The sequence below is a fragment of the Chanodichthys erythropterus genome, chromosome 24 (genome assembly GCF_024489055.1).
Source record: "Chanodichthys erythropterus isolate Z2021 chromosome 24, ASM2448905v1, whole genome shotgun sequence".
Classification (NCBI taxonomy): domain Eukaryota; kingdom Metazoa; phylum Chordata; class Actinopteri; order Cypriniformes; family Xenocyprididae; genus Chanodichthys; species Chanodichthys erythropterus.
In genome coordinates this window covers 1,567,386-1,628,333 of record NC_090244.1, presented here as the reverse complement: position 1 = coordinate 1,628,333, position 60,948 = coordinate 1,567,386, and the positions used below count along the sequence as shown (strand labels likewise).

The 60,948-nt window shown below is 37.3% G+C and overlaps 2 protein-coding genes across 3 annotated transcripts; one reads left to right on the top strand and one right to left on the bottom strand.

Annotated features, from left to right (window-relative positions):
* The first annotated feature begins 908 nt into the window (after positions 1-908).
* Positions 909-35,674, top strand: LOC137014948 (neuronal acetylcholine receptor subunit alpha-7). Of its 2 annotated transcripts, none has more exons than XM_067379520.1 (10): positions 909-1,395; positions 12,584-12,723; positions 15,122-15,166; positions 21,215-21,324; positions 22,777-22,856; positions 26,247-26,414; positions 28,482-28,676; positions 32,009-32,095; positions 32,840-32,949; positions 34,411-35,674. In XM_067379520.1, the coding sequence occupies exons 1-10, from the start codon at positions 1,341-1,343 to the stop codon at positions 34,993-34,995; spliced, it is 1,575 nt and encodes a 524-aa protein (XP_067235621.1). In that variant the 5' UTR covers positions 909-1,340; the 3' UTR covers positions 34,996-35,674. The 2 variants fall into 2 exon arrangements, with proteins under 2 accessions (XP_067235621.1, XP_067235622.1); XM_067379521.1 differs by lacking the exon at positions 909-1,395 and adding an exon at positions 2,518-3,007.
* A 6,033-nt stretch (positions 35,675-41,707) lies between these two features.
* On the bottom strand, positions 41,708-48,649 carry si:ch211-284k5.2 (sperm axonemal maintenance protein CFAP97D1). The gene is made up of 5 exons (XM_067380624.1): positions 48,557-48,649; positions 48,140-48,220; positions 46,912-47,030; positions 45,782-45,965; positions 41,708-41,824 (listed from the first exon to the last, which is right to left on the bottom strand). Exons 1-5 carry the CDS (start codon positions 48,647-48,649, stop codon positions 41,708-41,710), a joined length of 594 nt encoding a protein of 197 aa, XP_067236725.1.
* Positions 48,650-60,948: the final 12,299 nt, after the last annotated feature.

Sequence of the window (60,948 nt, the reverse complement as noted above, 5' to 3'; positions counted from 1 at the left end):
TATACAACTACTGTATATAAAACTTACTAATATTTGACTTTATATTACATTGCCATGCATTTTAAATAGGATGCTGAGCAGGATTTTACACTGCATATTGCAAAATTGTGCATCTGAAACTATATTATTTAAAATATAGATGTTAAACATTTTAAAGAAAAGTTAAATATTGGAAAAATATTTCAGATGATTTAAAAGCAGATTAAGAGCATGTTTAATAGTGATATTTGAAAAGATATACAATATATTTCTATGATTTACAAGCTTTAAAACAGTTTCTCCTCATTCCAGAGAAATTAATCGTCTCTAAAAGCTTGAATTTTTTAATTATTTTTTTTTTACAAGTAGCTGATGCTGTTTATTAAAGCTTGTGTCTGCCAGTAATATGATTTAGGAGACATTACGTTATGAAAAAGGAAGACTTGAACTGCATCTGGAGGCTCTGATGAGATTATAGGAGAGTTGAATCTTTTGACACAGACTGATGTTCTCCATGAGCCGCAAATAAACTCCAATGAACTGCCTCTAATGCTCTGTAATCATGTTTATTGATTTTTTTATTCTAGTAACAATCTTTATTCTGCTATACATTATACTCAGCTAACAAAAATATGTTCTAAGAACGTTCCAGTACCTTATTTCTGAGTGTTCAAAACATCTAGTTTTTTAAATGTTTTAAATATATATCTTCTTGGTTATGCGAATGTTATGTAATCATGAACATTGTATCATTCTTCAGTTCAAACATTAAAGGACTTTTGAATGTTCTCTGAACGTTCTGAAAGTAGTTACATTTAACGTTTAAAAAAAAAAACAAAAAAAACATTCCATTAATGACGTAGCCTATAAATGTTTTTGTGCTGACGTTTTGAACGAACTTGGAACGCGCGTTCCGTTAACGTCACTGAAAGAACGTCGGCCAAAGTTCTGAGCGTCCGTCAGAACAGTGTTTGATCCCCCGGTGTCGTTCGCTGTAAACGCGTCCGCTCTCGGTATTTTTGTGTCGCTAATTTCACAGTTAACCAGTTTCATTGAGTTCTCCAGATTGGCTCATGTACACGTGCTCTTCATGACTCTTCGTGTGCTGTGAAGCGTCGCGTCAGCCGCAGTCAGAGGCGCGTCTCGGGAGGCGGAGATCACACGCTGCTTTCAGCCTCATCACGGTCGGACCCGCGGCTTTATCTCTCCGCTTCGTGCGCGCGGGGTTTTTAACGCGCTCGTCTCTCCATGCGGTCCGCGTCACTGAGGTAATAGCGCGTTGTAGCTGCGCGTCGCGCTGAGTTTCCTTCATTCCTTTCAGGTTCGGGATCGCTCGACTCTTCTGCACCGGTGTGACCATCATGGGCTCCCGCGAGCGGACTCTGTCTCTGCTGACCGCTGCTCTGCTCGTCCACGGTGAGATTCATTCATGAGCTCAAGAACTGTTGTGTGTTTGTTGGGTTGTGTTCATTACATTGTTAGTTTTTATCATTTTATTTTGTTTGTTATAATGTGTCCTGGGGCAGTACTGTGGTACATTAGTAGTATCATTCATCATTACTGTGGTAAAATGACCATTCATTCATTCATGGTATGTAGGCTACAGTACACACTGCTATAGGAGTATAAATCATTACCATGTTACTAGTTCCAGAAAGATGTGGAATTACCATGGTACTCTCCGTTATCCAATCAACCCAAATGTTTTGCAAAATATCTATCTATCTATCTATCTATCTATCTATCTATCTATCTATCGTTCCATCGTTCCATCTATCTATCTATCGTTCCATCTATCTATCTATCGTTCCATCTATCTATCGTTCCATCTATCTATCTATCGTTCTATCTATCTATCTATCTATCTATCTATCTATCTATCTATCGTTCTATCTATCTATCGTTCTATCTATCTATCGTTCTATCTATCTATCTATCGTTCCATCTATCTATCTATCGTTCCATCTATCTATCTATCTATCGTTCCATCGATCTATCTATCTATCTATCTATCTATCTATCTATCTATCTATCTATCTATCTATCTATCTATCTATCTATCTATCTATCTATCTATCGTTCCATCTATCTATCTATCGTTGTACATAGAAACTAAAGTAAGCAGATGTTTTATCACTGCAAAATTTGTGCATCTTTACACTAGTATGTATATATATAGTGTGTGTGTGTGTGTGTGTGTTTGTGAGTGTGCGCTTGTTTGCGAGTGTGTGCATGAGTGTATCTGTGTGTGTGCGAGTGTGTTTGTGCATGCTTGTGTGTATTTGTGAGTGTGCGCTTGTTTGCGAGTGTGTGCATGAGTGTGTCTGTGTGTGTGTGTGTGTGTGTTTGTTAGTGTGTGTGCATGAGCGTGTAAGTGAGTGTGTGTGTGTGTGTGTGTGTGTAAGTGAATGTGTGTGCAAGCGTGCATGTGTGACTGTGTGTGTGTGTGTGTGTGTGTGTGTGTGTGTGTGTGTGAGAGTGGGTGTATGTGAGTGAGTGTGTGAGAGTGAGTATGTGAGTGTGTGAGCGTGTTTGCTACTGAGTGTGTGTGTGTGTGAAAGTTTGTGTGTGTGTTTTGAAGAGTGTGTATCTGAAGTAAGCAGGTTTGTTTCCACCCACAGATTCACTACTAAATGACTGTGATCATCATGTTTTTAATAACCAGATTCTAGAAGATCTCAATTGATTTCCATTCATTGTGACAGAAATCCTGCAGTAAGTCCAGAGGAACAGGTTGAGTTAGATGTGATTCTACTGAAGCTCTTCAGAAAGACGCAGGAAACAACGTCTGTTGCTTTCTTTTGCTCTCAAACCGTCTGTTCTGACTGTGTTTAACCGCTGTGATCACAGTCATTGTTATTTTCTCTTGTTTGAGGTCTCTGGAATCTTCTGGTGTTTCTCATTGTGGTGACCTCAACTCCTAGACTGAACACTGCTGCATGTTCACCCTGAGATTGATTGATTTTGCAGTATGAATGCTGATGCGTGTCGTGTGTCATGTGCGGGTCAGACGGTCTCTCGGGGAACGGTCAGTGTAATTGAACCTTCTCGGTCAATTAAAGCTTCTTCATCTAAAAGCAGCCCAATCTAGAGAGAGCTTCACCAATCAGTCCTGAGTACGCTTAAAAAAAGAGTCCAAAGCTGAACAGATGTTGAGATATTGAGCGGTGGAGTTTGATTATTTTTAGGTAATCATTTTCAAACATATGCTTAAGATTCAAATACAACTGAAAGGACAATCAGACTCCTCCAGATGAGAGGCAGTCTGAGGATCTGGATTTGGCTGTTTAAAACTGAAAATAGTTCAAGAATAGTTTTTTGGCATAATGACACTACGAGTTTTAGTAATAATATTTATTAAATTGTCAAGTTGTTATGTGATTGCTAGGTGTGCCCTTACAGAAAAAACACATGAACTTCACATGTGACCACATGTGTTTTTGCACATGTGAAGTTCATGTGTTTTTTCTGTAAGGGTGGTTTCAAGAGTCACCTCCAAGTCTCTACTAAGAGTCTTATGGGATTGTTTTCAACTGTTTTTTTAATTTGTCAGGTCATAATTCATAATTCTAAAAAAAAAAAAAGAGTGAGAGTGTGTGAGTATGAGTATGAGTATGAAAGTGTGAGAGTGTGTGAGAGTGTGTGAGTATGAGTATGACAGAGTGTGAGTATAAGTATGAGTTTGTGAGTGTGAGAGTGTGTGAGTATGAGTATAATTGTGAGTGTGATTGAGTATGAGAGAGTGTTAGTATAAGTGTGTGAGTATAATTCGGAATATGAGCGTATGAGTTTGAGAGTGTGTGAGTGTGAATATGAGTAAGAGAGTGAGAGTGTGAGTGAGTATGAGAGTGTGTGTGAGAGTATGAGAAGGAATATGAGAGTGTGTGAGTGTTAATCTGAGTTTGAGAGTGTGAATGTGAGTATGAGAGCGTATGAGAGCGTGTGAGTATGAGTGAGAGAGTGTGTGTGTGTGTGTGTGTGTGTGTGTGTGTGTGTGTGTGTGTGTGTGTGTGTGTGTGTGTGAGTATGAGTGAGTGAGAGTGTGAGTGTTAGAGTGAGTGAGTGAGTGTGAGTATGAGAGTGTGAGTGAGTGAGTGTGAGTATGAGAGTGTGAGTGAGTATAAGAGAGTGAGTGTGAGTATAAGTAGGAATATGAGAGTATGTGAGTGAATATGAGAACGCACCACTAATTCTACTGAATCTAAACTTTCTACCATCAGCACTGACAATTAACCACACTTGCGAAATGTAGTCAGATTTTTGGTTTTGTGCAGTTTGACTGTATGAGTATGAGTATGAGAGTGAGTGTGTGTGTGTGTGTGTGTGTGTGTGTGTGTGTGTGTGTGTGTGTGTGTGTGTGTGTGTGTGTGTGTGTGTGTGTGAGTGTGTCAGTATGAGTATGAGAGTGAGTGTGTGTGTGTGTGTGTGTGTGTGTGTGTGTGTGTGTGTGTGTGTGTGTGTGTGTGTGTGTGTGTGTGTGTGTGTGTGTGTGTGTGTGTGTGTGTGTGTGTGTGTGAGTGTGTGAGTGTGTCAGTATGAGTATGAGAGTGAGTGTGTGATTATGAGTATGAGTATGACAGAGTGTGTGTAAGTATGAGAGTGTGAGTGTGGATATGAGAGTGTGTGAGTGTGTGAGTATGAGTATGAATATGAATGTGTGAGTGTGTGTATGAGAGTGTGAGTATGAAAGTGTGAGAGTGTGTGAGTATGAGTATGACAGAGTGTGAGTATAAGTATGAGTTTGAGAGTGTGAGTGTGAGTATGAATGTGAGCGTGAGGGAGTATGAGAGAGTGTGAGTATGAAAGTGTGTGAGTGTGTGAGTATGAGTATAATTGTGAGTGTGATTGAGTATGAGAGAGTGTTAGTATAAGTGTGTGAGTATAATTTGGAATATGAGCGTATGAGTTTGAGAGTGTGTGAGTGTGAATATGAGTAAGAGAGTATGAGTTTGAGAGTGTGAATGTGAGTATGAGAGTGTGTGAGTATGAGAGTGTGTGTGTGAGTATGAGTGAGAGAGTGAGTGTGAGTATGTATGTATGAGTGAGAGTGAGTGAGTGAGTGAGTATGAGAGTGTGTGTGAGAGTATGAGAAGGAATATGTGAGTGTGAATCTGAGTTTGAGAGTGTGAATGTGAGTATGAGAGCGTGTGAGTATGAGAGTGTGTGTGTGAGTATGAGTGAGAGAGTGAGTGTGAGTATGTATGTATGAGTGAGAGTGAGTGAGTGAGTGAGTGAGTATGAGAGTGTGTGTGAGAGTATGAGAAGGAATATGTGAGTGTGAATCTGAGTTTGAGAGTGTGAATGTGAGTATGAGAGTGTGTGTGTGAGTATGAGTGAGAGAGTGAGTGTGAGTATGTATGTATGAGTGAGAGTGAGTGAGTGAGTGAGTATGAGAGTGTGAGAGTGTGAGAGTATGAGAGTATGAGAGTGTGAGAGTGAGTGAGTGTGAGTATGAGTATGAGAGTGTGAGTGAGTGAGTGTGAGTATGAGAGTGTGAGTGTGAGAGTGTGAGTATGTGAGTGTGAGAGTGTGAGTATGAGAGTGTGAGTATGAGAGTGTGAGTATGAGAGTGTGAGTATGAGAGTGTGAGCATGAGAGTGTGAGCATGAGAGTGTGAGTATGAGAGTGTGAGTATGAGAGTGTGAGCATGAGAGTGTGAGTATGAGAGTGTGAGTGTGAGAGAGTGAGTGTGAGTGAGTGAGTGAGTGAGTGTGAGTGAATGAGTGAGTGAGTGAGTGTGAGTGAGTGAGTGTGAGTGAGTGTGAGTGAGTGAGTGTGAGTGAGTGAGTGAGTGAGTGAGTGTGAGTGAGTGAGAGTGAGTGAGTGAGAATGAGTGAGTGTGAGTATGAGAGTGTGAGTGAGTATAAGAGAGTGAGTGTGAGTATAAGTAGGAATATGAGAGTGTGAGTGTGAGTATGAGTTTGAGAGTATGTGAGTGTGAATATGAGAATGGGAGAGTGTGAGTGAGTGTGTGTGTGTGTGTGGGTATGAGTAGGAATATGAGTGTATGAGTATGAGAGTGTGAGTATGAGTGAGAGTGAGTGATTATGAATATAATAGAGTTTGAGTATGAATGTGAGTGTTAGTGAGTATGAGAGAGGGTGAATGTGATAATGTGAGTATAATTAGGAATATGAGCATGTGAGTATGAGCTTGAGAGTGTGTGAGTGTGAATATGAGTATGGGAGAGAGTGTGAGTATGAGTGAGAGAGAGAGAGAGAGTGAGTGTGAGTATGAGAGTGTAAGTATGAGAGTGAGAGTATGAGTATGAGTGTGTGAGTGTGAGTATGAGAGTTTGTGAGTATGAGTATGAGAGTGTATGAGTGAAAGTGTGTGAGTATGAGAGCATGTGGGTATGAGAGTGTGTGAGTGAGTATGAAAGTGTGTGAGTGTGAGTATGAAAGTGTGTGAGTGAGTGAGAGTGAGTATGGGAGAGTGTGAGTATGGGAGAGTGTGAGTATGAGAGTGTGAGTATGGGAGGGGAGAGTGTGAGTATGGGAGGGGAGAGTGTGAGTGAGTATGGGAGAGTGTGAGTGTGAGTATGGTAGGGGAGAGTGTGAGTATGGGAGAGTGTGAGTGAGTATGGGAGAGTGCGAGTGAGTATGGGAGAGTGCGAGTGAGTATGGGAGAGTGCGAGTGAGTATGGGAGAGTGCGAGTGAGTATGGGAGAGTGCGAGTGAGTATGGGAGAGTGCGAGTGAGTATGGGAGAGTGCGAGTGAGTATGGGAGAGTGCGAGTGAGTATGGGAGAGTGCGAGTGAGTATGGGAGAGTGCGAGTGAGCATGGGAGAGTGCGAGTGAGCATGGGAGAGTGCGAGTGAGCATGGGAGAGTGTGAGTGAGCATGGGAGAGTGTGAGTGAGCATGGGAGAGTGTGAGTGAGCATGGGAGAGTGTGAGTGAGCATGGGAGAGTGTGAGTGAGCATGGGAGAGTGTGAGTGAGCATGGGAGAGTGTGAGTGAGTATGGGAGAGTGTGAGTGAGCATGGGAGAGTGTGAGTGAGCATGGGAGAGTGTGAGTGAGCATGGGAGAGTGTGAGTGAGCATGGGAGAGTGTGAGTGAGCATGGGAGAGTGTGAGTGAGCATGGGAGAGTGTGAGTGAGCATGGGAGAGTGTGAGTGAGCATGGGAGAGTGTGAGTGAGCATGGGAGAGTGTGAGTGAGCATGGGAGAGTGTGAGTGAGCATGGGAGAGTGTGAGTGAGCATGGGAGAGTGTGAGTATGGGAGAGTGCGAGTGAGCATGGGAGAGTGCGAGTGAGCATGGGAGAGTGTGAGTGTGAGTATGGGAGGGGAGAGTGAGAGTGAGCATGGGAGAGTGTGAGTGTGAGTATGGGAGGGGAGAGTGTGAGTGAGTATGGGAGAGTGTGAGTGAGCATGGGAGAGTGTGAGTGTGAGTATGGGAGGGGAGAGTGTGAGTGAGTATGGGAGAGTGTGAGTGCGAGTATGGGAGAGTGCGAGTATGGGAGAGTGCGAGTATGGGAGAGTGCGAGTATGGGAGAGTGCGAGTATGGGAGAGTGCGAGTATGGGAGAGTGTGAGTGAGTATGGGAGAGTGTGAGTGAGTGTGAGTGAGTGTGAGTGAGTATGGGAGAGTGTGAGTGAGTATGGGAGAGTGTGAGTGAGCATGGGAGAGTGTGAGTATGGGAGAGTGTGAGTGAGTATGGGAGAGTGTGAGTGAGTATGGGAGAGTGTGAGTGTGAGTATGGGAGGGGAGAGTGTGAGTATGGGAGGGGAGAGTGTGAGTATGGGAGAGTGTGAGTGAGTATGGGAGAGTGTGAGTGAGTATGGGAGAGTGTGAGTGAGCATGGGAGAGTGTGAGTGAGCATGGGAGAGTGTGAGTGAGCATGGGAGAGTGTGAGTGAGTATGGGAGAGTGTGAGTGAGCATGGGAGAGTGTGAGTGAGCATGGGAGAGTGTGAGTGAGTATGGGAGAGTGTGAGTGAGTATGGGAGAGTGTGAGTGAGTATGGGAGAGTGTGAGTATGGGAGTGTGAGTGAGCATGGGAGAGTGTGAGTGAGCATGGGAGAGTGTGAGTGAGTATGGGAGAGTGTGAGTATGGGAGAGTGTGAGCATGGGAGAGTGTGAGTGAGCATGGGAGAGTGTGAGTGAGCATGGGAGAGTGTGAGTGAGCATGGGAGAGTGTGAGTGAGTATGGGAGAGTGTGAGCATGGGAGAGTGCGAGTATGGGAGAGTGTGAGTGTGAGTATGGGAGGGGAGAGTGTGAGTGAGTATGGGAGAGTGTGAGTGTGAGTATGGGAGGGGAGAGTGCGAGTGAGCATGGGAGAGTGTGAGTGAGCATGGGAGAGTGTGAGTGTGAGTATGGGAGGGGAGAGTGTGAGTGAGTGTGAGTATAAGTAGGAATATGAGAGTGTGAGTGTGAGTATGAGTTTGAGAGTATGTGAGTGTGAATATGAGAATGGGAGAGTGTGAGTGAGTGTGTGTGTGTGTGTGTGGGTATGAGTAGGAATATGAGTGTATGAGTATGAGAGTGTGAGTGAGTGAGAGAGTGATTATGAATATAATAGAGTTTGAGTATGAATGTGAGTGTGAGTGAGTATGAGAGAGGGTGAATGTGATAATGTGAGTATAATTAGGAATATGAGCATGTGAGTATGAGCTTGAGAGTGTGTGAGTGTGAATATGAGTATGGGAGAGAGTGTGAGTGTGAGTGAGAGAGAGAGAGTGAGTGTGAGTATGAGAGTTTGTGAGTATGAGTATGAGAGTGTATGAGTGAAAGTGTGTGAGTATGAGAGCATGTGGGTATGAGAGTGTGTGAGTGTGAATATGAGTATGGGAGAGAGTGTGAGTATGAGTGAGAGAGAGAGAGTGAGTGTGAGTATGAGAGTTTGTGAGTATGAGTATGAGAGTGTATGAGTGAAAGTGTGTGAGTATGAGAGCATGTGGGTATGAGAGTGTGTGAGTGAGTATGAAAGTGTGTGAGTGTGAGTATGAAAGTGTGTGAGTGAGTGAGAGTGAGTATGGGAGAGTGTGAGTGAGTATGGGAGAGTGCAAGTGAGTATGGGAGAGTGCAAGTGAGTATGGGAGAGTGTGAGTGAGTATGGGAGAGTGTGAGTGTGAGTATGGGAGGGGAGAGTGTGAGTGAGTATGGGAGAGTGTGAGTGTGAGTATGGGAGAGTGCGAGTATGGGAGAGTGCGAGTGAGTATGGGAGAGTGTGAGTGAGTATGGGAGAGTGTGAGTATGGGAGAGTGTGAGTATGGGAGAGTGTGAGTATGGGAGAGTGTGAGTATGGGAGAGTGTGAGTATGGGAGAGTGTGAGTATGGGAGAGTGTGAGTATGGGAGAGTGTGAGTATGGGAGAGTGTGAGTATGGGAGAGTGTGAGTATGGGAGAGTGTGAGTATGGGAGAGTGTGAGTATGGGAGAGTGTGAGTATGGGAGAGTGTGAGTATGGGAGAGTGTGAGTATGGGAGAGTGTGAGTATGGGAGAGTGTGAGTATGGGAGAGTGTGAGTATGGGAGAGTGTGAGTATGGGAGAGTGTGAGTATGGGAGAGTGTGAGTGAGTATGGGAGAGTGTGAGTGAGCATGGGAGAGTGTGAGTGAGCATGGGAGAGTGTGAGTATGGGAGAGTGCGAGTGAGCATGGGAGAGTGCGAGTGAGCATGGGAGAGTGCGAGTGAGCATGGGAGAGTGCGAGTGAGCATGGGAGAGTGCGAGTGAGCATGGGAGAGTGCGAGTGAGCATGGGAGAGTGTGAGTGTGAGTATGGGAGAGTGTGAGTGAGCATGGGAGAGTGTGAGTGTGAGTATGGGAGAGTGCGAGTGAGCATGGGAGAGTGTGAGTGTGAGTATGGGAGAGTGCGAGTGAGCATGGGAGAGTGCGAGTGAGCATGGGAGAGTGTGAGTGTGAGTATGGGAGAGTGTGAGTGAGCATGGGAGAGTGCGAGTGAGCATGGGAGAGTGTGAGTGTGAGTATGGGAGAGTGTGAGTGAGCATGGGAGAGTGTGAGTGTGAGTATGGGAGAGTGTGAGTGAGTATGGGAGAGTGTGAGTGAGCATGGGAGAGTGCGAGTGAGCATGGGAGAGTGCGAGTGAGCATGGGAGAGTGCGAGTGAGCATGGGAGAGTGCGAGTGAGCATGGGAGAGTGCGATTGAGCATGGGAGAGTGCGAGTGAGCATGGGAGAGTGCGAGTGAGCATGGGAGAGTGCGAGTGAGCATGGGAGAGTGCGAGTGAGCATGGGAGAGTGTGAGTGTGAGTATGGGAGGGGAGAGTGCGAGTGAGCATGGGAGAGTGCGAGTGAGCATGGGAGAGTGCGAGTGAGCATGGGAGAGTGCGAGTGAGCATGGGAGAGTGCGAGTGAGCATGGGAGAGTGCGAGTGAGCATGGGAGAGTGCGAGTGAGCATGGGAGAGTGTGAGTGTGAGTATGGGAGGGGAGAGTGTGAGTGAGTATGGGAGAGTGTGAGTGAGCATGGGAGAGTGTGAGTGTGAGTATGGGAGGGGAGAGTGTGAGTGAGTAGGGGAGAGTGTGAGTGTGAGTATGGGAGAGTGTGAGTGAGTATGGGAGAGTGTGAGTGTGAGTATGGGAGGGGAGAGTGTGAGTGAGCATGGGAGAGTGTGAGTGTGAGTATGGGAGGGGAGAGTGTGAGTGAGTATGGGAGAGTGTGAGTATGGGAGAGTGCGAGTGAGCATGGGAGAGTGCGAGTGAGCATGGGAGAGTGCGAGTGAGTATGGGAGAGTGTGAGTGAGAGTATGGGAGGGGAGAGTGTGAGTGAGTATGGGAGAGTGTGAGTGTGAGTATGGGAGGGGAGAGTGCGAGTGAGTATGGGAGAGTGTGAGTGAGTATGGGAGAGTGTGAGTGAGTATGGGAGAGTGTGAGTGAGTATGGGAGAGTGCGAGTGAGCATGGGAGAGTGCGAGTGAGCATGGGAGAGTGGGAGTGAGCATGGGAGAGTGTGAGTGTGAGTATGGGAGGGGAGAGTGTGAGTGAGTATGGGAGAGTGCGAGTGAGCATGGGAGAGTGCGAGTGAGCATGGGAGAGTGCGAGTGAGAATGGGAGAGTGTGAGTGAGCATGGGAGAGTGTGAGTGTGAGTATGGGAGAGTGTGAGTGAGCATGGGAGAGTGCGAGTGAGCATGGGAGAGTGTGAGTGTGAGTATGGGAGAGTGTGAGTGAGCATGGGAGAGTGAGAGTGAGCATGGGAGAGTGTGAGTGTGAGTATGGGAGAGTGTGAGTGAGTATGGGAGAGTGTGAGTGTGAGTATGGGAGAGTGTGAGTGAGCATGGGAGAGTGTGAGTGAGAATGGGAGAGTGCGAGTGAGCATGGGAGAGTGTGAGTGAGAATGGGAGAGTGCGAGTGAGAATGGGAGAGTGCGAGTGAGCATGGGAGAGTGTGAGTGTGAGTATGGGAGAGTGTGAGTGAGCATGGGAGAGTGCGAGTGAGCATGGGAGAGTGTGAGTGTGAGTTTGGGAGAGTGTGAGTGAGCATGGGAGAGTGTGAGTGAGCATGGGAGAGTGTGAGTGAGCATGGGAGAGTGTGAGTGAGTATGGGAGAGTGCGAGTGAGCATGGGAGAGTGCGAGTGAGCATGGGAGAGTGTGAGTGTGAGTATGGGAGAGTGTGAGTGAGCATGGGAGAGTGCGAGTGAGCATGGGAGAGTGTGAGTGTGAGTATGGGAGGGGAGAGTGTGAGTGAGTATGGGAGAGTGCGAGTGAGCATGGGAGAGTGCGAGTGAGCATGGGAGAGTGCGAGTGAGCATGGGAGAGTGCGAGTGAGCATGGGAGAGTGCGAGTGAGCATGGGAGAGTGTGAGTGTGAGTATGGGAGGGGAGAGTGTGAGTGAGTATGGGAGAGTGAGAGTGAGCATGGGAGAGTGTGAGTGTGAGTATGGGAGGGGAGAGTGTGAGTGAGTATGGGAGAGTGTGAGTGTGAGTATGGGAGAGTGTGAGTGAGTATGGGAGAGTGTGAGTGTGAGTATGGGAGGGGAGAGTGTGAGTGAGCATGGGAGAGTGTGAGTGTGAGTATGGGAGGGGAGAGTGTGAGTGAGTATGGGAGAGTGTGAGTATGGGAGAGTGAGAGTGAGGATGGGAGAGTGAGAGTGAGTATGGGAGAGTGTGAGTGTGAGTATGGGAGGGGAGAGTGTGAGTGAGTATGGGAGAGTGTGAGTGTGAGTATGGGAGGGGAGAGTGTGAGTGAGTATGGGAGAGTGTGAGTGAGTATGGGAGAGTGTGAGTGAGTATGGGAGAGTGTGAGTGAGTATGGGAGAGTGTGAGTGAGTATGGGAGAGTGTGAGTGAGTATGGGAGAGTGTGAGTGAGTATGGGAGAGTGTGAGTGTGAGTATGGGAGGGGAGAGTGCGAGTGAGTATGGGAGAGTGTGAGTGAGTATGGGAGAGTGTGAGTGAGTATGGGAGAGTGTGAGTGAGTATGGGAGAGTGTGAGTGAGTATGGGAGAGTGTGAGTGAGCATGGGAGAGTGTGAGTATGAGTCCTGGTGAACCCTATGTTATGAGGACAACATCTGAAAAAGCAGAAAGTTGTGTGAGATGTTTAGGGGTAGTGTAGGGGGATACAATATACAGTTTGTTCAGTATAGAAATATTATGTCTATGGAAAGTCCCCATAAAACATGAAAACCCAACGTGTGTGTGTGTGTGTGTCAGTCTCTCTGCAGGGCGAGCATCAGCGGCGGCTGTACAAAGACTTAATGAGAAACTACAACCCTCTGGAACGACCCGTCTATAACGACTCACACTCGCTCACCGTGCACTTCAGCTTCAGTCTGATGCAGATCATGGACGTGGTGAGTAAACACACACACACACACACGCGCTTCAATCGCAACATGTTTAACTTAAGGACAGGACTTGATTTTACACATCAGGGTTTGATTGGATGGTGAAAATTGTGCTATGATGTTATTGGTTGATATTATTTTGCCCCGCCCACTTGGCCTTGATTATGTCATCGGAAAAGCAGAAAATATGTGGATTTAATCCTAATGCATCTATTTCAGACAGAAAGTCCAAACAACCTCACAAAATATCAGATATGAATAGATCATTGGAATTGAGCAGTTTTGATTGTGGTGTCAGACCGATATCACTACAAAAATGTTTGTATTTTATAGATCATTTCAACTAAGACTTGTGTTATTTACATTTAGTCATTTAGCAGACTTAAAATTAAGGAATCCAACAAGAAAATCCACTAGATGGGATTTTAGTGGTCTTTTGGTGGCAATATCATATATTTGGTGTGTGAGGAATTTGAATATTAATGAGATAAATGAACTGGATCTGGTGGAGGAGAAGGTCTCGCGTCTCTCTCTCTATCGCTCGCTGTTGTCTCACTCCAGCGCTCGTCTGCATAATGAGTTTGCTCCCCACACTATGATGTGAACTCATTAATATTGGCGGCTAGCCTGTGTTTAAAGAGCTCACGCTAATATGATAATGATAACTCACATTTGCTCAGGTTTGAACTGCTGGCAAACACTGGGATTCACTCGGTTGCGTCTGGAGGAGGGTGTGTGTGTGTGCGCTGTAGTGTTTGCAGACCATAACCATGACGCGTGTGTGTTCGGATGAGCGTGTGTGTGATGGCTGGAGATCTCAGCTGCGTTATGGCAGATGTTTTCATCTGATTCAACAGCTGCGTGTTTAACCACCTCACAAACAAACTACCATCACTTCATTCTCTCTGCCTTTCTATTTTTAGTTACATATTTAATGTTAACTTAATTTTACATTTTTTTGTATTTTATTATTTATATTTATTAATTTAGCCAGAATTATTCATTATTTCTTTATTCAAAATTCTTTTATATTTATAATTTATTTATGTGTTTGTTTGAAATCATTTTATATTTAGCCATTTTTTTTACCAAAATTATTTAATATTTCTTTATTTATTCAAAATTATTTTGAATTATTTTATATGCATTGACCTGAATTTATATATTTACTTTATTATTTTATATTTCTTTACATAATTTTTGTTTTATATACATTTAAAAATGTTGAATAAATAAAAATATATGTATTTATTTGTTTGTTTATTCAAAATTATTTTTTTATTTACTTGAAATTATTTTATATTAATGTTTATTTGAAATTATTATTAATTTATTTGTTTAGTTTGAAATTATTTAATATTTTATTTAATATTTCTTAATATAACTTAATTTTAGGATTGCATTTTTTGTTTATGTATTATTTATTTATTTACATTAAATTATTTACTCACAATTCTTTAATATTTATTTTATTCAAAATTATATATATATATATCGACCTGAATTTATTTATTTATTCAGCATTTTATATTTATTTATTTAACATTTTATATATATATTTATTTTATTTTCAACATTCTTGTATATATTCTTGTATGTATTATTTATTTATTTAAAAAAATTATATTTATATAATTATATTTTTATATTTATATAAATTTATTTTATATTTATTTATTTATTAAAAATATTATTATTTTAATTTTTTTACCAGAAATTAATGTATATTAATGTGTTTATTCAAAATTATTTATTGTATGTTCTGTGGATGTGTTGTCAGATACTGATGTTAGCATCTATTTGGCACCAGGTGGAAATACACACTTTGATTAAGGCTGTTTCCACTCTCTGATGGAGCGTTTGATGGATAAGAAAATCCTTTCTGAGGGAAGAGAAAGAGCCACAACTGAACCCATCCATCTGACATTCAGATGCCATGCAGTATTTCTAATTCCTGATGTTCCATTACGTCTTCCAACCTTTTAGTTTGATTTTATTATGAGCAATTTGCAACCAAGCTTCATGCAGATTTCACAGCTACTGATCCCGTTGTGTTGGTGATTTGCAGTTATTGTTTTTTGCTATTTCTGAAAGCCTGTCCCAAAAATACACCTGATGCCATGACACCTGCTCATATCACACTGCTTTTCTCATCAAACATCCCACTGAGATCCAGAAAATAATCAAACACACACTTTACAGTAAAGAAGTACAAGCAATAAAATAATGATATCAGACGATCTACATTCTCAATCTTTTCCTGTGCTCAAGTAAGTCATGAATTTCATCCGGTCGGTAAATAACCTGCGAAGTACGAAGCAATCTCGCTGACATTTAGAGTCGATCTCAAGCGCTTTATGGCATTTGAAGATGACGTCTGTTCTCTCGTGTGTTTTATTTTCAGGATGAGAAGAACCAGGTTCTGACAACCAACATCTGGCTTCAACTGGTAAAACTCCTGCACAGCATGTGATCACCATTAACTCATGTGATCCATTTCAGATGTATTGGTGTGGTACTGTGTGGTCGTGTTGCATGTCAGATGATACACAATGTTCAAATGTTTGGGGTCAAAGGTTAAGATTGTTTAACCCTCTGGCCCTCTTCGTTTAGGAGTCTCACTTGGCTTCTTGAACAGAGCCTTAATATGTCACTTTTTTCCCCCCCGAGGAAAACCAATGAAATATATTTTTGTTCAATAATATTTTGTGGTTATTATTTTGAATTGTGAGGGTATTTTATGATATTATGCAATATTTATACAATTTTTAATAGCTATTTTTCCCCATTGAAAATAATGCTCAATTTTTTTCTAATATTTATTTTTTTATTATTTTTCAATTAAAGCAGTATTCCATGGTAAGATAAAGACATGGCATTTAAAATCCATTTTTTTGAAGGTAGATTAGTGCCATCTGGTGGGAGTAAAAAAAGAAAAACTTGGTGTAACCACTAGATTCCCACTAGAAGTGCCTTATAATATATCTAGTGTTTTTAGACATAAATACTTATTTTTATTGAGGATTTGGATAGATACTAAGACATTCTCAAAAACTACTTTTTGTCAAAATGTAGAATTTTTTTGTTTGAAATGTTGATTTGAAGTGTCAGTTTTTACATTCATTTTACTACAGTCAAACCTGAACACAGAGGTGGACATTTTGTTACACATAACATCAAAATTCAATGAAAATGTAACAAAAATGAACAGATATGCATTTTTGACCGAAGAGGACCAGAGGGTTAATGTTTTTGAAAGAAGCCTCAAAAATACAGTAAAAATTGTGAAATATTTTTACAATGTAAAACAGCTGTTTTCTTTGTGAATATATAGCAAATTGTAATTTATTCCTGTGATCAAAGCTGAATTTTCAGCATCATTACTCCAGTCTTCAGTGTCACATGATCCTTCAGAAATCATTCTATATGATGGTTTACTGCTCAAGAAACATTTCTGATTATTATCAGTGTTGAAAACAGTTCATATTTGTGTGGAAACTTTGATACATTTTATTTCTCAGGATGAAAACACAAAGAAGATTATAAATTACTTTACTGTCACTTTTGATCAATAAAATGCATCCTTGATTAATAAAAGTATTAAATAAATAAAAAATCGTACTGAACACTAGATCGGAGATTAAAATAATAGCACTTTTGTCTCGTTTGAAATAAACACTAGATGCAAACTTAACTTCAGTAAGAAATTTAAATAAATGTTGAGTGATATCTTCCAAAGATTTTTTAATTTTAACGCAATTTTTTCTCTATATAGTATTGATATGGCAACTAGTAAATACACTAGGGCTATGAAGAAATACATTTTTTAATCTAATTATTTGCACAATGTGGCAATCAAATTTGGTTGAGAAATTACCCCTAAAAGATCATTTAAAGTCATTATTGTGTAAAGCATCAAATAAACATCACAAAAAGTTGCTTTAGAAGGAAATTATGTGATTCAACATAGAACTTATTACATATAAATTTTCATTTTACGCAACAGCCCTCAAATACACTAAAGTTTTGTCTTACTATCATGTGTGGAAACTTTTTTAAACCATGTGTGTGACAACTAGCCCCGCTCTGCCCTATATTAAATATCACATCAGCCGGTGTGTGTGGATATTGAAGCGCTGGACTCGTGCCACTTTATTCATTCTTCATCGCAGCTCGACCCATATTGGATTACAGTACAGCTCCGTCTGCGTTTGCCTACATTAGGAAAATTAAAGTCACTATCAGAGATCATTACTGATCAGATGAGGGCCGGAGGAGACGGATGGACGAACGCAATCAAAACCAAAATCAAACATTGGAGAAGATGTTCAGACGGTCTTGATGTCTGGCTCCTGTCTAGTCCAGAGGATGTGGCTGCCAATATTATTACGGTTTATTAGCTTCTGTGCGCAGAGGATCTGTTCAGGAAGCATGGATTCGATATATATATATATCTGAACTGAGGCGTTTTTAAAGAGCACAGAAGAGCAAACGTTGATTAAAGAGTATTTTATGCTGAGGGCGTGTTGTGTGTGAGGAATCGCTCAGGGTATGAAATAACCTGCGACGCATGAATGGAAACGACAGAGAGAGATTACAGAGAGTTTGCTGTGTTAGCGGCTTCAGTCTTCATGAAGACTGAGGGCATCCTGCTGTTCTCCTGCAGAGAGCGCAGATAACAGCTGATTAAATATGAGCGCATGTTTGGAGGGAAAACGGCTGACAGAAGAAAGCACCAGGCCTCAGGGACCCAACAAACGTCTTTCTGAATGTCCTCCAGTGAATGTCATCCAGACGGTGTCTAAGAGGATCTGCACCATCTGAAATAAATGTCAGACGTTAAATATACTGTACTTCTGACAAAATTGTGAGTGGAGTTTGCATGAAAACAAAACAAAAATATGAGAAAAAAGTGATCGTGATACTTGACTTGCCAAACACTTAATTAGGCCACGATGAATAAATCCCATCAATTAACTTTTGTTGAATGAGATCAAATAAATGTTCACTGAAATATAAAATATTTAAACTTGTTTGAACACTTTTCATTTTTATTTAGTTAAACTTGATGAACTATGTAGACATATTTTAGACATATTTTTAAAAATATATATATTAAACTATAAAAATTGACAAAAACACAACTATACTTAAAATGAAAAAGGAAATTATAAAAAAATAAAAACTAATTAAAAATATTTATAAAAACTATAATAGTATCTCAGTGATATAATAAGACTGGGAAGGACCAATACTGCAAAAGCAAAAAAAAATAATAATAAAGAAATCAGATGTATATAAATATATTTCAAAAATGTAATAGTTAAACTACGTTAAAATATATTTATATAAAAATGTTTAATTTTCCTATATATATATTATATATTATTGTAATTTTTTATATATCTTTTCATATATATATATATATATATCAATATATATTAATATATATTGCACATAATATATTTGTATTTTCTGAAATGTATTTAAAATGTATCTGGGAAAAAAAAATTAAATAAATAAATTATATATATATAATATATATAAAATATAATATTTTATATATATATATATATATATATATATATATATATATATATATATATATATTAGCAATATTGGTCCCGAACACAATTTAGTTTTGCTTATTTAATTTTGATACGTTTTTGATACTATTTTTATGTTTATTATATATTAAATATTATATATTTATAATATGTTCATAATTGGATTTTAAAATGTAAACAGTGTGTTTAACCATATAGCAACTCAAAATATAATAAAATATAATATAACATAACATAATATAATATAATATAATATAACTTTTTTATATAAATTTTTGTCATATCACTATATTTACAGAAAAGACCCACAAAAGATCATTTTATAAACTTATCAATATAAAATTCTTATAAAATTAAAAAACTAAAACTTTTTCTATATTAAGTTTAAAGTATTTTTTCATTTTAAAGTAGTTTAAAGTAACATTTAATGTATAATAATAGTTTATTACTAAATATATACTAATATTTATAATATATATAAATTGTATATATTTAAATGTAATAATAATTTTAATTTATAATCTGCAGCAAAACAGTTTTGTTTTATTAAATAGTTTTTTTTTTCTAAAAAATTAATTAGTTCACATTTTGTTTTTAAAATGTAAACAGACTGTGTTTAACCATAAAGCAACAATATATATATATATATATATATATATATATATATATATATATATATATATATATATATATATATATATATATATAACTCAAAAAAATTAGGTAATCAGTTGCATCAAATTTTTTAATCATGATGTTCCCAATTTTAAGTAAGCAGAACTATCAAGTTTTGAGTTTGTAGTACTGATGCATGTCAGTTGCTCCTAACTTGAAATACTTAGTTAGCTAACTCGTACATTTTGATGGCAATTAACATAAAAGATTTGGTTAATTAACTTTTTTTATTTTGAGTTCTTGCTAATTATTGTTTTGCTCAGTCAAGTACCACTGTCACTTCTGCTCATGTTTGTTTTCTTGTAAGATCCACTCATAATTTAGCCAGATGATGTAAACTCCAGTGTTTTTCTCCCAGTTAAGCGGATCTGTGGCGTGTGGGAGGTTGAATTCACGTCTGGATGAGCAGAAACACAAACACTGAAGCCGTTCGCTGGAGGTTACGCTGAGGAAACGGGATTAAACGCCCCTACGGTCTCCAAGAAAGACAGATTCATTCGCTTTCTACTCAAAATAACTGCACGTTTCTTTCCCAGCATGCTTTCAAAGACAAAAGCCGCTGCACATGTGAGACTCTTTAATAAGGCACAAGGCAGACGTGGATTATTTCATTAGATTTAATATTAAAGCCTGCGCTGCTCTGCACAAATCACATTCATTAGTCATGTCAGACGTCACGTGACCCGCCGGTCAGGGGTCTAATGCAATAGACTTTTACCCAGAACATTATTGACTTTTATATAGACAGAGAGAGAGAGGGGGTAAGATGTGCCATCCCTATAATGAAGGAAGCAATTTATGTGTGCAATTTATGAACAGCCAAGGATCTTTTTGTAAATGTTTCAAGAATTTTAAATTGTTTAATGTAAATTAATAATCTGCAGCTAAATAAGTCTATTTATAATGTCATATAATAAATAAATAATATAATATATAATATTTATAATAAAAATAGTGTTATGACAAAAATTGCACACATTTATATGTTTATTACATATTAAATATTATATATTTATTATGTTCATAATTTGATTTTAAAATGTGAACAGTGTGTTTAACCATATAGCAACTCAAAATATAATATAATATAACATAACGTAATATAATATAAATTTGTCATATCACTATATTTACAGAAAAGACCGACAAAAGATCATTTTATAAACTTATCAATATAAAATTCTTATAAAATTAAAAACCAAAAACTTTTCTATATTAAGTTTAAAGTATTTTTTCATTTTAAAGTAGTTTAAATTAACATTTAATGTATAATAATAGTTTATTACTAATAGAATTATTATTTATAATATAAATATATACTAATATTTATAATATATATAAATTGTATATATTTAAATGTAATAATAATTTTAATTTATAATCTGCAGCAAAACAGTTTTGTTTTATTAAATAGTTTTTTTTCTAAAAAAATTAATTAGTTCACATTTTGTTTTTAAAATGTAAACAGACTGTGTTTAACCATAAAGCAACAATATAATATAATATAATATAATATAAAATAATATAATATAATATAATTAATATAATATAATATAATATAATATACTATAATATACTATAATATAATATAATAGATAATCATTATTTAATAATTAATTAAATAAAAATTAATATAATTAATAATTAAATTTAAATTCAATATAATTAAATCAAATTTTATGTATAATTATTTATATATATATTTAATACATTTAAATATAATATTCAGCAAAACATTTGTTTTAAAAAAAATTCTAAAAAACTAATTTGTTTATATTTTTATTTATTTTATTTGTATGTAAATAATAATATAATATAATATAATATAATATAATATAATATAATATAATATAATATAATATAATATAATATAATATAATATAATATAATATAATAACTGCTCAATTTTTTTCATGTCACTGTATTTACACAAAAGCCTACCTGTAATAATTTAAGTTCTTATAAAAATTACAAACTTTTTCTTAATTAATTTTAATGTAATAACTTGAATTTATTATGATAATTAGTACAATCTGCAGCAAAAAAATGTATATCCATATTTTGATTTAACATGTATTGGGAGTGTGTTATATACAATATAGCGACTCAAAAAAGCCAAAAATGATAAGAACAGGTTTTCTTACTGAATCTTATCAACCCTCGAAGAACCTTTCCTTCTTAAAGCAACAGTTCACCCTAACACGTGTCTCGCCCTCATTCTGACTGTAATTCAGCTTCATGTGTGTATCCTGCAGTACTGGAGCGACTACTATCTGCAGTGGAACACCAGCGATTATCCCGGCGTGAACACGGTCCGATTCCCAGACTCCCTCATCTGGAGGCCGGACATCCTGCTGTATAACAGGTACAGGAGCCAAAATCCAAGGATATATTGTGCTTTTTTCCATGTTCATCTTTCTTTAGTGTGTTACTGTGTGAATCCCTCCAACTAGAGTGTCAGTGTTTCTGAACTCCTGAAAGTTTTCTTCGCAATATTCCTCATTTAAATAATTCATGCGCAGATTAAAGGGGCGGGGCCTGGTTGAGTTAGTTAGTAGTGTGTTGAAACTGGCGGTTATGATAGGGGGCGGGGCATTTCCCAAACACCAATCACAACACACTGCTCCAGCCGACCAATCAGAGCACATTGTGCTTTTCAGAAGGAGGGGCTTCATAGAGACAGGAACTAAACAGAGCGTTACTGACAGACTGGAAAGAGAGGAGCTGAATAATGGAGAATATGAGGAAAATAATGAACACCTGTTCTAGTAGAGAACAAAAACAACATGGCCATCATCATTTTGTCTAGCTGTGCAAATGTTTCTCATCAAATAGCTTAAAAATTGGAAAGTGTGTAAATCTTTATCAGATTTCTGTCAATTCCTGTCCCATCCAGGAGGAATAGCTAATCCGACTGTATCCGAATGCATTGATTACAGTGATTTACAGGAAGTCAGTGAAGACTGAGATGACTGTGTGTTTCTCACTCAACCTTTACCGAGCAAATTAGCTGCCCAGTGTTTTCACAGCGGCTCTTTAACTCTTCTCATTTATTCTGACCTTCACATATTTAGCCTTAGCTTTAAGACTGATGCATTTGAATTGCATAAATAAAGTGGGATTACACAGTTTCAACACAAACTAACAAACTTAATACAAGATATTTTGAAGAAAGTTGGCCACCAAACAGTTCAAATGCAAATACACAGAGTGTTGGGTTTACCTCCTGATCAGACCGCACTGATTATAACGGCCCCCTTCTGCTTTACGTCAGTATAGAAGATGTGATTACCCAGCATGCATCTCAGCGTTCTGCTTTTCTCCGCTCGTCTCTGTGTGTCAGAAAGAGCCGGGGAAGTTGAGGGGTTCGGCCTCTAATTGCTGTCATGGCTGAATGTCTCTCTCTCTCTCTCTCTCTGATCGCTGCGCTTCAGCGTCAGTGACTTTGTCATCTTTGGCAGTTTTGTAGCTTCTTAAATAACTCTGATTTACGCCGCTGACTGCAGACTCACGCCGCTCGTGGTTTATAGTCCTGTTTGTCCCACTGAAGTTGCAAGGTGATGCACTTCCAAACCCGTCTAAAGTTTGGACACGTGTCCTGCTTCTTTATTATGATGATGAATATGAATATCTAGGAATGATTCAGTGTTATTTTAGTTTTATTAATATTTATTTTATTTTATTTCAGCTTTGTTTCAGTTAAGAGAAATGTGTTTTAATAGTTTTCGTAAACGATAATAACCCTGAAATGATGTTGTAATAAAAAATGTGACACAAAAGAAAACTCTCATATATTCAAGTCTCTTGTTTCTTACAGTGCTGATGAGAGATTTGACGCCACATTTCACACCAATGTGCTGGTCAACTCTTCTGGATACTGTCAGTACCTGCCGCCAGGTAAAATACTGACAAACCTCACCATTTCTGCTTGCTATGATGGGATAAAGTCTTCATGCTGGTGTGTTAAGTTATGGTGTGTTCAGGTCCTCCTGGGAAGTTCGTACTTACGCCAGGATGGCGTCAGGCGCGTTAAATTCAAAATGTAAATTATTTAAAAGTTAGGGTTAATTTTCATAGGTTTTCATTTTAATTTTAGTTTAAGTTTTTAGTCATTTTGTTGTGTGTGTCATTTTTATTAGTTTTTTTGGTAACACTTTACAGTAAGGTTTCATTTGTGAACATTAGTTGACTGTGTTATTAACTAACAATGAACAATACTTATTAATGTAAGTTAGTGTTAATTTCAACATTTACTAAAATCAAAAGTTGTATCTGTTAATATTATTTAATGGACCTGAGCTAACATGAACTAATTATGAACAGTAGTATTTTTATAACATTAAAATGATTAATAAATAATGTAACAAATGTATTGATCATTGTTAAAGTGTTGTGTAAAGTACTTTAATTTATTTTTTCAGTTTTAGTATTTGTAATTTTAGTTCTTCAACTTAATTTCAGTTCAGTTGCCAGTGCAACATATGTAGCTTTTTAAGTTTTAAGTTTTTCATCTTATATTTTATTTTATTTCAGCTTTATTTCAAATAGTGATTTTTTTTCTATCATGACGATTGTAAGATTGATTTTGTTTTATGAATTTATGAATTTATAGTTTTTATTTTAATTTTATTATAGTTTTATTAATTGTTGCTTTCCAAAATACAGAAAGTCCCCAAATATCTAAAGTTCCAAAATATATAAAGTCTCAAAATATATAGTTCCAAAATACATAGTCTCAAAATATATAAAGTTCCAAAATACAGAAAGTCCCCAAATATCTAAAGTTACAAAATATATAAAGTCTCAAAATATATAAAGTCCCAAAATATGTAGTTTAAAAATATCTAAAGTCCCAAAATATCTAAAGTTCCAAAATATATAGTTTAAAAATATCTAAAGTTCCAAAATATATAGTTTAAACATATCTAAAGTCCCAAAATATCTAGTGTCCCAAAATATCTAAAGTCCCAAAATATCTAAAGTCCCAAAATATCTAAAGTTCCAAAATATCTAAAGTTCCAAAATATCTAAAGTCCCAAAATACATAGTTTCAAAATGTATAGTTTAAAAATATCTAAAGTCCCAAAATATCTAAAGTCCCAAAATATATAGTTTAAAAATATCTAAAGTTCCAAAATATATAGTTTAAACATATCTAAAGTCCCAAAATATCTAAAGTCCCAAAATATCTAAAGTCCCAAAATATCTAAAGTCCCAAAATATCTAAAGTCCCAAAATATCTAAAGTCCCAAAATATCTAAAGTTCCAAAATATCTAAAGTCCCAAAATATCTAAAGTCCCAAAATATCTAAAGTCCCAAAATATCTAAAGTCCCAAAATATCTAAAGTCCCAAAATATCTAAAGTTCCAAAATATCTAAAGTCCCAAAATATCTAAAGTCCCAAAATATCTAAAGTCCCAAAATATCTAAAGTCCCAAAATATCTAAAGTCCCAAAATACATAGTTTCAAAATGTATAGTTTAAAAATATCTAAAGTTCCAAAATATGTAAAGTCCCAAAATATGTAAAGTCCCAAAATATGTAAAGTCCCAAAATATGTAAAGTCCCAAAATATGTAAAGTCCCAAAATATGTAAAGTTCCAAAATATCTAAAGTCCCAAAATATCTAAAGTTCCAAAATATCTAAAGTCCCAAAATATCTAAAGTCCCAAAATATCTAAAGTCCCAAAATATCTAAAGTTCCAAAATATCTAAAGTCCCAAAATACATAGTTTCAAAATGTATAGTTTAAAAATATCTAAAGTCCCAAAATATCTAAAGTCCCAAAATATATAGTTTAAAAATATCTAAAGTTCCAAAATATATAGTTTAAACATATCTAAAGTCCCAAAATATCTAAAGTCCCAAAATATCTAAAGTCCCAAAATATCTAAAGTCCCAAAATATCTAAAGTTCCAAAATATCTAAAGTTCCAAAATATCTAAAGTCCCAAAATATCTAAAGTCCCAAAATATCTAAAGTTCCAAAATATCTAAAGTCCCAAAATATCTAAAGTCCCAAAATATCTAAAGTCCCAAAATATCTAAAGTCCCAAAATATCTAAAGTTCCAAAATATCTAAAGTCCCAAAATATCTAAAGTCCCAAAATATCTAAAGTCCCAAAATACATAGTTTCAAAATGTATAGTTTAAAAATATCTAAAGTCCCAAAATATGTAAAGTCCCAAAATATGTAAAGTCCCAAAATATGTAAAGTCCCAAAATATGTAAAGTCCCAAAATATGTAAAGTCCCAAAATATGTAAAGTCCCAAAATATGTAAAGTCCCAAAATATGTAAAGTCCCAAAATATGTAAAGTTCCAAAATATCTAAAGTTCCAAAATATCTAAAGTTCCAAAATATCTAAAGTTCCAAAATATCTAAAGTTCCAAAATATCTAAAGTTCCAAAATATCTAAAGTTCCAAAATATCTAAAGTTCCAAAATATCTAAAGTTCCAAAATATATAAAGTTCCAAAATATATAAAGTTCCAAAATATATAAAGTTCCAAAATATATAAAGTTCCAAAATACAGAAATTTATCCAAATATAGTCTCAAAATGTAATATAGTCTTAAAAGTTCCAAATAAAGAAAGTTCCAAAATATATAAATATATAAAGTATAAACGGAAAGTTTAAAAATATTTAAAGTTTCAAAATACCAAAATTTCCAAAATACAGAAAGTTCCATCTGACAAAAAAGTCATTTAAACTTTCTAATAGGTTATAAAAATGTAGCTACTCACTTCTGGCAAACTGTTAAACTGTCTCCATCCTCAGCACCACGTCTCCAGCCTGTCCTGATTTATTTTTATCATCCTAGCCAAGGCTCAAAGTAAATCCTGAGTTTCCACAGGTCATTGCGACATTGTTGCGCTATTCACGTGCGCTCGTCTCATAAATACGATCATTGCGACATGACCTGAAGACAGCGGGAGTGGCATTTATCCCTAGTGGAGTTAACAGGGTTCAGGGTGACCTTAACTCACCTGTCACCTGGAAAACACACAAACACACACTTTCACCTCTTAGCTTTTCGTTTCAATTACTGTGAGGAAGCAGCCGCTCGTCTACTGACAGAAATCAATACACACACACACACACACACAAGTCTCAGTCTGAAAGTACAGAACAGAACCTTTCCGTTCCACAAAAGATTCTTTAGATTTTTTCTTCAATCTAAGAAGAAACCTTCTTTATTTGGGAACCAAAATGTTTTTTTCTGTGGCATCGCTGTGTATTGAACTCAAGCGGACTTGACTTGACTGGAATGCGTTTGCTGTTAAGGTATCTTTAAGAGCACGTGCTACATCGACGTGCGCTGGTTCCCGTTCGACGTTCAGCGCTGCGATCTGAAGTTCGGCTCGTGGACGTATGGAGGATGGTCTCTGGACCTGCAGATGTTGGAGGCGGATATCACCGGATACATCGCTAACGGCGAATGGGACCTGGTTGGTGAGTTTCACACAGTGATACTAAATGATTAACATAATCCTATACCATGTTATTTATGTGGCAATGTAACATACTGCAAAAAATACCATGCTGGTACTAGGGTAAATGCCCAAAAACACTGTTGTACCCTGCCCAGAACAGTGTTGTTATTAATTAATTCATAGATTATTATAGTATTTATAAATATTTTAAATAGTTTTAGTTTTTTATATTTTCATAGTTTTAATAATTTTGTAATTTCATAATTTTTAAGTTTAATTAGTTTTTATTCATTTTTATTTCAAGTTTAGTTTTAGTAATTTTATTATTTTTAAATATTTATTTAAATATTTTAACTAGTTTTACAGTTTTAATAATTCTGTTTTGTTTTTGTCATTTATATTAGTTTTTATAAATGTATAATTCATTTTTATTTCTGTTTTAGTAATTTTAGTACTTCAACTTAAACTAAAAAAAATGTAGTCTTACAGTTTTAATAATTTTGTTTTTGTCTTTTTTTTGTTTTAAAAAAGTCTACTTAGTTTTTATTAAATTTTAGTAGTTTTAGTAATTTTACTACTTCAACATTTCTAATTTTCATTTAGTTTAAGTTATTTTTATTATTTTATTCCAATTAATATAAATATTATTTTCATATATGTATTTTTTACACTCTAAAAAATGCTGGGTTTTTTGATGTTTGACTCAAATATGGACAAACACAACCTTTGGTTTAAAAATGATATTAAACAATTTTGGGGTTGGGGTTGTCCATATTTGACCCAAACATCGACTGAAACAACCCAGCATTTTTTAGAGTGTAGTTTTGTTTTTTTAGTTTTAGGTGAGACGTGTGATTTGAGGCAGATGTTCAGAAACACTGGATGAAAACAAGTTTTACATAATAGTGTCTGTTATGCATAATTTCATACACACACAAAGATGAAGCAGAGATTTTAAACACTCTCCGTCCCTCAGAACTACATGTGAAATCATCCGTTTGTAAATAATCAGTATTTCACATGATGATGCCCTGATAAGGATCTGACATTTCTGTCTTCCAGAAAATTATTTGTGCAGATTATGAGCGCCAGAAGCTGTGGAGAGTTTCTGTCATTTGAGTGTTACATAAAAAAAATGAACAGAACAATAATTAGCTGACCTCATAAAGCACATGCGTGAAGATGGGACTTGGGGACATATTATAATCCTCTGGCTTGGATCAAGAACATTAACATATATATATATATAACTTTGAAATATCTTCAAGTAGTTGCCATTCCCCTTCATAATGACTTTAGCAGATCATCTAATCTATTGGAGATCATGTCAGTGTTTTTCCACCAGGAGATCAGTGATGGTCTGATCGAGGCTGCTGATTGGATGAAACTTTGACTAATGGGCCGTGGCCTCGGTGTAATTGAAAGTAATGCGTACAGTAGCCGTCCACCTCAGGAGAATAAATCCCCTCACATGTGTACAGAAGAGTGGAGAGATCACTCAGACGTCCTGATTCTGTATCGCACAGCACTAAAGATCCTGATGGGCATGAATTCTGTTCTCATAACAACAATATTTCTGCAAAGTTTCCTGGTATCTTGTTGGTTTCCTGTAGTAAGTGAAGGTGTTTATTGATAATATTCAATGAAGGTCAATGCTTTAGCGATAAATAAAGAATCTGTTGTGTTTGATTCAATATTCTGTTTGTTTAATGGGTGGTTGCCAGGGTGTTGCTGTGCATTTGCTAGTGTGTTATGGATGGTTGCAGGGTGTTGCTCTACAGTTTCTAGGGTGTTACGGTATGGGGGGTTGACAGGGTGTTGCTATTTAGTTGCTAGGGTGTTATGGAAGGGTTGCCAGGGTGTTGCTATGCTGTTTCTAGGGTGTTATGGGGGTTGACAGGGTGTTGATATACGGCTGCTAGGGTGTCGTTGCCAGGGTGTTGCTATGTGGTTGCTAAGATGTTCTGAACTGTGTGTGTGTGTGTGTGTGTGTGTGTGTGTGTGTGTGTGTGTGTGTGTGTGTGTGTGTGTGTGTGTGTGTGTGTGTGTGTGTGTGTGTGTGTGTGTGTGTGTGTGTGTGTTGTAGAGGTTCCAGGCAGGAGGAATGAGAAATTCTATGACTGCTGTAAGGAGCCGTACCCTGACGTCACCTTCACCGTGGTCATGAGGAGGAGGACGCTGTACTATGGGCTCAATCTCCTCATTCCATGCGTCCTCATCTCCACTCTTGCACTGCTGGTGTTTCTGCTGCCCGCCGACTCCGGAGAGAAGATATCGCTGGGTGAGACGCATACAAAAAACACATCTCTTTAATATGATTAGTGAGATTAAATGGAGACTTTTTCTGAGGTTTTTACTTCTCAGATGTTTCTCCTGAGAAAAAGTCTGCTCTTGCTGATAAATGGGTTTGAATTCAGCAAACAAGAGCAGCTGATTTTGCAATACAAGAGCGTCTAATGCTCAGTGTGTGTCCTTAATTTCATGGTGTCTTAGTTCTGTGTGTGTGTGTGGCATCCCTCATTGGCTCCATCTATAATACCAGTGTAGTGCATACTGCGCAGTCTATACTGTATAATGCATACTATTTTTGAAGAATAGTATGTGAGACTGTATGCATTGTGCTACGACATTTTAAAATAATTTTATCGAATTTTGCATCAAAACTTTTGTCAGTTCGCTCAAATAGTGTTTTTAGTAGATGTTAAAAAAGCACATTCAATATTGCTTCCGGTTTATTTGAAATGGGAATCCAGCGCATTGCAATGTGGGTTACTGAATTTCCGTCAGATTTGTACAAAGGGGTTGAAACATAGAGACGAACAGCAATATTTAACTAAATGTTTCTCTAAACAAGATGCAAGAGAATCGTTATGGGGCATTGACAGGGTGTTGCTTTGTGTTTGCTAGGGTTTTATGGGGGTTGACAGGGTGTTGCTCTGCAGTTGCTATGGTGTTATGAGGCAACGACAGGGTGTTTTATGGGGGTTGACAGGGTGTTACTATGCATTTGCTAGGGTTTTATGGGGTTGCCAGGGTGTTGCTATGCAGTTGCTAGGGTTTTATGGGGGGTTGCCAGGGTGTTGCTCTGCAGTTTCTAGGGTGTTATAGGGGGATTGACAGGGTGTTACTCTGCATTTGCTATGGTTTCATGGGGGTTGACAGGGTGTTGCTATGCAGTTGCTAGGGTGTTATGGGGGGGTTGACAGGGTGTTACTCTGCATTTGCTAGGGTGTTATGGGGGTTTGCTAGGGTGTTGCTCTGCAGTTGCTATGGTGTTATGAGGCAACGACAGGGTGTTGCTATGCATTTGCTAGGGTTTTATGGGGGTTGACAGGGTGTTACTATGCATTTGCTAGGGTTTTATGGGGGTTTGCTAGGGTGTTGCTCTGCAGTTGCTAGGGTGTTATGGGGGTTGACAGGGTGTTGCTATGCAGTTGCTAGGGTTTTATGGGGGGTTGCCAGGGTGTTGCTATGCATTTGCTAGGGTTTTATGGGGTTGCCAGGGTGTTGCTATGCAGTTGCTAGGGTTTTATGGGGGGTTGCCAGGGTGTTGCTATGCATTTGCTAGGGTTTTATGGGGGTTTGCTAGGGTGTTGCTCTGCAGTTGCTAGGGTGTTATGAGGCATTGACAGGGTGTTGCTATATGTTTACTAGGGTGTTATGGGGGTTGACAGGGTGTTGCTATGCGTTTGTCATGGTGTTATGGGGGGTTGACAGGGTGTTGCTATTTGTTTACTAGGGTGTTATGGGGTTTGCTAGGGTGTTTCTCTGCAGTTGCTATGGTGTTATGAGGCAACGACAGGGTGTTGCTATGCATTTGCTAGGGTGTTATGAGGCATTGACAGGGTGTTGCTATGTGCTTACTAGGGTGTTATGGGGGGTTGCTAGGGTGTTGCTCTGCAGTTGCTATGGTGTTATGAGGCAACGACAGGGTGTTTTATGGGGGTTGACAGGGTGTTACTATGCATTTGCTAGGGTTTTATGGGGATGCCAGGGTGTTGCTATGCAGTTGCTATGGTTTTATGGGGGGTTGCCAGGGTGTTGCTCTGCAGTTTCTAGGGTGTTATAGGGGGGTTGACAGGGTGTTACTCTGCATTTGCTATGGTTTCATGGGGGTTGACAGGGTGTTGCTATGCAGTTGCTAGGGTGTTATGGGGGGGTTGACAGGGTGTTACTCTGCATTTGCTAGGGTGTTATGGGGGGGTTGACAGGGTGTTACTCTGCATTTGCTAGGGTGTTATGGGGGGGTTGACAGGGTGTTACTCTGCATTTGCTATGGTTTCATGGGGGTTGACAGGGTGTTGCTATGCAGTTGCTAGGGTGTTATGGGGGGGTTGACAGGGTGTTACTCTGCAGTTGCTAGGGTGTTATGGGGGGGTTGACAGGGTGTTACTCTGCATTTGCTAGGGTTTTATGGGGGTTTGCTAGGGTGTTGCTCTGCAGTTGCTATGGTGTTATGAGGCATCGACAGGGTGTTGCTATGCATTTGCTAGGGTTTTATGGGGTTGCCAGGGTGTTGCTATGCAGTTGCTAGGGTTTTATGAGGGGTTAACAGGGAGTTGCTCTGCAGTTTCTAGTGTGTTATGGGGGGTTGACAGGGTGTTACTCTGCATTTGCTATGGTTTCATGGGGGGTTGACAGGGTGTTGCTATGCAGTTTCTAGGGTGTTATAAGGGGTTGACAGGGTGTTGCTATGCAGTTGCAAGGGTGTTCTGACCCAACGTGTGAGTGTTTGTGTGTTTTAGAGGTTCCAGGCAGGAGGAATGAGAAGGAATGTATAATGTAGAATTTTGTATTATGTGATCATAATGTGTAATGTGAGGATTGAGTGTATGAATTTGTTTGATGGTTTGTTGATTGTTTGTTGAGTAATTGTGAACATAAATACTGTTATGCAAAAAAGATTCGGACTCAGTCTGGCAATAAAAAATATTATCATATTATATTGTATTGTCTGCTACAGAAGTGTTTTCAGGTCTGGTCTGTGTTTATGAGTACGAACCCTGTTGAGATACAGTGAACTGAGATGGAGTGTGTGTGTAGGTGTGTGTGTGTGTGTGTGTGTGTGTGTGTGTGTGTGTGTGTTTGGATAGTGTCCAGTAGTTTGAGTCATTGGCACACTTTAAGAAATGCTCTGGAATTGACAAACACAGTTGAAGGGAGACACAGATATTTCATCCAGTCTAAAACAACACCACAAACATCCAGAAACGTGTGTTTGACATTGCTGGTCGAGTTAATGAGCTCAAATCACTGTATCAGTCTGGAAGGCTTGATACGACTGCTGTATTGATCTGTGGACTTCATTAAGATGTGTTTGACGTTGCAGAAGTGAGACAGTTCATCTCTGCCCTCATTCAGAGAATCCAGGCGTAACTCAAGTGATCTTGTTTCCTCAGCGTATAGAGGAGTGAAAACTTATGATAGATGCTGATGTTTGTCTATGGATTGTATTAAAGCAATAAAGCACTCGAGGCTGAGCATTACACTCATTTTACCATGATAAATAATGCCTGTTGTTTCGGCACAATGTGACGCACAGCCTAAAGAGGTTTATTACTTTCAGAAATTGGCTGATTTAATAAATATCATTATATTTGTGTTTTATGACAGGAATCACAGTGTTGCTGTCGCTCACCGTCTTCATGCTCCTGGTGGCCGAGATCATGCCTGCCACATCAGATTCAGTGCCTCTGATTGGTGAGTGAAGCTGTCCATCACAGCGAGGGGGGCGGGACTTGTCAGCGACCTGTCTGTTTAAACAGATGGAAATGACTGGCACAGATGGAGAGAAATGACAGCTGCTTCTTTAGAGACCCTGAGAATCGAGAAGCCGCAAAGTGCATTTGTCACATTCATGGTTATGTATCGTCCGTGAACGGGCCTGTTAAAAACGAGTACAATCATTCACCCTGAAACGGCCCGTCGAGGCGAAGCGATCCCTCCTGCCTGCAGATGTTATTTGTCTGTTCCCAAACGTAGAGAGGGAAAACCTATTAAATAACGCCAAAGAAAATGACCATTTTCATATCGACTGCTTATGTTTTCGTAACCAAGTTTGTGAAGATACTGTCTGGAATCTAAACATGTGTCACATGACTTTATTTTAATCATTTATTCGCTGAATGATTCACCCCCCATCTATTATGATAAATCAGTTCAAATAATTTGTGGTTTTACTCACACTCGTTTGTTGAAATGTGCCGGAGTGAGGGATTCTCGAGGGTTCGGGATCTGATTAGATTGGGTTCACTGAAGCTTGACGTTTTGTAATGGCACAGTTGGTTTTCTCACGGCTCAGACACACATCGCTGAAGATCTCATGAATGCTTCATCTACACGCAGGGATTTCTGTGGATTCAATTTGCGTAAAGAAACCCTTTCTTGAGAGATGCTGACCGTCAGCTGTGTGTGTGTGTGTGTGTGTGTGTGTGTGTGTTTCAGCTCAATATTTTGCGACCACCATGGTGATTGTGGGTCTGTCAGTCATCGCTACAGTCCTGGTGTTGCAGTATCACTATCACGATCCCGACGGAGCGAAGATGCCACGATGGGTAAGAGAAAACATCACTATCTGTCACTATCTGTTTGTTTAATTTTTCTGTTTTATTTAAATTTCATTATTTCTATATTTTTAACTGCATGTATTTTTTATTTTTTCTACTTAAGCTTTACATTACCAAAGCATTTATTTATTTGTTTGCTTGTTAATTCATGTCATTTTTTATTTATTTATATTTATGTAGTATTTATTTGTTTCACTTTTTATTTAGTATTTTGTTTTATACATTTTTGATATATTTTTAATGAATTTTAAATTTTTGCTATAAAGCTTTACATTACTGAAACATTAATTAATTTAATTAAATATCCTTTTTTATTTATTTGTTTAGCTTTTTATTTCATTTTAATTAATACATTATTAATATATTTTAAATTTTTTGTGTATTTTTAATTTTTTCTATTTAAAAGCATTTATTTATTTGTTAATATATACATTTTTTATTGTTTGTTTATTAGTCAGTTTTTTTATTTCTTAATTTTGTTTTTCACTTTTTATTTAGTATTTTGTTTTATACATTATTAATATATTTTTAATAAAGTATTTTTAATTTTAGCTACAAAATCTTTACATTACTAAAGCATTTATTTATTTATTTATTTTATCCCATTTGTTTGTTTCATTTTTTTTAATACATTACTGATATATTTTGAATTGTGTGTATTTTTATGTATTTTTTGCTACAAACGTTTAAATGTATTTATATATTTATTTATTTATTTATATATCTGATTATTTTTATTATAATATATTTATTATAATATTTATACTATTATTATATTCTTTTATTTATTTTTATTTTATAAATATATTTATAAAAATATATATTCTTTTTTATTTAGTATTTTGATTTTATTCCATACATTTATTTTACAATTTAAAATATAATGTCCAAATTTTGCTATGCAGTTTTGGGAGTAATTCTGGGAGGCACTGTATATGTGTTTAATGCTTTATTATTACAAGAAAATTAATTATTAATAATAAAACGTAAAGTTACAACAGCCTCCCTCACTCTCTGTATTCACAGTAAAAGTGTTGAAGGTTAAAGTGTCTTTCCCAGCGCCGGTTGCCTCACTCTACAGAGGATGGTGTGATGTGAATCAGAATCGATTTATACCATATGCATGAGACTGGCCACTAGGAAACAAACTTCATGCAACTTTGTCTTCTAGGCACACACTTAACCAAGCCAACATGAAATATTAATTTCCATTTTTGCTTGAAAAATATATGTCATGCCTTCCTTGTCTAGAATTACAATGAATATTCAAGCACCAATTAGGAGGAAGCAGCGTACGCCTCCAGAAATCCCTATAGCATTATGATGACTCACCTGCATTGATTCAGTCATATTGACTCAGCGAATCTTTGAGTTATGCAAATAGTGCTCAAACAAACTAATCACGAAACACAGAAGTATTTGCATTCATGCTTGTGTTTTGTTGTCTAGACCCGAGTTCTCCTCCTGAACTGGTGCGCTTGGTTCCTCCGCATGCGGCGGCCTGGCGAGGAACGGATCCGTCTGGCCTGCCATAACAAACATCCTCGACATGGCAGTGTGTCCAGCGTGGAGCTGTCGGTCAGCCAGGGGGCGCTGCAGCCCGCCAGCGGAAACATGCTGTACATCGGCTTCAGAGGCATGGAGGGCGTCCACTACGCTTCCTCTCACGACTCTCACAGTGTGCTCTGCGGGCGTCTCATGGCGTCCACTGAGGAGGATGTGCTGTTGCCGGGGGCGGCGGTTCCGACGCTAGGGGGCGGGGCTGGAATCAGGGGCGGGGTCGGTGGAGGCATTGTGGGTGGGGCTTTGGAGCTGGAACTGTCCAAAATTCTGGAGGAAGTGAGGTATATCGCCAAACGATTCCGCGACCAGGACGAGGACGAGAACGTGTGTAACGAATGGAAGTTTGCGGCAGCGGTGATCGATCGTTTGTGCCTCATGGCGTTCTCCATTTTTACAATCCTCTGCACGATTGGGATCCTGATGTCGGCGCCCAACTTTGTGGAAGCCATCTCGAAAGATTTCTTCACCTGATGCTCGATAGTCTTGCCGCCAGAACTTTATTTTATGTTTTTTGTACGTTGCTCAGCAACGACCGAGATTCTTGTGTAATGGAAGTGCAAATATGACATGCTAACAGTGATTTTATGCACTTTTAGTTGACTTCATCATATTTACTAAAGAAGTTTTACTAGCATCTCTGATTTAAACAAGCAGCGTTAAGGCCCGTTCGCACCAAGGACGATAACTATAATGATAAAGATATCGCCCGCAGCATAACTAGAGCGATAAAGATATCACCCACGGCAAAACTACAACAATAACGATATCGCCCACAGCATAACTGCAACAATAACGATATCGCCCACAGCATAATTGCAATGATAAAGATATCATCCGCAGTAAAACTATAATGATAACGATATCGTCCACAGCATAACTACAACGATAAAGATATCGCCCGCAGCATAACTGCAACAATAACGATATCGTCCGCAGCATAACTACAACAATAACGATATCGTCCGCAGCATAACTACAACAATAACGATATCGTCCGCAGCATAACTACAACAATAACGATATCGTCCGCAGCATAATTGCAACGATAACGATATCGTCCACAGCATAACTACAACGATAAAGTATCGCCCACAGTAAAACCATAATGATAAAGATATCGTCCGCAGCATAACTGCAACAATAAAGATATCGTCCGCAGCATAACTACAACGATAAAGTATCGCCCGCAGCATAACTATAACAATAAAGTATCGTCCGCAGCATAACTACAACGATAACGATATCGTCCACAGCATAACTACAACGATAAAGTATCGCCCGCAGCATAACTATAACAATAAAGTATCGTCCGCAGCATAACTACAACGATAAAGATATCGTCCGCAGCATAACTACAACGATAAAGTATCGCCCGCAGCATAACTACAACAATAACGATATCGTCCGCAGCATAACTACAACGATAAAGATATCGTCCGCAGCATAACTACAACGATAAAGTATCGCCCGCAGCATAACTACAACGATAAAGATATCATCCGCAGCATAACTACAACAATAACGATATTGTCCGTAGCATAACTATAACAATAAAGATATCGTCCGCAGCATAACTATAACAATAAAGATATCGTCCGCAGCATAACTATAACAATAAAGATATCGTCCGCAGCATAACTATAACAATAAAGATATCGTCCGCAGCATAACTATAACAATAAAGATATCGCCCGCAGCATAACTACAACGATAAAGATATCGTCCGCAGCATAACTACAACGATAAAGTATCGCCCGCAGCATAACTACAACGATAAAGTATCATCCGCAGCATAACTACAACGATAAAGATATCATCCGCAGCATAACTACAACGATAAAGTATCATCCGCAGCATAACTACAACGATAAAGATATCATCCGCAGCATAACTACAACAATAACGATATTGTCCGTAGCATAATTGCAACGATAAAGTATCGCCCGCAGCATAACTATAACAATAAAGTATCGTCCGCAGCATAACTATAACAATAAAGATATCGCCCGCAGCATAACTACAACGATAAAGATATTGTCCGCAGCATAACTACAACGCTAAAGTATCGCCCGCAGCATAACTACAACAATAATGATATCGTCCACAGCATAACTACAACGATAAAGATATCGCCCACAGCATAACTACAACAATAACGATATCGTCTGCAGCATAACTACAACGATAAAGATATCGTCCGCAGCATAACTACAACAATAACGATATTGTCCGCAGCATAATTGTAACGATAAAGTATCGCCCGCAGCATAACTACAACAATAACGATATCGTCTGCAGCATAACTACAACGATAAAGATATCGTCCGCAGCATAACTATAACAATAAAGATATCGTCCGCAGCATAACTATAACAATAAAGATATCGTTCGCAGCATAACTATAACAATAAAGATATCGTCCGCAGCATAACTATAACAATAAAGATATCGTCCGCAGCATAACTATAACAATAAAGATATCGTCCGCAGCATAACTATAACAATAAAGATATCGCCCGCAGCATAACTACAACGATAAAGATATCGTCCGCAGCATAACTACAACGATAAAGTATCGCCCGCAGCATAACTACAACGATAAAGATATCATCCGCAGCATAACTACAACGATGAAGATATCATCCGCAGCATAACTACAACAATAGCGATATTGTCCGTAGCATAATTGCAACGATAAAGTATCGCCCGCAGCATAACTATAACAATAAAGATATCGTCCGCAGCATAACTATAACAATAAAGATATCGCCCGCAGCATAACTACAACGATAAAGATATCGTCCGCAGCATAACTACAACAATAACGATATCGTCCACAGCATAACTACAACGATAAAGTATCGCCCGCAGCATAACTACAACAATAACGATATCGTCTGCAGCATAACTACAACGATAAAGATATCGTCCGCAGCATAACTACAACAATAACGATATTGTCCGCAGCATAATTGCAACGATAAAGTATCGCCCGCAGCATAACTACAACAATAACGATATTGTCCGCAGCATAATTGCAACGATAAAATATCGTCCGCAGCATAACTACAACGATAAAGATATCATCCGCAGCATAACTACAACAATAAAGATATCGTCTGCAGCATAACTACAACAATAACGATATCGTCCACAGCATAACTACAACGATAAAGTATCGCCCGCAGCATAACTACAACAATAACGATATCGTCTGCAGCATAACTACAACGATAAAGATATCGTCCGCAGCATAACTACAACAATAACGATATTGTCCGCAGCATAATTGCAACGATAAAGTATCGCCCGCAGCATAACTACAACAATAACGATATCATCTGCAGCATAACTACAGCGATAAAGATATCGTCCGCAGCATAACTACAACAATAACGATATTGTCCGCAGCATAATTGCAACGATAAAATATCGTCCGCAGCATAACTACAACGATAAAGATATCATCCGCAGCATAACTACAACGATAAAGATATCGTCTGCAGCATAACTACAACAATAACGATATCGTCCGCAGCATAACTACAACAATAACGATATTGTCCGCAGCATAATTGCAACGATAAAGTATCGCCCGCAGCATAACTACAACAATAACGATATTGTCCGCAGCATAATTGCAACGATAAAGTATCGTCCGCAGCATAACTACAACGATAAAGATATCGTCCGCAGCATAACTACAACGATAAAGATATCGTCCGCAGCATAACTACAACGATAAAGATATCGTCCGCAGCATAACTACAACGATAAAGTATCGCCCGCAGCATAACTACAACGATAAAGATATCGTCCGCAGCATAACTACAATGATAAAGTATCGCCCGCAGCATAACTATAATGAAGATATCGCTCGCAGCATAATTATAACGATAAAGATATCGTCCGCAGCATAACTACAACGGTAAAGATATTGCCCACAGCATAACTATAATGATAAAGATATCGTCTGCAACTATAACAGTAAAGATATCGCCCACAGCATAACTATAACGATAAAGATATCGTCCACAGCATTGATATCGTTGGAATCATTTTCAGAACAATCAGAATCCATCCTGCTTTAGCATTTAAAGTGACAGATGACAAAACTGCAGCGCTTATGATAAACTGAAAGATACCATCTGCTTGTGTGGACGATAATATAGTTATCGTTATAGTTATTGTTTTTGTTGTGAACTCTTCGTAAGTTTTATTTATTTCCATGTATATATTTTATTTATTTCCAAATATATTTATTTCCATGAATGAGTTATTGACAAAGAATCAGTTTGAACGCTGGTTCATCGATTTATTTGCATCACTTCAAAATGTTTACCGAAGTCCCGTGTGGCATTTTACATTTATTAAAACGTTTTAGTAAAATCTGTGTAGGTAAATATTACTGTTTATGTATTACGTTTGTGCATATATATATATGAAAGTCATGAAATGTCATTGTTCTTCTGATTCTAGATTATTATTATTATTGGATTTTAGTTAAATTTACATGAAACATTTTGAACCCCACAGGACTCCATGACTAATGATTCAGTAAAAGATACACATGTTGGTTTGAGCTCAAGGTCACTCATAAACAGCAATACAGGTTTTAATTGTGATATTTGTTGTATGTTGGTTCTCTGTGTAACTCTAGGTGAGATTTCATGTGAGTGTTGAAATGAAGTTTGTTGTGTTTTTAATGTACAGTGGGGTCCAAAAGTCTGAGATCGCTAGTGAAAATGCTGCTATTTTGAATACTTTCTAAATAAATGCAGAATTTTTAATTGCTAAATTATATTATCGTCCATAACAACTGAGAAATGTGTTCAAATCAAACCTGATAGACTCACAAAATGTGCTGTTTTACATGGAAACACTTCATCATTTGACTCTTTGGTACTAATCAGCACATAAACACACTCTTATATGAACTGCACACACAACTATTTAAGAGTCAGACTTCTGTCTGGAAAATCAGTTTTCCAGTTTAAACCTTTTCCCAGCAGCATCACATTTTCTTTCAGGTCTCCTGTGCCAGTACGCTCTGGTTTGTGAACCCTGTATAAATAAATGTATTTTTCTATTAAAATATTCTGTTTTATGTGTCTCCATGCCAGAAGGCTTTTGGTGGAAAGCGTTTCAGAAGCTTTTCGAGCTCTTGCATTTCATACCAAGGTTTGTCAAATGCACAACAATACTCCATGCAACAATGTTTTGTTTTATCAAAACATATATGTGCACTTTAATTTTCATTTCTTCTGAAGCCTTTCGATAGTTTTGTTAGAGGAATGGATGGAAACTGAATGCATTGTTCATGCAAAATCTTCCTATTCGCAAGTACAAATGAGAATGAGACTTAAATTTGAGGCTGTTCCTCAAAAAAATTGACATAGAAACAATTTTCACTCAAAAATTGCAAATGTAAATTTCACAATTTAGCAATGACCAATGGTGTTCAAGCGCATGAATTAGGTGCGGGAAGGCCTCCTATATAACATTTCCTCATAGTCTTTCTCCTTCAAACTTGAATAGTTATTTACTCGCCCTCAAGCCAGCCTAGAGGTATATGACAATCAGAGTTATATTAAATAATACCCTGGCTCTTCCCACCTTTGTAATAGCATTGAAAATTGTCTTTACAGTGTTTTTTTAAAGCTCCAAAATGTAATCCATAAGACTCCAGTGGGTTAATAGATGCCTTCTGAAGCAAAGTGATGGGTTTTGTAAGAAATCAAGAAACTTCCAGAACTAAAGCAGCACTCCTGCTAAACTCCTGCTGAATGTAAAGTGGGAAAGCAGAGAAGATCTGTAGATTTTGAGGAAATCTTCCAGATGGAGCTGCTACAGATGTCTGTTCTCCCAAATAATCCATCACAGCAGTTAAACAGACGGGAAAGCTCACATTCACTCTGTTTGGCATCATTAGCGCCTTCAGTTATTGTTCTGCACGATTCTGACTTTATGGAGCTGCAGAAGAATGACAGAAACTTTCAGGAGAGATTGGCAGGATTGGTGAAGCGTTGAGATGGAGGAAACCCAAGGTCAGGGAACAGACGGGAAATCCTGGACGTCTGCCTGGAGCACGGAAACCACAGCTCTTCCTAAGATTTTCGAAAAGCATTTTTTTCTGCCGTATAAGCAAGTATCATGTTCAGCTGGCAAAATGTTAGTGCTCAGAAGAATAATTGTTGCTTAACTAGTGAAATTTGTGGCTTTCAAAACATGGGCTCCAGAAAGTACCAACCTGCTGTTTTGTTTGGCATGAAGGATGGAAATACAATGTGTTTTTAGACCCACCATTATAATACATTGGTGGTATTTGAGGTACTGTGTAAATATAGTTGATGAACATGGTAATCTTTCAACTTTCTTAAACCAGTTTTGACAGACATCAAATTGCTTATTAATAAATGTTCATCTTTTGATTATTATTTAATTTCCAACCTATTCTGGGTTCATTTTATAATCATCTTTAAACAATAGTTTGGTTAAATAAAACTGCCCAGCACATTGGGCAAACATTTAACCCATCCCAACTTTTGATAAATGCTTTAAATGATCCAGAACAGGAGGCCAAATTTTTCACTCTGCTTGTATTGTTTGGAATATTCTATAATTAATAAAGATGCAAATTCTATGCAAGTGCATCCATCATCTCGGAAACAAACCGTAAAAACAGCAACATTTATCACTTGACATGATTTCTGCTTTTCTTGTTTCCAGCAAGCTAAGGGAGATTCGATTTGTCCAACAAACATGTTTGTGTTGCCATCTAGAGGATGATGGATGTTCTGCACTAGTGAGGGAGTGTAAGATGTTTTTTCAGAGGTTGATAAAGTTCTCAGTTATGTGTTTTTGAAGTATTAAGTAATATAAATCCTTTAAGAGGAATAAAAACAGACACAAATAAGTCACTAGTTGTCATTCAGTAAGACTACAGAGCTATAAAATGGAGGAGGAGCTATACATACACACACTCAGACAGTAGGTAAGTCTGTTACATTTCACGTTCATGTTCTCTATAATTTATTGTTTTTATTAACTGGTTTTGAGATCTTGAATATATTGCATTTACATTCTTCAGCCTCTGAATCGACGAATCCCAGTGTTCCAGTTAATTTAACCTATAGGTGAGTTTATCTGACCGATGTTAACCAGTGCTTGTTCGGTGTTGAGTTCATGTTGCTGGTTGCAGTTCTTCTTCTGTGATCTCGCTGTCATCTTCAACACCGCTAGACGACCGCTGACTCCGTCCAAACGTCCCTCCAGAGAACTTCACAACCTTTGTAGGTTTCTGTGACGAAAAAAAAAAGCTTATTACGAACTTTAAATTCGCAATGAATCGGAAGAAGCGACAGATTTTTTCTTCTGTATTGTGATGTAAATCTGAGTGATATGGAAGCTTGTTTCCGCCACTGAATAAAAAATAGAAAAAGAGTTATAAAGTCAGAATTGCGATATAAAGTCAGAATTGCGATATAAAGTCGGAATTGCAAGATATAAAGTCAGAATTGCGATATAAAGTCAGAATTGCGAGATATAAAGTCAGAATTGAGGGATAAAGTCAGAATTGAGATATAAAGTCAGAATTGCGATATATAAAGTCAGAATTGCGATATATAAAGTCAGAATTGCGAGTTATAAAGTCAGAATTGCGAGATATAAAGTCAGAATTGCGATATAAAGTCAGAATTGCGAGATATAAAGTCAGAATTGAGAGATATAAAGTCAGAATTGAGAGATAAAGTCAGAATTGCGATATATAAAGTCAGAATTGCGATATATAAAGTCAGAATTGCGAGTTATAAAGTCAGAATTGCGAGATATAAAGTCAGAATTGCGATATAAAGTCAGAATTGCGAGATATAAAGTCAGAATTGCGATATATAAAGTCAGAATTGCGAGTTATAAAGTCAGAATTGCGAGTTATAAAGTCGGAATTGCGATATAAATTCGGAATTGCGAGATATAAACTCAGAATTGCGATGTAAAGTCAGAATTGCGAGATATAAAGTCAGAATTGAGAGATAAAGTCAGAATTGAGATATAAAGTCAGAATTGCGATATATAAAGTCAGAATTGCGATATATAAAGTCAGAATTGAGATATAAAGTCAGAATTGCGATATATAAAGTCAGAATTGAGATATATAAAGTCAGAATTGAGATATAAAGTCAGAATTGCGATATAAAGTCAGAATTGCGATATATAAAGTCAGAATTGCGAGTTATAAAGTCAGAATTGTGAGATATAAAGTCGGAATTGCGATATAAAGTCAGAATTGCGAGTTATAAAGTCAGAATTGCGATATATAAAGTCAGAATTGAGATATAAAGTCAGAATTGCGATATATAAAGTCAGAATTGAGATATAAAGTCAGAATTGCGATATATAAAGTCAGAATTGAGATATAAAGTCAGAATTGAGATATAAAGTCAGAATTGCGATATAAAGTCAGAATTGCGATATATAAAGTCAGAATTGAGATATAAAGTCAGAATTGCGATATATAAAGTCAGAATTGAGATATAAAGTCAGAATTGAGATATAAAGTCAGAATTGAGATATAAAGTCAGAATTGAGACATAAAGTCAGAATTGAGATATAAAGTCAGAATTGCGAGTTATAAAGTCAGAATTGTGAGATATAAAGTCGGAATTGCGATATAAAGTCGGAATTGCGAGTTATAAAGTGAAACTTGCGAGTTATAAAGTTGGAATTGAGATATAAAGTCAGAATTGCGAGTTATAAAGTCAGAATTGCGAGTTATAAAGTCAGAATTGCAATATAAAGTCGGAATTGCGATATAAAGTCGGAATTGCGAGTTATAAAGTGAAACTTGCGAGTTATAAAGTTGGAATTGAGATATAAAGTCAGAATTGCGAGTTATAAAGTCGGAATTGCGAGTTATAAAGTCGGAATTGCGATATATAAAGTCAGAATTGCGAGATATGAAGTCAGAATTGCGAGATATGAAGTCAGAATTGCGAGATATGAAGTCAGAATTGCGAGATATGAAGTCAGAATTGCGAGTTATAAAGTCGGAATTGCGAGATATAAAGTCAGAATTGAGATATAAAGTCAGAATTGCGATATATAAAGTCAGAATTGAGATATAAAGTCAGAATTGCGATATATAAAGTCAGAATTGAGATATAAAGTCAGAATTGAGATATAAAGTCAGAATTGCGAGTTATAAAGTCAGAATTGTGAGATATAAAGTCGGAATTGCGATATAAAGTCGGAATTGAGATATAAAGTCAGAATTGAGATATAAAGTCAGAATTGCGAGTTATAAAGTCAGAATTGTGAGTTATAAAGTCGGAATTGCGATATAAAGTCGGAATTGCGAGTTATAAAGTCGGAATTGCAATATAAAGTCGGAATTGCGATATAAAGTCGGAATTGCGAGTTATAAAGTGAAACTTGCGAGTTATAAAGTTGGAATTGAGATATAAAGTCAGAATTGCGAGTTATAAAGTCGGAATTGCGATATAAAGTCGGAATTGCGATATAAAGTCGGAATTGCGAGTTATAAAGTGAAACTTGCGAGTTATAAAGTTGGAATTGAGATATAAAGTCAGAATTGCGAGTTATAAAGTCAGAATTGCGAGTTATAAAGTCAGAATTGCGAGATATAAAGTCAGAATTGCGATATAAAGTCGGAATTGCGAGATATAAAGACGGAATTGCGATATACAGTAAAGTCAGAATTGCGAGATATAAAGTCAGAATTGCGAGATATAAAGTCGGAATTGCGAGTTATAAAGTCAGAATTGCGAGTTATAAAGTCAGAATTGCGAGATATAAAGTCAGAATTGCGAGATATAAAGTCAGAATTGCGATATAAAGTCGGAATTGCGATATACAGTAAAGTCAGAATTGCGAGATATAAAGTCAGAATTGTGATATAAAGTCAGAATTGTGAGATATAAAGTCAGAATTGTGAGATATAAAGTCAGAATTGAGATATAAAGTTAGAATTGCGAGATATAAAGTCAGAATTGTGAGATATAAAGTCAGAATCGTGAGATATAAAGTCAGAATTGCGAGATATAAAGTCGGAATTGCGAGTTATAAAGTCGGAATTGCGATATATAAAGTCAGAATTGTGAGATATAAAGTCAGAATTGCGAGTTATAAAGTCGGAATTGCGATATAAAGTCAGAATTGCGAGATATGAAGTCAGAATTGCGAGATATGAAGTCAGAATTGCGAGTTATAAAGTCGGAATTGCGAGATATAAAGTCAGAATTGAGATATAAAGTCAGAATTGCGATATATAAAGTCAGAATTGCGAGTTATAAAGTCAGAATTGTGAGATATAAAGTCAGAATTGCGAGTTATAAAGTCAGAATTGCGAGATATAAAGTCAGAATTGCGATATAAAGTCGGAATTGCGAGTTATAAAGTCGGAATTGCGATATAAAGTCAGAATTGCGAGATAAAGTCAGAATTGTGAGTTATAAAGTCGGAATTGCAAGATATAAAGTCAGAATTTAAAGTTTCTATCCAGCATTTTCTGATATAAAGTCAGAATTGAGATATAAAGTTAGAATTGCGAGATATAAAGTCAGAATTGTGAGATATAAAGTCAGAATCGTGAGATATAAAGTCAGAATTGCGAGATATAAAGTCGGAATTGCGATATATAAAGTCAGAATTGTGAGATATAAAGTCAGAATTGCGAGTTATAAAGTCGGAATTGCGATATAAAGTCAGAATTGCGAGATATGAAGTCAGAATTGCGAGATATGAAGTCAGAATTGCGAGTTATAAAGTCGGAATTGCGAGAATTTAAATTTCAATTCTGAATTTAAAGTTTCTATCCAGCATTTTTGACTATATAACTCGCCAGTCTGACATTATTACTTTTTTATTCTGACTTTATATTATATAATTTTGAGAAAAAGTCACAATTATCTTTCTTTCTTTTTTTTCTCATGGCGGAAACAAGCTTCCATGGAGTGGAGCAGATTATCTGGAAAAGAGAAGGAGGGGACTTGTTTGTTGGATGAAAGGTGGGTGTGGCTCAGATAAGGAGGTGGACCTAAATGTGGGTTTTCAGTAGATAGTAGGAAAGGGGCAAAGTTTAAATGTCAAAATGTCAACTTAAAATGTCTCTTATTGTGTTTTACAGAAGAAACTAAGTCACATGAATTGATGAAAGTAAGTAAATGATGACAATTTAGTTAATTTACACTTTTAACCCTCTTAGATCCACCTTTTGAAATGTGAATTAGGATCAAACCTGTTTATTGGTCACTCCTCGAGGATAGCGTGCGATGTCATCTCTCCTTCGCTTTACTTTTTCCCAGTCTTCTTCCCAGAGTTCCCTCCTGTAGTCAGATTTCTGTGTCATGATTCGCTGGTAGATCTCCTGGTTTTCGTGAGTCACCTGCAGAAGCTTCTCCTTCCTTTTCTGTGCGTTCAGACTGTAAAAACAAACACACACACACACACACACACACATATACATATATATATATATATATATATATATAGGTTTTTTTCCATTTTAGTTTTTGTTATTTTATTTTATTCCATCAAGGTAAACAAAGTTAAACTGAGAAATATAGCTGTAATAAAATAAGTTTAAGTTTATTAAGTTAACTTTATATATATATATATATATATATATATATATATATATATATATATATATATATATATATATATATTTAATTATATATATATATATAATAAAAAAATAAACAGTTAAATAAAAAAAAAAATAATAATTTTCATTACTAAAAAATAAAAATAAAAAAAGTTTATTTTGGCTATTTCTAAATGTTGTTTAATTTATATATACATATAAACGATCAATTAAATAAAATAAAAACTAAAATGTAAATAATTAATAAAAAAATTATATAGATTAAATAAAAAAAAATAATAATAAAAATGGCAAAAACATGAAAAATAAAAACAAAAATATAAAATAAATAAATAAATACATTTAAAAATATATATATTAATTAAAAACTATTATAGTAAAGTTACAGATCAGGCTTTTAAATTTTCTGAAGAAATTGTGCATGAACTCGAGCACGAGTCAAACCTTTTTTAAACAAACACAAACCACCAATCCTACTATCATGATACTGTAGAAAAGCGCAAACCGTGCAACCACAACAACCCCTCAGCCGAACTAAAGGATCCCTCAGGTATGATAGAGAATAGGTTATGTGTCTCTCAATAATTCATAAAGGCTTTGTCAACAGCCGAGCATTAATGATTCAGCCTGTCAGTTTGAGATACGGAGATGACATGAGACGCCGCGGGAGATCAGACAACTGAAACCCAGCTCAAATAAACACCTCCTAACCAGGTCACCGTGTTACTATGTTAACCAGCTAAACACTGATGTTTGAGCACCTGTACTGTGGGTAATGGTTCCTGTGGTCCACCAGTCCTTTCGAGCGAGTGATCGCAGCCAGTCTGCTGGCCAAGAGGTGGTTGTCTCTCTCTATGATGGACATCCTCTCTTCCTGCAGCTGGAAACAGCAGAAACTCGTTTACATACATCTGATGTACTCCACGCAATAGTACTCACAAGATCATTTCTGTCAACTAACAATTGTTTATACACTGTATAAAATCTGTAAATAAAACAATGATTATTGGAGTTTTTCTACTTTATCAGTTCATGTTTGATTCCATGTGTTACTTGCCATTTCTTTGTAATTATTTTCTTTCTTTCTTTCTTTAGTGGAAAAGAAATGAAGGTTTTTGAGGAAAACATTCCAGGATTTTTCTCCATATAGTGGACTTCACTGGGGTTCAACGGGTTTCAGTGCAGCTTCAAAGAGCTCTACATGATCCCAGATGACGAATAAGTGTCTTATCTAGAGAAACCATCAGCCGTTTTCTAAATAAAATAAAAAATTATATACTTTTTAACCACAAAGGCTCATCTTGCACTGCTCTGTGATGTGCCATGCATGATGTAATCATGTTGGAAAGGTAGGAGGAAGTACTGAGCAAGTGTTTACAAAGCGAATGTGCAAAAACTAAGTCAAACGCCCTTTACAAAAAAAAAAGGTAAAACAATGATGTCGGACGATTTTGAAGTTGGAGGAGAAAATGAGATTTTTGCAGTACTTCCGCCTACGTCACGCGTGACCTTTCCAACATGATTACGCCATGTGGCACATCACAGAGCAGTGCAAGACGAGCATTTGTGGTTAAAAAGTATATAATTTTTTATTTTATTTAGAAAACGGCTGATGGTTTCTCTAGATAAGACTCTTATTCGTCATCTGGGATCATGTAGAGCTCTTTGAAGCTGCACTGAAACTGACATTTGGACCTTCAAATCCCTGTTGAAGTCCACTATATGGAGAAAAATCCTGGAATGTTTTCCTCAAAAACCTTAATTTCTTTTCCACTGAAGAAAGAAAGACATGAACATCTTGGATGACATGGAGGTGAGTAAATTATCAGGAAGTTTTCACTCAGAGGTGAACTAATCCTACACCAAATGTTTTTCAGTGTCGTTATTGATTATGAATTTGTCTATGAACTAACATATGAATCTGCTGTAATAGTTGCAGTAAAATAGATTTGCAAATACATTTTATTTACATATTAATTAATCAGACACCTGGACTTTCTTCAGTTTGTGTTGAATATGCACAGGTGTTTGGATGCCCTTGGTGTCGACCACAGGTTTGGCCTCTCTCACCTTACAAAAGAAAAAGAGAGAGAAAATCACTATATATATATATATATATATATATATATATATATATATATATATATATATATATATATATATATATCCTATAATTACACATTAGCTGATGCATCATTTTCCTGCACATGCTAAACAAAAACACACAACAGAATTAATAAAACTTTAATTAAAATGCAATAAAAAATAGTATCTCAATGATACTAAAATAACTCTGCACCGAAGTACTGAAGTATAAAGTTGGTCTTAGCAGCCCAAATTATTTTCCGCCCTACATTAAACCTGCTAACGAATCAAATAAGCGCATGGCTCGTCTGTGGTTCAGACCTTGCAGCGGTGGTCGTCATATCGCGTCTGGTCCCATCTCTGCTGCAGGAATCTGTTGGTCGCGGGTTTCAGAGGCTGGTAGGACTTGTGCATCACTTGGCTTCTGTGTAACAGGTGAAGGGTGCTCGTCGTGTTTCTATTTATAAAACGGGCAGTTCTGGCCCTTGTTGCTGATTGGTCAACAGCAGCGTCATATTAAAAGATCGGTGTATTATCCTTAGCAACCAGCCTTAGCAACATAAACATGTGTTTTTGTTGGTAAAACTAACAGACTAGAATATTTAAAAGTAAATTTTGATCTATAGAGCAGAGTGACAGTCGATGAGTGAGTTGAGAAACAATTTTGGAGATCCTTCTGAGGAAAAAATGTGTTGTAGCTTTAATTTTGTGGTAGCCGTTTTATAAATAAACGATTTATAATTGTGTTATTTTTTATATATATATATATATATATATATATATATATATATATATATATATATATATATATATATATATATTTAACATACACCATTAAAACGGTTCAATTTATTAATATTTCAGCATAGTTTATGAATTAGAGAGTAGGATATGTGACCCCCTGCTGGCTAATATGTCAATCATTCTTTTAATTGTGAGGCCACGCCCCTTCCTCGTCTCTGCGGTCGCTGCGCCGCAATGAAGCTCCGTCAGATGAGTCGCGTTGTGGTTTATGGTCAGGTACTATTTCTTTTAGCGGAAGGATGACATTTAATTATTGTATGTAAAAACTAGTAACACTTTGACACGTATTGCGATGAGATCAAAATTGACAATTCTTGAATATTGCCGTTGTTGTTTTTTTAATCAAAATGTCTCTTTTCTTCTCCGATGACGTGATTACTGGTTTGAGGTGCCGGGCGGAACCAACCTGTCACTCACATGAGATCGACCAATAGCAAACAACAACCATCCCATCAATTCCCCATGCACAAAATTAAGCCCCGCCCTACATTCTTTCTTGTTCGAGAAGTCGTTATGGTGACAAATCAGGTCCTCCCTTGAAAATCAGGTCTCTGTTTGGACCCCAAGGGATCCCATTGGCTCTTTTAATACTCTCTTTAGCACCTGATATTACGGAGCCCCGCACATGACATGCAAAAAAAAAATTTAATCGTGTGCACGATTTACTCATTCTTTCCCTCAATTTATTAAAATGTGTGCATGATTTACTAGTTCGTTCCCTCGATTTACTAAAGCGTGCACAAGATTTACTGTTTTGTTTCCTCGATTTACTAAATCGTGTGCACGATTTACTATTTTGTTTCCTTGATTTACTAAAACGTGCGCAAAATTTACTAGTTTGTTCCCTTGATTTACTATAAAGTGTGCAAGATTTACTGTTTCGTTCCCTCGATTTACTAAAGCGTGCGCAAGATTTACTGTTTCGTTCCCTCGATTTACTAAATCGTGTGCACGATTTACTATTTTGTTTCCTTGATTTACAAAAATGTGTGCAAGATTTTCTGTTTCGTTCCCTCGATTTACTAAATCGTGTGCACGATTTACTATTTTGTTTCCTTGATTTACTAAAACGTGTGCAAGATTTTCTGTTTTGTTCCCTCGATTTACTAAATCGTGTGCACGATTTACTATTTTGTTTCCTCGATTTACTAAATCGTGTGCAAGAGTTTCTGTTTCTTCCCTCGATTTACTAAATCGTGCGCATGATTTTCTGTTTCGTTCCCTCGATTTACTAAATCGTGCGCAAGATTTACTGTTTCGTTCCCTCGATTTACTAAATCGTGCACAAGATTTACTGTTTCGCTCCTTCGATTTACTAAAACGTGTGCAAGATTTTCTGTTTCGTTCCCTCGATTTACTAAATCGTGCGCAAGATTTACTGTTTCGTTCCCTCGATTTACTAAATCGTGCGCAAGATTTACTGTTTCGTTCCCTCGATTTACTAAAGCGTGCACAAGATTTACTGTTTCGTTCCCTCGATTTACTAAAATCGTGTGCACGATTTACTATTTTGTTTCCTCGATTTATAAATCATGCGCATGATTTATAAATCGAGGGAATGAAATAGTAAATAGTGCACATGATTTGGCCTAATATATTTTTTTTTTCCTGCATGTCTGGGGCTCCGTATGATTACAGTTCCTACAAAATCATATTTACAGCAAGATTTACTGTTTCGTTCCCTCAATTTGCTAAATTGTGAGCACGATTTACTAGTTCTTTCCCTCGATTTACTAAATTGTGAGCACAATTTACTAGTTCATTCCCTCGATTTACTAAATTGTGAGCACAATTTACTAGTTCGTTCCCTCGATTTACTAAATTGTGAGCACAATTTACTAGTTCATTCCCTCGATTTACTAAATTGTTAGCACAATTTACTAGTTCTTTCCCTCGATTTACTAAATTGTGAGCACGATTTACTTGTTCTTTCCCTCGATTTACTAAATTGTGAGCACAATTTACTAGTTCATTCCCTCGATTTACTAAATTGTTAGCACGATTTACTAGTTCTTTCCCTCGATTTACTAAATTGTGAGCACAATTTACTAGTTCATTCCCCTCGATTTACTAAATTGTTAGCACGATTTACTAGTTCTTTCCCTCGATTTACTAAATTGTGAGCACAATTTACTAGTTCGTTCCCTCGATTTACTAAATTGTGAGCACAATTTACTAGTTCGTTCCCTCGATTTACTAAAGCGTGCGCAAGATTAACTGTTTCGTTCCCTCGATTTACTAAATTGTGAGCACAATTTACTATTTTGTTTCCTCGATTTATAAATCATGTGCATGATTTATAAATCGAGGGAATGAAATAGTAAATAGTGCACATGATTTGGCCTAATATGTTTTTTTCCTGCATGTCTGGGGCTCCGTATGATTACAGTTCCTACAAAATCATATTTACTAAATCGTGCGCAAGATTTACTGTTTCGTTCCCTCAATTTACTAAATCGTGTGCACGATTTACTATTTTGTTTCCTTGATTTACTAAAACGTGCACAAGATTAACTGTTTCGTTCCCTCGATTTACTAAATTGTGAGCACAATTTACTATTTTGTTTCCTCGATTTATAAATCATGTGCATGATTTATAAATCGAGGGAAATCATATTTACTAAATCGTGCGCAAGATTTACTGTTTCGTTCCCTCAATTTACTAAATCGTGTGCACGATTTACTATTTTGTTTCCTTGATTTACTAAAACGTGCACAAGATTAACTGTTTCGTTCCCTCGATTTACTAAATTGTGAGCACAATTTACTATTTTGTTTCCTCGATTTATAAATCATGTGCATGATTTATAAATCGAGGGAATGAAATAGTAAATAGTGCACATGATTTGGCCTAATATGTTTTTTTCCTGCATGTCTGGGGCTCCGTATGATTACAGTTCCTACAAAATCATATTTACTAAATCGTGTGCACGATTTACTATTTTGTTTCCTTGATTTACTAAAACGTGCACAAGATTTACTGTTTCGTTCCCTCAATTTACTAAATCGTGTGCACGATTTACTATTTTGTTCCCTCGATTTACTAAAACATGCGCAAGATTTACTGTTTCGTTCCCTCGATTTACTAAAACGTGCGCAAGATTTACTGTTTCGTTCCCTCGATTTACTAAATCGAGGGAATGAAATAGTAAATTGTGCGCATGATTTAGCCTAATATTTTTTTTTCCTGCATGTCTGGGGCTCCGTATGATTACAATTCCTACAAAATCATATTATGATAAATGTTGTTTGAACTACGTTATAATGACCATTAATGTCTGAATTAGTTATCTTATGTACTAGCATAGCATAAAGATTAGCCTGATAGCTTAGTTTACACGCATTTGCACTTACCCTACATGTATTCACAATCATCTTTAATGTAATTACGAGTTAATTTAAGTGTTAAATGTCCAAATATTTTGGGTATAAAAAGAATAATGTTAATTTAATTTAATAGGCTATTATTATTATTTATAATTAATAAACAGTTTATCAAGTGAAAGAGATTACGTTCAGTTTGTTTTATTATGCACTATGAGTAAGCTATACATATTTTAAATTAATATTGTTCGTATGTACTTAGTATCATTAACTGATACTGATTTCGAGGGAAGACCCGATTTGTCATGACACCATTTCAATAAGGAAGAAAAATCTACTTTCGTTTCATGTTGACTTAAAAGAATTATAGAATTTAGAGTTCTGTTTCCCCTTTTAGAATGTTAGAAATCAGAATGTTCAGAACTCAGGATTTCAGAATGTGTTCTGTTGAATTGAGATGTCACTGGGAATGCTGGTCTGATATTCCCCACAGGCCTGGATCTGTTACCATGGCATCACGGCTCACCCTCCTGCACCAGTATCCCAGCAGAAGAGATCAGGTGTCCATGAAGTGAAGCGTTCACAGCCCACTGACTTCAGTGAGCTCAATGAACACTGTGAGGTGGAGCGGAGAGACTCGAAAGAAGGTCATAAGAGGGAATTCACTGCAATAAACAGGGAAGACCGGGGCAAGTTGTCACACTTTTTACCCCCAGTTTCTATATACACAAAAACTTTAAATACAAAAAAACCTCATTGAGCACTGCCTAGAAAAAAAAGGTTAATTTAACATTCATTGAGCTATATAGCGGGGCATGTTGTCACATAGACAACCGTTTCAGTGGAATAAACAATTATGAAACAAAAGAATTCACGCAACAGCAAAAATGAAAAATATAACATGCTCAAAACATTGTTTTGCCTATCAGCATTAAATTACATAATATAAAGATTAGTAAAATTTGAAAACAAGCATATTTGTATCTGGATATTTGATTTAAAAGCTCATGAATACAGATACAGGCCTTGTGACAACTAGCCCCGGTCTGCTCTACCACTGTATGATTAATTTGCTCATGTTAAATACACATTTATTGTGAAAAATAGCTTTTTTTAAGATAGTTGATCCTTTTTTGACCACCAGGTGGCGCGATTCCCTCGTTATTTGATCCTACTGGAAGCATCCTTGTTTTGCAGTCCTGTAAAGTTTGCAGAGACCCAGGGAAAAACACCAGCCTTTCCTGATTACAGTGCTGAATTTCACGGCTTTTCCATGAAAACGTGCGTTTAGCAGCATAATAAACATCTGCTCGACAGACAGCATGAAAACAGCGTCTAAAGGAAAGAATCTGAGCTATTTCTGCCACGTTGTTTGTTAAAGCGGTTGCAGACATTTGTCAAGTCATATTTATTTATATGGTTTTTAATACAATTCAGATTGTTTCAAAGCATCTTCACATTATTGATGTTGTAAAATGTATTAATTATAAAACGATTAAATGCTACAGAAGACAATCTAGTCATTATAATACAGCACATTTCTGTAATGTTGTCAACGTTGCAAAGTTAATTTCAGTGTTAGTGTTTGTTCAAGCAATCACTCGAAAAAAAACAATTCTATGGTTTAATACTCAAGATATGTAGAAGTGAGGAATATGTAGAAGTCTGCTAGGGTGTTCATCATGGTTGCTAGGGGGCTCTTAAGGTGTTAATGGTGGTTGTGTTCAGGGTATTGTGGGTGGTTGCTAGGGTGTTCATAGTGGTTGCTATGGTGTTGTGGGTGGTGGCTAGGGCATTGCTAGGGTTTCATAGTGCTTAATAGGCTATTGTGGGTGGTTGGTAGTGCATTCATAGAGGTTGCTAGGACATTTATAGTGGTTGCTAGGGCATTGCTAAGGTGTTCACTGTGCTTGATAGGGTGTTGTGGGTGGTTACTAGGGTGTTCATCATGGTTGCTAGGGTATTGCTAGGTGTTCATGCAAGTTGCTAGGGGACTTGCTAGGGCGTTCATATTGGTTGCTATGGTGTTGTGGGTGGTTGCTAGGGTTTTTATAGTTGTTGCTAGGGCATTGCTAGGGTTTCATAGTGCTTGATATGGTGTTGTGGGTGGTTGCTAGGGCATTCATAGTGGTTGCTACGATGTTTATAGTGGTTGCTAGGGCATTGCTATGGTGTTTATTGTGCTTTATAGGGTGTTGTGGGTGGTTGCTAGGGTGTTCATGCAAGTTGCTAGGGGACTTCATTGTGGTTATGTTCAGGGTGATGTAAGTGGTTGCTAGTGCATTGATAGGGTGTTCATAGTGGTTGCTATGTTGTTGTGGGTGGTTGCTAGGGTGTTAATAGTGGTTACAAGGGCGTTCATCCAGGTTGCTAGGGGATTCCTAGGGTGTTTATGGTGGTTGTGTTGAGCATGTTGTGGGTGGTTGCTAGGGCATTAATAGGGTGTTCATTGTGGTTGCTAGGGCATTTATAGTGGTTGCTAGGGCATTGCTAGGGTGTTCATTGTGCTTGATTAGGTGTTGTGGGTGGTTGCTAGGGTGTTCATCATGGTTGCTAGGGCATTGCTAGTTGCTAGGGGACTCTTAGAGTGTTCATGGTGGTTGTGTTCAGGGTGGTTGCTAGGGTGTTCATGGTTCTTGCTATGTTGTTGTGGGTGGTTGCTAGGGTGCTCATAGTGGTTGCTATGGTGTTCATGTTGTTAGGGAATTCCTAGGGTGTTCTCGGTGAATGTCTCGGTGTTGTGGGTGGTTTCTAGGGTGTTTGTAGTGGTTGCAAGGGTGTTGTGGGTAGTTGCTAGGGTATTGCTAAGGTGTTTCTGTATTCCAAAGCATTCATAAATTACAACCATTTAATTGTGCACAGTGCATTTTCTCATCTATGCTGAAAAAGGGGGATTACAGTCTCAATTAATTTGACTAGATTAAAAGGATTCTCCCTCTTCTCAGATGTTTCTCTTGAGAAAAACACCCCAGTAATCTCACAAATGTCTCCTCTAGAATGTGTCTGAATCATGTGAGTTCATTGATGCTTTATAAAACAATGATGCCAAAAAATACTTCATAAATTATTTTAATGCCTGTGCTCTGATTTGCCAAGAAACTAAAGTCTGCAAGATTTTGATCGCAGATTATCTCAAGATAAATGATCTGAGTGCAACATTTCCTTTTCTTTAAAGTGAACCTCTTTTTTGATTTCTGTCTTGCAGTTGCTCTCACGTGGAAGTGTGGTCACAGTATATAAAGACGTCTATGTGCTGCATCATAAAGGTGCTTCTGCAAACACACCTCGCTCGCCTCGTGTTTGGAGAGCAACCCTCGAGCGCCGTCATACGAGAAACTCGCTCGTCCTGAAGCACATCTGATTAAAGTGACAGGGAAATCATGCTGTGATTGATTAGAAACACCTATTGAACACACTCAGCATTGAAGGCATCAAAGGTGCTCCAAAACGTAGGTAGCATAATATTACTCATAATAATAGTTTTAACTAAGAAAAACTAGTCTTAATATCTTATACAGTTTTCCTTTTCAAGTAAATCTATCTTGTTTGAAGGATGGAAAACAAGACAGAAATAATAGGAAAAATTATTTTTGCAGTGTATTTACTTTTTGCTAATTATAGCATCATGGCTTTTATTATCTTAGTAATGTGCTTACATCAGATTTTATTAGAATAATTATGAGTCGAGTCTCTCATGCAGAGCCCTGTATTGAGTTTCTGTCCATGCACAGCATTTTTCACTCACTTATGAGGCTTCATTTCAGCTTTTGTAGATTTTGGAACAGAGCCTTTCTTTTTCTCTCTGATCTTTGTTTTTTCCTTTGCCAGAAAATCGATTCGTAGGTCCCTCCGACTGCTGCTCCTTTTGTGTGTGTGTGTGTGTGTGTGTGTGTGCTGGTGAATAAGCTGATAATTCCTCCTGAGAACTGTCCACCAGCTGATACTCTGGGCTCTAAACACGTAGCAACCACCCAGAGTGCCCTAGCAACCACCTGGAACACCCTAGCCATGAACACCCTACAAAAAGACCTAGCAACTACCATGAACACCTTAGCAACGCCCTAGCAACCACTAGAAACACTCTAGCAATGCCCTAGCAACTACCCACAACACCTAACAACCGCCATGATCATCCTTGCAACTCCATAGAAACCTGCATGAACACCTTTGCAACCACTATTAACAGCTTAGCAACCGCCCACAATACCATTGCAACCACTATGAACACCTTAGCAGCACCCTAGCAACCACCCACAACACCCTGAACACAACCACCATGAACAACCTAGGAATCCCTTAGTAACCTGCATAAATGCCCTTGCAACCACTATTAACACTCTAGCAACCACTCACAACACCATAGCAACCACAATGAACACCCTATCAACGCTTTAGCAACCACCCACAACACCCTGAACACAACCACCATGAACACCCTAAGAGCCCCCTAGCAATTTGCATGAACACTACTATTAACACCATAGCAACAACTATTAACACCCTAGCAACCACTCACAACACCATAGCAACCACTATGAACACCCTATCAACGCCTTAGCAACCACCCACAACACCCTTAACACAACCACCATGAACAACCTAGGAATCTCCTAGCAACATGCATGAACACCTTTGCAAGCACTATTAACACCCTAGCAACCACCACAAACACCCTAGGAATCCCCTAGCAACCTACATGAAAGCCATTGAAACCACTATTAACACCCTAGCAACCACTATGAACACCCTAGCAACGTCCTAGCAACCACCCACAACACCCTGAACACAACCACCATGAACACCCTAAGAGCCCCCTAGCAATTTGCATGAACACTACTATTAACACCATAGCAACCACTATTAACACCCTAGGAAACCACCTACAACACCCTGAACACAACTACCATGTACATCCTAGGAATCCCCTAGCAACTTGCATGAACATCCTAGAAATGCCCTAGCAACCATGATGAACACTCTAGCAATGCCCTAACAACCATGATGGACACTCTAGCAATGCCCAAGTACCCACACAACAATACCCCATCAAGCACTATGATCACCCTAGCAATGCTAGCAACGCCCTAGCAACCACCATGATCACCCCATTAACTGCAGTGAACACCCAGCCTACATTAACAGCAACCGCCATAAAGAGCTTTATTGTTTATATATCTCTTGAGGAGTCAGTCACATCCTGTGGTTTGATCACAGCGTGTTTGTGGTTACAGATCGTTGTCATTCGCTTTCTGCTGTGCGGCACGTGATTGTTGTGAGTCCAAACACACACACACACACACACACAGAGACGGAGTGTTTTATATCCGCTGGTATTATAGCATTGATCGTGTCAAACAGAGCAGCCGCAGCACACCGGGTCAGACAAAAGCGCCCTGCTCTCTATTGATTGGATAAAAGTAATAACTGACAGGCAATTCCCTGCATTTAATCGATGTCCTCGTGCTGACCCCTCCCACCGCAGAGCCAGGGGTCAAAGGTCAGAACAGATATTGAAAAACAATCGCAGCCGCCCTCGTGCCAATTTGTTTGGGTCAGAGGGCTGTGGAGAAACCGCTGATTCTCCATCTGTTTGCAGGAGATCCCAGGGGAGTCGATCCAGACACTGCCCATCTGATCTGAGGTCAGGCGTTACTGTTAACCAGTGGGACTGTTTATATTCATTACATACATTTATAATGTCACAATAGATTCTGTTTTAAAAAAATACTGTTCTTTTAAACTAAAGAATCCTGAAAAATGAAATGACGGTTTCCACAAAAATATGAAACAGCACAACTGTTTTCAACATTGATAATAATCAGAAATTCAGCACATTAGAATGATTTCTTGTACATCGGTATGAGATTTTCACGGTATGATAACCGTCTCAGAAAATATCACGGTATTAAATAATCAATTATTATTATTATCATCAGTTAAAATGACTATTAAATTAATGAAAACTGTCTTTTTTAATGAACAAATGCTTTCTTACAATTAAAGCATTAAATTTCAATAATCAGAAACATGTCTAATCACTTAAATGTAATAATTAATTATGGATTAGACTAACTTTATTTTTTATCATTAATAATTTATTAAAGTCCTATGAAATGTATTTAATTTTTCTTTTTCTTTTTTATTTAATACAAATATATTATCAAAAATGGTGGTAATCAAATGAATGCATAAAACTAACAATTTATTGTTTTCAATAAATGTTACTAAATAAAAACATGAAAAAAACTATATTTCTTAAATAATGCTTAAATAAATTGTATTATTATTTTTATTATTATGAGATGGACATTCTACTGTACAATAGTAAAACCGAGTTAAACCGAACTTTTATTTTGACGGGTTGTAGTGAAGACCTTTGAGTTTCAGAGTGTATTTGACAGTGTTTTTTCTCAAATAAAATGCTCATTAATTGTTCTCAGAGCAGTTCTGGATATGTTTTCATGTCCTCATATTGTGAGACAGCAGACACTAAAAAAAACACTGCAAGCGTCACGCATACTTGACTATGTAGAACATTAGGGTTGTCAAAAGTACTGACTTCGATGCTGAAATGTGAAAAATGTGATGCTTTGAGTGGATTCGTAAACATCTCTGATTGGCCATTGTGTTCATGCACTCAACAGATACATCTGTGATTGGGTACAATGTTTAACGCTTCAAAAACATGTTGTAAAGAGAAACCTTTGGGGGTCTTCACAGATACTCATGGGAGGCGTATCTGAAAGCAGGCGTATCTGATGAGCATTTGAACCCAATGGCCAATCAGAGGTGTTTACGAATCCGCTCAAAACATCACATTTTTAAAATTTCAATATTGACTTGGTATCGAAGTCAGTACTTTTGACAACACTAGTGTACTACATACTCAAGTACATGTGACACTTGCTGTGTTTTTAGCGTGAAATATTAAAAATGTGATACTTTGAGCACTGTTGAGCGGATTCGTAAACATCTCTGATTGGCCATTGCATTCACATGCGCAACAGATATGTCTGTGATTGGGTACAATGTTTAACGCTTCAAAAACATGTTGTAAAGAGAAACCTTTGACGGTCTTCACAGATACACACACGAGCGTTTGAAAGCAGGCGTATCTGTTGAGTACGTGAACACAATGGCCAATCAGAGGTGTTTATGAATCCACTCAAAACATTTTTAAAATTTCAGTATCAACTTGATATCGAAGTCAGTACTTTTGACAACACTAGTGTACTACATACTCAAGTACACGTGACACTCACTGTGTTTTTAGCGTGAAATTTAAAAAATGTGATACTTTGAGCACTGTTGAGCGCATTCGTAAACACCTCTGATTGGCCGTTGTATTCACATGCTCAACAGATACGTCTGTGATTGGGTACAGCGATCAAGGTTTCAGAAACGTGTTGTAAAGAGAAACCTTTGACGGTCTTCACCGAGCACTTACACAGATACACTCGCGAATCCGTATATATACCAGTATACCGTTACAACCCTAATCTGCATGTACAAACACACTCCGTGATCTCCTTCCTCCATGATGCGTTTGGAATACGGTCAGTGTTGCTAGGAGAGTGTGATGGAGAGATTGAATTAGGCTCGTGTTCAGATTCCTCAGGGATGAGGACTGTCTGTTCATTTGTCTTTTGTGTTTTGTGATGAAAATATCCAGCTGCTCTCGCTCGCTCGCTCTTGGATTGATTTTCCCAGGGAAGCGGCGCTGAAGCCTCTTCCTCCTCCTCTCGGTCTGTCCTGGTTTTTCCAGGCTGGGCGTTTTGCCACAGGGAGGAGGTCAGAGCCTGTGAGGTTTTCAGTCCGAATGAAACCCTCCATCACTGGGAATCATGTTAACAGGGCCCACTCGTCCTGTTTAATCACCTGACGTCTCTGGAGGAGAATGAAACGTGTTTTCTGCTCGGGAACGTCTGTCTCTCTCGCTTCGCTCTTGTAGAGACTGAATTAATGGAAGATGTTATTCATAAATACATCACTGCGTCTGAATGACGACAGCGTTGGGAATCACGCTCTTCTCAAACACTTGTTTTTGTCAGATAAGGGTTGTTATAGTGATGGATAGTACTCTACTGTTGGATAACAATGTGCATTGATGCTATAATGTGGTATAATTATTATTGATCTAATATTAATTAACACCAAATCACTCACACTACCAAATTTATCAGTTGTTGGGGTTTTTCAGTAATTTAATCTGATTTATTGTTATTTTATTGCTTTTTTTTTTATTAATGCAACATACAATAGAAAAAGATTTTATAAAATTCAGTTGTTTTTTATGTATATATTTAATTTAATATAATTATTATTTATGTATTTTTGCAACAGTTTTTTTTATTAATGCAACATACAATAAAAAACATTTAAACTGCAATTTTTATGTTATTTTTTATTTTATTTTTTTTGCAGCAGATTTTTTATGTATGGAGCATACAATAGAAAAAAATATTTTATTTTATAAAATTCAGATTTCTTAAATGGACTGTTCAAACTGCAAGTTGTATGTTATTTATCTATATTTATATTTATTTATTTATTATTTTTATATTATTTTATTTTTATTTATTCAT

Bases quoted from the DNA above. Each gene is read 5' to 3' on its own strand.
- LOC137014948 (XM_067379520.1), top strand. From the start codon at position 1,341: ATGGGCTCCCGCGAGCGGACTCTGTCTCTGCTGACCGCTGCTCTGCTC. The intron at 1,396-12,583 runs GTGAGATTCATT...TGTGTGTGTCAG, and splicing joins CGCTGCTCTGCTCGTCCACG to TCTCTCTGCAGGGCGAGCAT. The intron at 22,857-26,246 runs GTAAAATACTGA...TTTGCTGTTAAG, and splicing joins CTGTCAGTACCTGCCGCCAG to GTATCTTTAAGAGCACGTGC.
- si:ch211-284k5.2 (XM_067380624.1), bottom strand. From the start codon at position 48,649: ATGCACAAGTCCTACCAGCCTCTGAAACCCGCGACCAACAGATTCCTG. The intron at 47,031-48,139 runs GTGTCTGATTAA...TGCTGTTTCCAG, and splicing joins ACAAACTGAAGAAAGTCCAG to CTGCAGGAAGAGAGGATGTC. The intron at 41,825-45,781 runs GTTTGATCCTAA...TTTTCGTCACAG, and splicing joins GAGGAGTGACCAATAAACAG to AAACCTACAAAGGTTGTGAA.